The 72,089-nt window shown below is 36.9% G+C and overlaps 4 protein-coding genes across 4 annotated transcripts; 2 read left to right on the forward strand and 2 right to left on the reverse strand.

Moving 5' to 3' along the window:
- The first annotated feature begins 4,285 nt into the window (after positions 1-4,285).
- Positions 4,286-5,290, forward strand: LOC111907886 (uncharacterized). The gene is made up of 2 exons (XM_023903699.1): positions 4,286-4,943; positions 5,031-5,290. Exons 1-2 carry the CDS (start codon positions 4,286-4,288, stop codon positions 5,288-5,290), a joined length of 918 nt encoding a protein of 305 aa, XP_023759467.1.
- Positions 5,291-20,399: 15,109 nt separating this feature from the next.
- Positions 20,400-21,798, forward strand: LOC111907899 (clavaminate synthase-like protein At3g21360). Its single transcript, XM_023903710.3, has 3 exons — positions 20,400-20,796; positions 20,871-21,124; positions 21,237-21,798. Exons 1-3 carry the CDS (start codon positions 20,416-20,418, stop codon positions 21,610-21,612), a joined length of 1,011 nt encoding a protein of 336 aa, XP_023759478.1. The 5' UTR covers positions 20,400-20,415; the 3' UTR covers positions 21,613-21,798.
- Positions 21,799-30,997: 9,199 nt separating this feature from the next.
- LOC111907885 (uncharacterized) lies at positions 30,998-32,721 on the reverse strand. Its single transcript, XM_023903698.2, has 4 exons — positions 32,600-32,721; positions 31,693-32,264; positions 31,345-31,465; positions 30,998-31,187 (listed from the first exon to the last, which is right to left on the reverse strand). Exons 1-4 carry the CDS (start codon positions 32,719-32,721, stop codon positions 30,998-31,000), a joined length of 1,005 nt encoding a protein of 334 aa, XP_023759466.2.
- A 21,925-nt stretch (positions 32,722-54,646) lies between these two features.
- Positions 54,647-56,038, reverse strand: LOC111907884 (uncharacterized). Its single transcript, XM_023903697.2, has 3 exons — positions 55,985-56,038; positions 55,128-55,770; positions 54,647-55,041 (listed from the first exon to the last, which is right to left on the reverse strand). Exons 1-3 carry the CDS (start codon positions 56,036-56,038, stop codon positions 54,647-54,649), a joined length of 1,092 nt encoding a protein of 363 aa, XP_023759465.2.
- Positions 56,039-72,089: the final 16,051 nt, after the last annotated feature.

A 72,089-nucleotide genomic window follows, 5' to 3' on the forward strand; every position in this document is an offset into this window, starting at 1 on the left:
CTTATATGAATTAGTGTAATTCATACTCATAATACCAAGCTTATGGGACTAAAAGAACACCATTTCCTGACTAAAAAAGATCTAATCAACACTTAACCAAGTCAAAAGCTTTTTACCTCCAAATGATGCCAAAATGATGATGCGATTCTAGATGTAAAGTGTCCTACTTCTCCAAGATGATTTCTCTTCTTCCTTCCTCCTTCATGGTCACCAAAATACACTCAAAGGCTCACAAATACTCTCAAATGGATTATGGTTTGCAAAAAGGGTCAAAATAAGGTTGCAGGCTGTTGGAAGGGACGCGACATAGGACTTAAGAATGTGTAAATAGGTTCCAAACCCTAAAAATTAGGGTTTAAGGTTCTGGCATGTACGCCCAGCGTACATGAGCTCCACCCAATATTTATAAGTCATTATGGGCCATTTTGCAACACTTCTTATACACAAGGGCTAAAATGAAAATAATCTTCCTACTTAGGGTTAAAATTAGAAATACCTCATCATCAGGATGTTACAAGTCATCAGGAGTGATAAACCCATCATGGTTGCATATGGTCATCCTGGTAAGCAACCATGGGTTTCTATGTTACAAGTCGTCTCTATTTCTCGGTAACTAATCATGAGCTTATTTGTTGAGCTTATTTGTTGAAGGTTATATTAAATCTATTATTGTATTGCTATTTCAAATTTGTGGCTTTTTTTATAACCCACTCATAATCATATATAATCATATTGGCATTTCCCAATAGTTCCATTCTTCGCTTTGTTAAGGTTGGAGATGAGTTTGGATTTTTATGTGGAATTTTGTCATCTGCCTAAAAAGGTATATGGTAATAATCTTGTTTAAATAAAAAACAAAGTAAAACATCTTTTCATTTTACCAATTTGTTTGTAATGTTGGATTCTATTTGTTTTGATTTTTAAAAGCCTCTAGGATTTTAATGGTCCTAACCAATTCAAAATCTTGTTAAAAAATAAAAGTAAAATGCTATAATAAACAAACAAATAAATAAACACTTTTGTTAAATATATAAATTAAAACGGTTTCAGGACTACAAAATAACTTAAAATAGATTAAAAAAAAAAGTCGGATTGAATTATTACAACCTTACAACCCATCAAACCGGTCAAAGTTCTGAAACAAGTTAAGATGTTTCGGTTATTATAAGTTAACATTATTAATGAGTGATTAATTGCAATTTGCACGCAAGTGCAACATAAATGAATTTATCAACGTTTAAGGATTGTAAAAACGAAAAAATTATCAATATTATTACTTGGTTATACTTACAGGTTTTTATGGTTTCATTTGATAGCCGTAAGAAAACTATTCACCGAAATAAATTTATCAGCATCCGAAAACTATTTGTCGCCGCCGATATATATATATATATATATATATATATATATATATATATATATATATATATATATATATATATATATATATATATATAGAGAGAGAGAGAGAGAGAGAGAGAGAGTTAAGATCAAATAAGAAGGAAATTTTTGGTAGGAAGGTAAGAAGTTTTTTTTCTACATATTTTTTTCGCGAACAAACAAAATGAATCATTAGATGATTCACAAGAAAAAATTCTCAAAAAAACATCTCGATGATTCATTTATACAATGATTTTGTTGTTATTCACTAAAATTGTCACAAAAGTGAATTTTTTCTTAATTTACTTAAAAATGAATCATAAATATATATTTTTTTGGGGAATTTTTTGTTGGGAATTTTTTGGGGAATTTTTTGTTGGGAATTTTTTGTTGGGAATTTTTTGGGGAATTTTTTGTTGGGATTTTTTCTTAATTTACTTATTATTATTATTATTATTATTATTATTATTATTATTATTATTGTTTAACAATATTACTTCAATTTGCAGAAAAAATATACTTATTATATTTATCATTTATTGTTGTTTAACAGTTATTATTATTATTATTATTATTATTATTATTATTATTATTATTATTATTATTATTATTAGGTATATAATATGAGTTTTGTTATTCTTATTACATAAAATCGTATGCATGTATATTACTTTATTATAATAAAAACAAGATAAATTTTATTTTATAGCAAATAAAATATTTTAGTATTGATTGTTGAAATAAGGTGACAAAATATATACTGTAAAAAAAATATTAATATTCAAGCATAAAATAAAAAAGAAAATATAAAGAAAAAATAAAGAAAATCAAAATCAAAAGGAAAGACACGTGAATTAAAAAGAAAAACAAAAAAAATTGGGTTAGTGTCTTTATTTGTACAAGGGATAGCCTTTATTGAATTAGGAGTATACGGACTTCAAGAAAAACATAGTGTTCAATGTAAAAAAGTACCGTTGACTTCTTTATTAGGGTGTTTATGGTATTTTGGCTACCAATAAGAGACTCAATAACTTTCGCAGAGGTACTCTCTGGTGCCCCGAATACAACATCTACTGGGAACGCTCTGCCCATCAGTATCAAACCGAACAACTTATCAGGCAGAGCGAACGACAAGGTCATGGTGGGAGAAGTCATCAGCATTCAACATATCGCCGAGTTACCCACTATTCTTCCATTAGATGGAAATCATGCAGGTACGGTATATTATATTGGTGGGCTAAATGTTATGGTTAAATTCATCAACACGGCCTCTGCAAAAGCTTTTTATGAAAATGAAAACAATTGGAATCGTTGGTTCAAGTGGCTTAAGATGGGGTTTAACGATGACGTGCCACAAGAACGCATCACATGGGTAAAAATCTATGGCCTTCCTATTAGATTTAGAACAGAAGATAACATTGCTAGTATTGCTAATAAGTTTGGGAAAGTATTGGAGATTACAAATTTTCATTGGCAAAGGTTTGATCTGTCATGTGGAGAAGTTTGTATTATTACCAGGCAAAACACGATAATTGATGAGGAGGTTACAGTGACATTTGAAAACAACTTCTATCGAGTTGGTGTTGTGGAGTATGATAGGGACTGGACTCCATTTGATAGTTCAATAAAGACGGACTGGATTAATCATGATGATGATATGAATGATTATAATGATGAAGATTTGGAGGAGGAAAATTCTGATGAGGATGAAGAAGGCGACGACGATCAAAATTCGAAAGATGATGGAATACCGCCAAGTGTAGAAATCCCAGCAGATGACCCACCTGAGGAAGGGGATATTGTTGAAGAATCCGGTGACATTAGACTTCCGGTGACGTCGTCAGCAATGGCCTGTGATGACATCGAAAATTGTGAAAATGCTTTAAACATGGAAGTTGAATCATCACATCGATTAAATAATATAGAGCGGATGGATACAGAGACATTAGAGGTGAACATTGCTAAGCCCATTTATGTTGAGCCCAATTTCCATACATCAAGGAGGCCTGCTTCATTGATTCCGTTACCTGGTGGTGATGAGTGGCCCGTATCTCCTGACCAGATTAATGACGACAACCCGAACCTGATCTTTGGAAAAGGAGACCTGATCGATAAAAGGAGAAAAATTGCAGCCCCCAAATCCGTTCACACCTATGGTTTTGTGCAATCGCTTCCACATATAAGATCTCAGTGGGATGAAAATACAAATATCGATCCACCCAAATCAGCCCCTCTATTATATCTTAACAATACGGCTTCTATTTATGAACCTAGTGCGACTCATAATGGCGATGATTCTGAATCTTCTTCAAGTGAATTCTCAAAACTTATACAGGTTGGAAATAGCATTGGTTTCCAGGTATCAAAAGACGATCCAATTGTTATTGGAATTGCAAAAGGCGGTAATGGTGGACAACTCTAAGATCCATGAATTGCTTATCTCTCAACATAAGGGGGTGTGGGGAAACCCACAAAATTGATTGGTTAAGGAGACTAAAACAGTGTCAAAAGATAGATTTCATGGGTCTTCAAGAAATACGTGTAGCAGACTCAAACCAAAATGATCTAGACGGTGTATGGGGGAAATAACGACTATGACATGGAGTTTGTGAATCCTACTGGAAGGTCGGGAGGAATTGTTTCCATTTGGGACCCTGGCATATTCTCTAAGAATCAAGTATTTTCCTCTCGGAACTACATAGCAATCACAGGCAATTAAAAAGGAATAAATGGTGTCATCACAGTGGTAAACGTATATGCTCCTCAATCAAAAACTGACAAAAGAAAGCTATGGTCAGATCTGTTAGAGCTTATGAAGATTGGGGATGGCATATGGATCTTCCTTGGTGACTTTAATGTGGTAAGGTATGCTGATGAAAGAATTAATTCTAGATTTTGTAGAAGAATGGCCAAAGATTTCAATGAGTTTATTGCAAAAGCTGGACTAATGGAATTCAACACTGGTTGTTATAAGTTCACATATAAGTGTGATGATGGTCTCAAGCTAAGTAAATTAGATAGAATACTAGTGTGCTCAAACTTCATTGCAATGCAGACGATGTCCACTGTCAATGTCCTGGATCGTGAGTATTCAGATCATGCACCGGTTGTTCTCAAACCTTCCTGTCAAGACTTTGGACCACCTTCTTTTCGATTCTTCAATTCGTGGATGCTTCGTGATGGTTTTAATGAGGAGTTTGAAAATGCCTGGAACTCTTTCATGGGGTTTGGCTCTCCAGATATGTTCATTAAGGCTAGACTCAAGCATGTTAAAAACCGTATACGTAAATGGAGGCAAGTTGACTCAAATGATGAATCGAAACTGCTCTTGAACTCAAAGACAAAGGTTGCTGAATTAGAGAGTATAGTTGAATTTCGTGCATTGACAGAAGATGAACTGCTAGAACGAAGGAAGTGTAAAACAAAAATTAGTGAACTGGAAAAATTTGCAAAATTAGATATGCAGCAAAAGGCAAAGGTTAAGTGGCTAACTGATGGAGACGAAAACACGGCATTCTTCCATGGCTCGGTTAAAAGCAAAAATCAGAAAAATCGAATACATGGCATGTATATTAATGGTGTGTGGTGTTCAGATCCAATAGAAATTAACAAATAAGTACACGACTTCTTTGCTTCCAAATTCCATGAAGAATGGCCTGATCGTCCGAAGCTCATTAGCAACCTATTCAAATCTCTATCTTCTGAGCATGTTAGATTACTTGATGCATCTTTCACTTTTGAGGAGGTAAAACATGCTGTTTGGAGCTGTGGTGGTGAAAAAGCTCCAGGACCTGATGGTTATACCTTCAAGATACTTAGGAGTAAATGGGACCTTATCAAATCTGATGTTTTTCATTTTGTAAAACATTTTGAATCCCATGGAAGCCTAGCACGTGGATGTAACTCTTAATTTATAACACTCATTCCGAAAGTAAAAGATCCCCTACACCTTGGTGATTACAGACCAATTAATCTAATTGGTTGTTTATATAAAATTATCGCTAAGTTGTTGGCTTTGCGTCTCAAACTGGTGGTTGGAACTGTAATTGATGAGGTACAATCTACTTATATCAAAGGCATGTATATTCTGGATGGGCCACTTGTAATCAATGAAGTATGTTCTTGGGCCAAGCAATCAAAAGAGAAAATCTTCTTATTCAAAGTGGACTTTGAGAAAGCCTTCGACTCTGTCAATTGGTGCTTTCTTGACTCATTAATGCAACAGATGGCCTTCAGCGACAATTGGAGGAAATGGATTCATGGATGTCTATCATCCTCTAAAGCATCAATTTTGGTTAATGGAACACCCACCGAAGAATTCTCCATTAAGAAAGGTGTAAGGCAAGGTGATCCACTGTCCTCTTTTCTATGTATTATAGCCATGGAGGGTTTAAGTATATCTGTCAAAAGTGCCTATCAACAATCTCTGTTTAAAGGTATACAACTGCCTAACAACGGACCATGTCTCACACACTTGTTATATGCGGATGATGCTGTCACACCCCAAAACCAAGAACGGCGGAAACGTTCTGGGGTGGAGGACGTCATGTAAAGTATCACAACAATGCAAAGTAGTAAACAAGCAACAACATCATCCATTACATTAATAGTATAATTTTAATTACAAGTGTGTTCTTTCATAGTATTCAACAACATAATGAATAATCAAAAGAAAAGACGAGTCTGAACTGCCCCGTCTTCACAAAACCTGGTCGTCGTACCTGTCTATGTGTGACCTGAGAATACAAGTTATTTTGAAAACGAGTATCAGCCAAAAAGCTGGTGAATTCATAAGTATTAATGTGTCTTTGATTTGTAAAACTTGTAATGAAATACTTGAAATTGTTTTGAAAGAAAGTTCGTATAAGTATGAAAATGTTTATAAAACAAATGTAAACGTTTGAAAAACCCTAGAAATCCCTATGATTCCTACTAATAAAAAGCAAGTCTCCTACCACGACCTAACTGTTTTGAAAGTAGTCTTCTACCAATACCCTACTGTTTTGAAAGTAGTCTTCTACCAAGACCCGACTGTTTTGAAAGTAGCCTTCTACTAAGACCCAACTGTACTTACTATTATTATTAATATAAGAAATTATATACTTAGGTACTAGGATAATCAAAATAATCCACCTCATCGGTTATGTGAATGTGTCACAAGGTAAAGGTAATAATATAAATAACCTAAGTATTATCCTTTTGTACTAGGATAACTAACAATGTTAACTAAAGACATCCGTAGACGTACATTTACCTCTGTTGCTAACAGTTGGGTATAGGAATAGTTAGTCCCTTAAAGTATACCTGTAATGGTATCAACCGTAGACATCCGTGGATGTGCATTTACCTCTGTAGCTAACAGAGATTCTAGGAATGGTTAGTCCCGCAAAGTATCCTTTGTTACTAGGATATTAAATCCAATCTATCTCGTCGATTATGTGATTGTATCACACAATAAAGATAAGAAGGAGAATTACATAACAGTGTATATACATATAATATATAGTAGTAACTCATCGTATAGTATCTACGTAACGGTATCCATGTAAAAGTATCCAACTAGGGATATATGAAAGTACACCTTTGCTACCCAAAGGTAATGAACTAACTGATTAGAAAACTTTTATGTCCACATATGTACACATGATATATATAACTAAATATCTACACGACCTTCGGACGGATACCCGACACCCACCAGACCACATCCTAACGAGGAAAAGGAAATAGAGCGGGTTAGCCTTCCTAAGTCCTTTAAACAATATTTATATAACTATACAAATACAGGCATGCATTTAACAGGGTATCTATGTAAACGTACTCATGTAAGCATATCTATGTAAACGTACTCATGTAAGCGTATCTATGTAAACGTACTCATGTAAACGTATCTATGTAAACGTACTCATGTAAACGTGTCTATGTAAATGTACTCATGTAAATTTTCTCATGTAAGCGTAAATGTACTCATGTAAGCGTGTCTATGTAAATGTACTCATGTAAACGTATTCATATAACATGTAATGTATTAGTATAGACGCATGAATGAACTGACTCTTGTGTGATTCCATGTACTTGGGATGGTAAGTAGTATCTCCTAACTATACCTATAATAGTTACTAATAATGTACGTGTATAGCCTGAAGTATGCCTTTGCTACCCAAAGGTACTGAACTGACTGGGGAAAACTTTTATGTCTCTATATGTATACATGATATATAACTGATGGTTAAACGAACTTTGGACGGATACCCGATACCCACCAGACCACATCCCAACGGGGAAAAGGAAATAGAGCGGGTTAGCCTTCCTAAGTCCTTTAAACATTACTTATATACTATACATATACAGGCATGCATTTAATAATATAAAAGCATAAAAGAAGTTTTGTAAAACCTTTGAAAAAGCTTAATATCTAAGAAAAGATCGACTTGATGTCAGTTTATAAAACGGTTTGAAAGTATTTGTTTGATAAAATAGTTTTCGTATAGTAAATCCTTTTGCATGTTAGTTATTAATCACATGTAATTGATATAATAACTAGCATGTTTCAACTTGTATCCCCCCATAAAGCATTTAAAAACATTTAGAAACATTTAAAAGGTTAATTTAAAGGGTATGAACTCACCTGCAGTGAACGGATCGGAAGGAAGTATCAGACAATGTGCTAGGTGTCAAGTGAGGACTTGAACACACACAATGGTCCTAGTTAACATATAGTCAAACATATATGTATCTAATTAGTTAATTAATAACTAATTAATCAAGTTAAGACACCCTAGATCATAGAAACACTTTGATTCAAGTGCTACAGGTACGAAAGGGTTGCACCTAAGGGTTGTATGAGATGGCATTGGAGTTTATGGCCCATGAACCACCCCTTTATGGAGTTTACGGCCCATGACCATTTACCCATGAGTTTAGGGCCGTAAAGTCATGGTAAAATGTGCCAAATTGTGTTTTGAGGTCTTACAAGTCATGATTGGGCATCAAATGATCAAGTCTAAGCCTTAGGATAGCATTAAGGGCACAATAACATTACCTAGTAGAGTTCACGGCCTAAGGATCCTTTCATTAGGTGATTACGGTCGTAAACTCCTATGGGGAGTTGTTTTGATTGTTGTTTAAAGTCTTAAACACTTCTAGGAAGGTTCAAGGTTGGCATCCAAGGCATAGGAAGGGGCTAAGGTCCAATTTACCACCTTGAAAGGGGTTTACGGCCCAAGATCATCCTTGGCCATAAACTCCTTTATTTTATGGTTTCTTGATGATTTTCAAGTGTTATAAGGGTCATACTAAGCATACAAGAAGCTATAGCAAGTGCACTTACAAGATCGGAGCTCGATTGGGTGTTTAAGGTCCAAGAACACTAGTGTGTGTTCTTGGTGTTCTTGGTGTTTTGAAGATCTAATGAAAATCAACAATTGAATGGATGAAATGATGTATAATGAGTAGGAGATAGGTTATAACAACAAATCAAGTCAAGTAATACTTACATTCTCGGAAAATCGGGTGAAGAACGGTATGCTACTTGAGAGAGAATGGCTTTGGTTCTTGAGTTTGGAAATGAGGAAATGAAAGACTGGAGAGTAAACTCATGCTTAAGGCATGAGTTTTTTGGCCCTAAGAGAGTTCACAGCCCAAAACTCTTAGTTTGGCTGTGAAAACCAAATCAAGGTATCGCTTGTTCCATTACCTTCCCGATTAACTAGAAATCACTTCCTTTTATATGTCCGATTCGTGAATAATTAATTAAAATACTCAAAACGGACATTAAACTGCCTAAAAATTAGCCGAAAAGCATTTAACTTTTAATTGAAGTGTTTGACTGAACTGGATGGAAAATTTCAGGTTGTCACATCATCCCCCTGTTAGAGGGAATTTCGTCCTGAAATTAGAATTTAGGTAAAGGAGTAGGCATGAATAATCGAGCAAGGAGGTGGGGAAACTTCCTAATCGATTGGTTCTCACGCTCATAAGTGAATTTGGGTCCTCGGTTGGTATCCCAACGAACCTTCACTAATTGGAGGCGACGTTGATTCGTCCGCTTGACCACTCGGTCGAGGGTCTCTACGGTTCTTCCACGAAGGCGAGGATCTCGTTGATCTCGATCTCGTCGAGTGGGATTACGAGAGTCCTGATGGAAAAGTTCGTTTTCAAGTTCGAGACGTGAAGGGTAAAATGTATGCTACTGAGTTCACGGTGTAGGTTGGGTTTGTGAGTTACAGGACCGGTTTTGGCAAGAATCTCGGAGGTCTTAACTATTTTGGATTTAGCTTACCACGCTTTCCGAAGTGTATCAAGCCTTCCCAAAGTGAGACTTCAAAAAGGATTTGGCCTCTCACTTGGAATTCCAAGGTTTTCTCCCCCTTGCTTGTCTTCCCAGTCAAGGGTCACTCCCTTCTGAGTCAAAGTCATAAGAGGTTTCGTGATTCGCAAGGAGTTCTGGATGAACTCTTGACAGTAGGTCAGCGAGACCCAGAATTTGGCGAATTCTCGTCGGCGTCTTCGTTGCTGACAAATTCTCAACGGTTTTGATCTTTGGAAGGGTCCTCAAGAATTCCCATATTACTAATAATGGGTCTTAGGAATTCGACTCTTCGAATCTAAAACTCGTATTTAGGGAACTTCACGTAAAGCTTTTCTGATCGTAATGTTTCCATGGTTTGTTGTAGACGCTTTTTATGATTCCCTTCTTACCACGAGAGTAGATAAGTAAGTCATTTACAAGGACAATAACGAACTGGTCCAAGTAAGAATGGCGTACCCTATTCGTTAAGCTCATGAATACTACAGGCGTATTGGTCCTATCCGAGGGGTATCACTACGGCTCGTAGTGTCCGTATCGAGTTTGGAAGATTGTCCTCAGAACATTCTTCACTAACACTCGCAACTGGTGGTATTCGGATCTTAGGTCCATTTTTGAAAGGTAAATAGTTCTTTGCGGTTGGTCAACCGACTCATCTAAGCGAGGCAGAGGGTAATGATTTCTAATGGAAGTCCTGTTGAGGTCTACACCATGAGGACTTCCCAAATGTTACCCATACTTGTACTACTCTCGCCCATGCACGCTTAAATGCAGAGTTCTGATGGGATCCGCTGCATTAGTGCTGGTATGATCACACCCTCTGAAGTCTGTCTTCTTGAAGAATAAGCCCAGAGCCCCCAAAGGCAAGAAGCTTGGTCTTTTCATTCTATTGTTGAGTAGTTGTTAAACAGTCCGGACGGTTCTTGTATCATTTTGATTCTGGCCAGAGAGGAGTTATTATACATGAAAACTTAGCTTATACACATTATGATATAACCAAGACGGGGCGGATAATAAAATGTGTGATTCTACTCTAGTCCCACATCCCAACGAGGAAAAGAAACTACGTTAGAAATCTCACATTCTATTGTCTACCAGGTCTTCGTTATATATAACTCGGGAATGTATAAGCGATGAAAATCATAATAATAATCTTCTTACGAATCCTATATGATGAACTAGAATTTCTAGTAGTGGCTACTATTAACCCTAGATGTACGTCGATCGTTCAATGAAGAAGTAAGAGTATGATCTCTAAGGTTTGACCAACATCCCTATGATGCAGTCCTAGTACGGAATGAAAGTATGTTCACGAAGGGTTGACCTACATCCCTATGATGCAGTCCTAGTAAGGAGTAGAAGTAAGTTCGTAGAATGGTCTCAAGACGTTTGTCGTTCAAGCCGAAGTATTGTCGGTTGGTGAATAATATGATCCAACCACTGACAGAGACTTGGAAATGTCTCCGGAGTTAAATTACTTTAGTCCAATGACTTGACTAAAGCATGTTTCAGATAGAGTCCAACGAAGGTATGATGAAAGCATTTGAACAAAAGAGTGACACATAAGTTAGCCGACTGCCAATATCGTCGATGTTTAAGATGTAATAAGATCGGGAAAATTTACCGTGCAGAGCGTCTTACATCACATCTGAAGTAGGAAAAGTCCTTGACAGCATAAAGGTCTAACTAACAGTGCTTATAGTACAAGGTAGTCACATAGGAAAGTGCTACACAGAAAATAGGCAGGAACACAGTTCTTTAAAACAAAGAAGGAAAGTAAAGTATCTCATAACAGCGACGGTCACCCCTATGGTGAACCCTTAGTTCAGCTAGTTAACGTTCCATATCAAGTAGGTATCTTTCGTACATCCTCTGACATACTCAGAGCTCTATGACTTCGGCTTGAGTTTTAGCTAGGGCTTGCGGCAGGGTTTCATGGGTTCTCTCAGATCTCTCGTGAGTGTGTTCAAGGCGATTGGTATGCATTCCGGCGTTGGCATTAACCTCCGCGATACGTTGGAGAGCCGTCCTGCCCTGAATTTCGTTTCGGACAACTCTACGGATCAGGATTTGTAGAACTCTGTCTGCTAAGCTCCCTTCGTTTACGTTGTAGAAGCTTCGGTCTCCATTAAATGGCGTAGACTGGTCTTGAATCTTCGCTCCATGTTTCCAAGCATCCTACCCAAGGAGGCGTCAGACAATGAAAAGCCGGACGAGAGTTAGGATTTGGAATGGGAGCTACCTGGGGCAGGTTCTCAACTTCGGGTTCGGAGTTATCACCATCCGAAAAGTCTTCATCATGGTGATCATTCAAAGGGATTAGATGATCATTCTCGGGTTCTTCTCCGACCCATCCAACATTGTCTTCATTCGGAAGGTACTGGTTGCTGTAGGGATGGAGTCCAGCCATGTTATCTACGCAATAATTGGGGTCAAGAAGTATTTCTTTAGACGAACTATCTAGATGATTATAAGAAGGTCTTTATTAGTTACGTCACTATTTGTAAAGTGCATACCGATTATATGTAATCAACAGGATAGGCCTTCGAATAAGTGACCTTAACTCCAAATTCATGAGGAACAAGGGTAATGTTACATCCCCAAAATCTCGGCCAGAAAAGACCGGTTTCATTTATGCTTTTTAAACATTTTCAGAGTAAATCCTTTTGATTTTAAAAGAGATGCAGAATTTGTTCCCAAAAACAAAACATGATAAAATAGATTTTTATCAAAACATTTCATGAAGAAATATAATTTCATTCCATAATCAAAAACCCGGGATGTCATGTTCCGATACAGGCCATAAAGCATAAACGATAACATTACAAGTCATTCAACAAATATATACATATACAGACTTGTAAACAAAACAACTTGATGATTATCCATCTTATGCCCTCGCGCCACTTCCTGTAATACAAAGAAACTGAGTGGGTCAGGCTTGGGAACCTGGTGAGCATATAGGGTTTTCAACCCACAATAAATAATTAAATTAATATTCATCCACCAACAATAACCCAATTACCCATTCCCGTTATTCTCACTTTATGCCCCTAAAATAACTAACACAAGGGGCCTAGTCTAAGAATATTACATCGGGGCGACAACACATGCTTTCGGGGGTTTCCCGGCAATATATGTCAAATAAGGCAACCATGGGGGGTTGGAGTACAGCGAGTGAACACCCAAGTTCATTAACACCTACAGGTGGCGAGCCTGCTAGTGTTCCACAAGACTGTCTAGAAAAGTCTGTGGTCGTCATCTAAACTCCGCTAGATGACTGAATCAAAACAACATCGAGGCCTCTTATCTGTTTATCACACATCAACTATCTACCCATGTTCTACCCAACATATTAGTAGATAAAAATATTTATTTTTATACATAGTTTAAAACCTATATAGCATGCTTTAATCAATACATATTCCACATAACAGATGAGGCACACACAGATAACACGTATTTCATAGAGAATAAATCAAATATATGAAATAGAAGAGAGTGAATATACATTCACACATATAACAACAAAATATATACACATAGCACGTATTTTATATAAAATACTTCATAATAATGTGTTGGAAGAAAGTAACTACACACTCACTTGATCAGAAGATGATCGGACAGCACTTCGACTTGCAGAAGTAGTATACTACGATAGATCTGGAAGATCTTCACAAAAATCGGACCCTTGCAGGCAGAGCTTCGGCTCGGGAATGACGCTCTTCGGGATCCTCGGGGCTTCGGATCTTGTTTTGGGGCTCGGGAATGATACTAGGGCTTCGGGATATGATTGGCACGCAAATCGAGGCAAAAACTAGAGAGAAGAAAGAGTTTGAACAAGAGAAAATGGCTAATCTCGGTTTCTATTTATAAGCTGGTGGGTCTGGGATTACACTGAGCATAATTTCAATTTACGCTGGGCGTAACTTGGTTACGCTGGGCATACTTTGATGTCACTGCATGCGTCAATTGGTGGCACTCGAGTATTGGTCAGGCAACTTGCACCCTTCTGAGTACGCTGGGCGTACTCAAATTACGCTCGGCGTAATTTCACTCGTCACACCCCAAAACCAAGAACGGCAGAAACGTTCTGGGGTGGAGGACGTCATGTAAAGTATCACAACAATGCAAAGTAGTAAACAAGCAACACTATCATCCATTGCATTAATAGTATAATTTTAATTACAAGTGTTTTCTTTCATAGTATTCAACAACATAATGAATAATCAAAATAAAAGACGAGCCTGAACTGCTCCGTCTTCACAAAACCTGGTCGTCGTACCTGTCTATGTGTGACCTGAGAATACAAGTTATTTTGAAAGCGAGTATCAGCCAAAAAGCTGGTGAATTCATAAGTATTAACGTGTCTTTGATTTGTAAAACTTGTAATGAAAGACTTGAAATTGTTTTGAAAGAAAGTTTGTATAAGTATGAAAATGTTTGTAAAACAACTGTAAACGTTTGAAAAACCCTAGAAATCCCTATGATTCCTACTAATAAAAAGGAAGTTTTCTACCACGATCTAACTGTTTTGGAAAGTAGTCTTCTACCAAGACCCTACAGTTTTGAAAGTCGTCTTCTACCAAGACCCGACTGTTTTGAAAGTAGTCTTCTACCAAGACCCGACTGTTTTGAAAGTAGCCTTCTACCAAGACCCGACTGTACTTACTATTATTATTAATATAAGAAATTATATACTTAGGTACTGGGATACTCAAAATAATCCACCTCATCGGTTATGTGAATGTGTCACAAGGTAAAGGTAATAATATAAATAACCTAAGTATTATCCTTTTGTACTAGGATAACTAACAGTGTTAACTGAAGACATCCGTAGATGTACATTTACCTCTGTTGCTAATAGTTGGGTATAGGAATAGTTAGTCCCTTAAAGTATACATGTAATGGTATCAACCGTAGACATCCGTGGATGTGCATTTACCTCTGTAGCTAACAGAGATTCTAGGAATGGTTAGTCCCGCAAAGTATCCTTTGGTACTAGGATATTAAATCCAATCTATCTCGTCGATTATGTGATTGTATCACAAAATAAAGATAAGAAGGAGAATTATATAACACTGTATATACATATAATGTATAGTAGTAACTCATCGTATAGTATCTACGTAACGGTATCCATGTAAAAGTATCCAACTAGGGATATATGAAAGTACACCTTTTGCTACCCAAAGGTAATGAACTAACTGATTAGAAAACTTTTATGTCCATTTATGTACACATGATATATATAACTAAATATCTAAACGACCTTCGGACGGATACCCGACACCCACCAGACCACATCCCAACGAGGAAAAGGAAATAGAGCGGGTTAGCCTTCCTAAGTCCTTTAAACATTATTTATATAACTATACAAATACAGGCATGCATTTAACAGGGTATCTATGTAAACGTACTCATGTAAGCATATCTATGTAAACGTACTCATGTAAGCGTATCTATGTAAACGTACTCATGTAAACGTATCTATGTAAACGTACTCATGTAAACGTGTCTATGTAAATGTACTCATGTAAATGTTCTCATGTAAGCGTAAATGTACTCATGTAAGCGTATCTATGTAAATGTACTCATGTAAACGTATTCATATAACATGTAATGTATTAGTATAGACGCATGAATGAACTGACTCTTGTGTGATTCCATGTACTTGGGATGGTAAGTAGTATCTCCTAACTATACCTATAGTAGTTACTAATAATGTACGTGTATAGCCTGAAGTATGCCTTTGCTACCCAAAGGTACTGAACTGACTGGGGAAAACTTTTATGTCTCTATATGTATACATGATATATAACTGATGGTTAAACGAACTTTGGACGGATACCCGATACCCACCAGACCACATCCCAACGGGGAAAAGGAAATAGAGCGGGTTAGCCTTCCTAAGTCCTTTAAACATTACTTATATACTATACATATACAGGCATGCATTTAATAATATAAAAGCATAAAAGAAGTTTTGTAAAACCTTTGAAAAAGATTAATATCTAAGAAAAGATCGACTTGATGTCAGTTTATAAAACGGTTTGAAAGTATTTGTTTGATAAAACAGTTTTCGTATAGTAAATCCTTTTGCATGTTAGTTATTAATCACATGTGATTGATATAATAACTAGCATGTTTCAACTTGTATCCCCCCCCCCCATAAAGCATTTAAAAACATTTAGAAACATTTAAAAGGTTAATTTAAGGGGTATGAACTCACCTGCAGTGAACGGATTGGAAGGAAGTATCAAACAAGGTGTTAGGTGTCAAGTGAGGACTTGAACACATACAATGGTCCTAGTTAACATATAGTCAAACATATATGTATCTAATTAGTTAATTAATAACTAATTAATCAAGTTAAGGCACCCTAGATCATAGAAACACTTTGATTCAAGTGCTACAGGTACGAAAGGGTTGCACCTAAGGGTTGTATGACATGGCCTTGGAGTTTATGGCCCATGAACCACCCCTTTATGGAATTTACGGCCCATGACCAATTCCTCATGATTTTAGGGCCGTAAACTCATGGTAAAATGTGCCAAATTGTGTTTTGAGGTCTTACAAGTCATGATTGGGCATCAAATGATCAAGTCCAAGCCTTACGATAGCATTAAGGGCACAATAACACTACCTAGTAGAGTTCACGGCCTAAGGATCCTTTCATTAGGTGATTACGGCCGTAAACTCCTATGGGGAGTTGTTTTGATTGTTGTTTAAAGTCTTAAACACTTCTAGGAAGGTTCAAGGTTAGCATCCAAGGCATAGGAAGGAGCTAAGGTCCAATTACCACCTTGAAAAGGGTTTACGGCCCAAGATCATCCTTGGTCATAAACTCCTTTGTTCTATGGTTTCTTGATGATTTTCAAGTGTTATAAGGGTCATACTAAGCATACAAGAAGCTATAGCAAGTGCACTTACAAGATCGGAGCTCGATTGGGTGTTTAAGGTCCAAGAACACTAGTGTGTGTTCTTGGTGTTTTGAAGATCTAGTGAAAATCTACAATTGAAAGGATGAAATGATGTATAATGACTAGGAGATAGGTTATAACAACAAATCAAGTCATGTAATACTTACATTCTCGGAAAATCGGGTGAAGAACGGTATGCTACTTGAGAGAGAATGGCTTTGGTTCTTGAGTTTGGAAATGAGGAAATGAAAGAATGGAGAGTAAACTCATGCCTAAGGCATGAGTTTTCGGCCCTAAGAGAGTTCACGGCCCAAAACTCTTAGTTTGGCCGTGAACACCAAATCAAGGTATCGCTCGTTTCATTACCTTCCCGATTAACTAGAAATCACTTCCTTTTATCTGTCCGATTAGTGAATAATTAATTAAAATACTCAAACAGACTATAAATTGGCTAAAAATTAGCAGAAAAGTATTTAACTTTTAATTTAAGTGTTTGACTGAACTGGATGGAAAATTCCGGGTTGTCACAAATGCCATTTTCATTGGCAAATGGGACAAAGGTTGTATAAAAAATTTGGCTCGCATTCTGAAATGCTTTCATATTAGCTCGGGATTGAAAGTTAATTTCCATAAGTCAAGATTATTTGGAATTGGAGTGACTGAAGATGAACTTGAAGAGCAAGCAAAGATTCTTGGTTGCTTGAAAGGAGTGTTCCCTTTCTCATACTTAGGTGTTCCGGTTGGGGCAAATTTGTCCCAAAAAAAGAATTGGAGACTAGTAATAGAAAAATTCCAATCAAGATTATCTTTATGGAAGACCAAAACACTGTCATTTTCAGGGCGTCTCACACTTGTGAAGTCGGTACTAAATAGTCTCCCCACATACTATTTCTCTCTATTTAGAGCACCTCATGGTGTGATTGAAGATCTTGAGAAATTAAGGCGAAAGTTCTTGTGGGGCAGTGATGACTCGAGAAAAAAAATTCATTGGGTGTCATGGCCTAAGATCATAATGGATAAAAAAGAAGGAGGTTTGGGCGTTGGGTCCTTAATGGCACAAAACCCGGCACTTCTCACAAAGTGGTTTTGGAGACTCAAAATAGAGCCAAGGAGCCTATGAAAAGAATATATCATGTGCATTCATAACTTGTCCAGAAAACCATTAAACTATATGGCAAAACAATCGATTAGAGGTGTGTGGTGCAATATTTCCAAGGCAATCAAGAGTCTTCATGACTTCAATACCAACTGTCATTCCTTATTCTCTCCAGTTCCAGGCACAAATACACAACTCCTGTTTTGGCTTGATCATTGGTGTGGATCGGACATTTTTAAAAACAAATTTCCACTTCTGTATGAGTTGGAATCTGTTAAAAATGTCATGTAACTGAAAGAGTTGCCAATGCAAGTTTCACATGGAGTTCGAAATCCTCACTCCGTGGTGAAGCTGTGCTATCAGAATTTATGGAGATTTGTTCGATAGTCAATAATATTAGACTTACTCCAGTTTCCCTCGGATTGAAGTTCAACCTTAATTCGGATGGTATGTATATGGTCAACATGATGAGGAGGTGTATCGATGCCACTGGAATACCTCACAATGGTATGATCATTGAATGGTCTAGGATCATCCCGCTCAAGGTCAAATGCTTTGTATGGCGTGCTTTGCAAGGAAAGATACATGTTGCTGTGGAACTTATGAGAAGAGGTGTTACTATACATTATGACTTATGTGTACTGTGGTGACGCGCAAGAAACTGTGGATCATTTGTTAGTAAAAGGCAAAGTGGTTAATGAGACTCGTGAGTGGATTTTCAAATGGTGTAATTTACCATTGAGACAATTTCTTAACATGGATGAATTTCTCAACTTTGGGGTTTCATGGGGTAATTGCCCTAAGAAAAGGCTGATGGTCACAATAATCTTCTATTGTTTGTTGTGGCATATCTGGAATGTGAGGAATAACAAGGTGTTCAATAGGGTGATTAGTTCTCCTACGATGATTGCAGATGACATTATTTCCCAATCCTTTTCGTGGTTTAAACATAGGAGTTCGAAATCATATGGTAGACGGGTTGATTGGAGCATCTCACCTTTTACTTTTTGTTAAAGTTATATGTTATCGTACTTATACTTTGTCCATGTTTCTTAGCTACTTGCCGAGCATGTGACTTTTATATATAATATTTGCCGTTTCCAAAAATTTAGTAGCTACCATTACATTTACTTTTTTGTTGTTGAAAAAAGTACATTTCTATTGGTTTTCGTAAAAAAATACTTTTACAAAAAACAGAAAACAATGTATAATATGTACTTAGTAGTGTACTTACTAATATAGATAAATAAGAGTAAAATATTATGTTTGTTATGTTTTTAAAATATCAAATAAAGAAAAGGACTCAAAATGTTAAATATGAAAAATAGAAGGAAGGAAAAAAAAAAAAAAAAAAAAAAAAAAAAAAAAAAAAAAAAAAAAGAAGAACTCAAAATGAAAATCGAGAAAAAATGAAAAGGAGGAAAATAAAAGGGTGCCACTAGAATACATATAATTTGTCCGTCAAGCAGAGCTCAAAAACATTTCCAATATAGAAACAAAACACCTCTTATATTCTTCTACTTTGTCGTATTTTGGAAAGCATATATGTATTTTTAGAAAGGCTTTAAATAATGTATTTTCTTATACTTTTTATAATTATTTATATTAGTGTATATCATTCTTTATTTTAAAAAATAAAATAAAATTCATTCTTTTTTAGTTTAGTGTAAAATAGATTAGGATAACCTTTTCCTTTTAATAAAAAATAGAAATTTGAAAACATTTAGGAAACTATAATAATAATAATAATAATAATAATAATAATAATAATAATAATAATAATAAAATAAAAAAATAACCTAAAACAAAATAATACTAGGTAAGTTTTATCAATTCAATTTTAATCTTTTATAGTATTAAAATTATATATATTATTTCGTTATTTTAATCAAGTTTAAATAAGTTGATTTATATAAATACCTAGAAATGATATTGATTAAAATTGATGGTGTTATAAATAAATAACTAAATAAATAAAACTTGAAAGACTTTTTATCATATAGACGAAGACACATTAAGGTTTTTACATAGTGGAGTTGCTATCTCGCTGACGTGAAAAAAATTAATGGAAAGGTTTTATTATTGGCTATTTAGCTTATTGCAGATGTTCTATATTTTGGAGTTTGTTAAAGGGAAAATGAAAGAAGTTTCCAAACCATTTAAAAAACTCTAATCATATTTTGTCTGTTCAAAAAAATTCAACGAACTTAACATTTTGTCTAAAAAGTCCAATAAAGTTCCAAACCATTCAGAAAATTTCAATCTTGTTTTGTTTAAGTTCGTTGGGTTTTTTTTGAACAGTCAAAATATGATTGGATTTTTTTAAACGTTTTGGAAACTTCGTTGGTTTTACAAGTCATTTTTCTGATACGGTAATAAGCCACATCATCCGTTTCTCTTATTTGACTTTCAAGAAAGTGTAACTTAGTTGGGCTTTTTAGACAAAATGTTAAGTTTGTTGAGTTTTTTTGAACAGAAAAAACATGATTGAGATTTTTTAAACGGTTTGGAAACTTCGTTGGGATTTCAAGTCATTTTCCCCTTTAAATTGGCTATTAAATAATAAAGCCAATACTTCTGTTATTAAAAGGTAAAAAAGAATAATTTAAGTTTAAGTGTATTAATAAAATGATGATACTTTTATAATCTTTTTCCTATCAATCTAAAAGACTAAAACATCTTACTACACTACAAACAAAATCAAAATGGCCGGCGGAAGATTCTTCAGAGAAGTAGAATTACCGGAGCAAAAATCTCACGTCGACGGCGTTCTCTTCCCGGCGGTGTTATCCCCAATATTCTCTACTGCCTTTTCTGCAGACGCACAACTCTGTGGCTTTGTAGACGCAATCAGAGCTCACAAACCATGGCTGGAGTCTCTTCTCCAGAAAAGAGGCGTTATTCTCTTTCGAGACTTCCCTGTTACCTCTCCTTCCGATTTCAACGACGTCGTCGAAGCTTTTGGGTTCCCTGAAGCCTTCTACGTCGGCGGCCGAGCCTCCCGAACTCAAGTCGTCGGCCGGGTTTACACCGCAAATGAAAGCCCGCCGGAAATGCAAATTCCTTTCCATCACGAGATGGCTTATGTAAATTCCTTTTCTTTTTCCAATCTAACTATTAGCTTTGATTACTTGATATGTATGATTCTGTGAAAATACAGGTTCCAGACTTCCCCTCGAAGTTACTTTTCTTTTGTGAAGAAGCACCAGAAGCCGGAGGAGAAACTCCAGTACTTTTGAGTCATATCATATATGATAAGATGAAAGAGAAGCACCCATTGTTCGTTGCAAAACTGGAGGAGCATGGATTGACATATACAAGAGTAATGACCGATGATAATCAACAATCATCCTTCAATGGCAGTGGTTGGACGTCGGCATACATGACCAATGACAAGAACGTTGCAGAAGAAAGGTTTTTGTGTACTTCTGAATTCTGTTACATTGAATCTAATAAAGTGCATGCATGTTATTATGTTAAACGCATTTACATAATCTAAAATTAATATATAGCTCATGATTGATAGGGCAGCGAAGCTGGGAACAAAGCTTGAATGGATGGGGAGTGATCATGATCATGTAAAAGCTATTACAGGTCCGATGCCAGGGATAAGGTTTGACAAGGAAAGTCAACGGAAAGTTTGGTTCAATGGTCTGGCAGTTAGTTATAGTGGCTCTTTGACTACTAAAAACAATGATCGGAATACATTTATTGAGCTTGGAAATGGTGAACCTGTGTCGGATGAAGCCATGGAAGATTGCTTGAGAATCATGGAAGAAGAGTGTGTTGCAATACCATGGAAGAAAGGTGATGTTATGCTTGTTAATAATTTAATGGTTCTTCATAGCCGAAGGCCGTTAATAAAGCCACCTCGCAGCATTCTCGCATCCCTTTGCAAGTGATGAGGGGAGAAAAGAGTCATTTGACTTTGTGGAAAAATGAAGAGGAAGTTAAAGTATGATGTATTTTGAAGCTTTTGTTAAACACTATATTATTCTCGTTTTTTTCTTCTTTTTTTTGTTCTTTAACAAGAATGATGGTTTGTTTGTTGTAACTACATTGCTATTATATGTTGAAAACTCTAAGTATTTGCTATTATCATTAAAGCAAGTACATTGCTATTACATATTGGTTAAGAAATAAATTAAGGGGGTTTTGTTTTAGCTTATTTTTGAAGCTTTTTAGCTTATTAGCTTAAGCTTATGAGCTTAAGCTATCTAAAAATAAGCCAATTTTCATTAGCCAAGTAAAAACAATTTTTTTTTCAAATGATTAGCTTATTTGTCTATATTTACCTATTTACCCTCAACTTTAAATAATTCTTCTTTTTCCAACACTATATTAATCCAAATACTATTTTTTAAAATCATAAAAACACTTTTTATCTTATAAGTTCTTAAGATCATAAGCTTAATCCAAACACTTTTTTATCTGGGAAAAGTAAAACTTACAAAGATAGTGAACACTGAGACAACAAACAAGGATATGAATATTAAGAAAAATGAAAACGAACTTAATGTATATTCAAAGGAATCAACAAGAATGAAAAAACTAACAAAGATATAGAGATGACATATAGAACAAACATTTTCGATTAGAAAAACAACAAATTGATATAAACTAAATTATAAAAAAAAAAACGGCAACAACTTCTACATTACTCGAGGAAAGTTAATCAAAAGTACACATCTACTTTCTAGCATCATCATTATAAAAACGTTAACACATTCAAATATCTCATTACATCATCATGGATAATTTTCCAAATAAAAACCCCTGATTTCATCTAATGTCCAAAGCTCAGCAAGTTAATAGAAGGGAATTTCTACCCTCTCAACATGAACTTGAGCAGAAAAACTTGGATCTTTCTTAGCAAGAAAAAACATCAGCTTTAATTCCTCTTCACTCATAATAGGCGAAGACTTAGATTTGCCACAGTATTGAAAATACAAGGTGTTCTTCAACGTAAATAAACGTCCATCAATCCCAGAGTGTTCATAAATCAGTTTTTCAAATTCTTCATACCCCATTTCATGCAAGACTGGAACTTTAAAACTTGAAGCTGATTTGTCACCCTTAAGTGCTCCATTCATAAATTTAACTTTACCTCCATAATAAAAATTCATATGAAAAGGATGATCTAGAGTCATGTCTTTTGATGAACTTGCTCGTAACTGCACACTCAATAACAACATCGCATGCGTCAAATCTTTTACATAAGTGCTAACAAGATCAATCTCAAACCTAAGAGCTACGTTTATTGATCTAAATTAATGGAAACAATTGGTGAACAAACCAACAAAAAGACGATTGTTTTCGTAAATATACATTGAAACGTTTGAAAAGCTCATTTTGAAAATCAAGTCATAAAATAGATAAGGGAAAAATGCATACCTCGCTTTTCATGGATATTTGAGAAGAAAGGAGGAGTGAGTGTCTAAGCAAACGAAGGATTTTTCTTTTGGTTCGTGATATGTGTCCTGAAGAAGCAAGTATTTATAGGCTGATTACACTTGTTGAAGAGGAATTTTAAAAGCCAAAATTAAAACGCCTTTTGGTTCCCTAGAAAATTGTATCGTCAATAAAACATAGGGTTTTATTTATACATTCTACCCTATTAACACTCTACTTTATTTTAACCTAGATTAATTAATTTTTATCATTTTTTTAGGCTTCTCTTAAAAAAAAACAACCATCTGGTTGCCGGCAAAGGCCTTTGGATCAAATACGTGGGCATGCCTCCAATAACTATCATATCTCACACTTTTAGCCATGTAATACACAAAGCTGTTTAATACTACTAGTTAAGTTTTATTAGAATTGTGTATAATTATTTTTGTACAGTCCAAAAAAAAAAAAGGTATAATATTTTGAGTTTTTGGTAAAAACAAGGTGGTTTTGAAATTAATTGGTAGAAATAGAGAAGTATTTTTTGCTTTGTAAAAATAGGTCTTTTTGCTTGGAACCCCACCTCGTTTATCGACTTTAGTATTAATCAAATTTCAGATTTTACATTTTTAGTCGCTTTATCTTATATCATTGTTTTTTATAAAGCTTTTATTTTTAGGGTAAATTACACCATCCGTCCCTCGTGCATATGAACAAAAGCATGTTTAGTCCCTATTTTGAAAAATTAACTCGGACTGTCCTTATGTTTGTTTTTTCTTGCGCGTTTAGTCCCTCTGAACATAAAAAGACTAATTTGCCCTTGATAATTTCTTTTTTAGTTTTCTTTTGTTTATTTATCTTATTTTAATTAAAAAAAAAAAAAAGAAAAAAAAATATATCTCCATCAAACACACCACCCCTCCTGCCTCCCGTTTCCCCATATCCCTTCTACCCAGTAGTCTTCATCTTTCTTATCTTTTTCTTTGGATCTGTTGGATCTAGATCACCGGAGCCACCATTGATGGAGCAAAAAGGAAGCACCGGGATGTTGGTTCCATACACAAATAGCAACCAGACGTTGTTGTCCTTGTGGCCCTAGTACACTGATTCTGTCGTTGGGTTTATGGGAGGAGATGGTGACTTGAAAGTTGGGGAAGGAGGGAGGGGGGAGGATATGGGTGGATTCATTGGAGGAGTAGATGGTGGCGTCTTGGAGCTGCTGAATCTACATGGTGGGTCGTTTTTATTTTTGGCAGGCGGAAGAGTTGATGGTGGCAGTTTTGGAGCTGTTGAATCTAGGTCGTCGGAGCTACCATCGTCGGAGCAAAATGGAAGAACAAAAGTGCTATTTTCTGCCTCCATCTCAGTTCGAAACCCTTGCTCCACCTCTATTTCTTTAAAATCAGGCAAACCCTCTTTTTCACCCCCTCTTTCTTTGCATCGATATAACAACCACCATCGTGAGTGATACAAGCACCGTCACTGACGTTTTTTCATGTCAACGAATCCCCCGAAGAACATAGTTATGCTTCCTTCGTGGCGCCTCCAGTCCAATGGTGCTCTTGGTGGCACCGGGAGATCTTAGAAATTAGATGATGAAGGTGAAGGTTTGAAACCCTAGGTGGTGTCGATGGTGGAGGGTTAGACTACTCATTGTCGGTGTATTGTTCTTGGATCGAGACATGAGTTACTTCTGGTGTTTCCGCTGGTGATGGCAGTATCAGATTCCGATGGTGGTGGTTGCAACAGATTCCGGTGGTTGTGGTTATAGTAGATTCGACGACTCTAATGTGTGTCAGAATTTAGAGGAAAGAGGGTGGGGTGGGGTTTTTTTATTTATTTTGTATTTTACAAATAATTGTAAGAAAAATAAAATAAATGAAAAAATAATTAAAAAAGGGTAGAATAGTCATTTCATGTCTCACAAGGGATAAAGCATGCAAATTTAAACTAATGAGGAATGACATGTGCAATATTTAACCAAACGAGGGACGGTTCGAGTTAAAATTTGAAAATAGGGACTAAACATGCTTTTGGACACATGCATAAGGGACGAATGGTGTAATTTACCCTTATTTTTAAAAACTCTACTTTTAACCTTATTATATATTATACATTAATTATTTTATTCAAATTATATATTATATATTAATTACTTTATTTAAAAATATGTTCATATATTATTTTTAGGAAACTACATTTTAAATAAATCTATTCAACACCTTCAAATAAACACCAATATTTAATATATTATATTGTTAGGAAATTACAAAAGCATTTAAATATGACATTACATTACTAAATAAACATTTTTCAACATTACAAATTAAGCACACATTTAAACATAAATTAATAAAAGTACATACTTCACATGACATTGTATCTTGGTTGAGAATTTGAACAATTTGTTCGATTATGACCAGGTTGGTGGCATAGTCCATATTTGCGAGGTTCGTCGAGGTGGCGAATGTCCATCTCATTACGAAAACGGTTTGAACGTCTCCGACCTTGATGAACAGAGAGTTTTGAGTAATCTGCTTAAATCTTCTAATCTGACTCTAACCAATAATCAACGTGAGAAAGTGGTACAACATTACAACGTGGTGTTTAGTTCATAGTAATTGAGCTTTCTCCTTCATCGCCTAGAGTCTTACACTTTGCTACCCATAAGTTACTTTTACTTTCGTACACTTTAAACTCTCTATTGTGGTTGATCGACCAAAGTGTTACTGCTTTCTTGACTTGTACCTTACTTTCAAATTGCATTCCTAACCTTATTTTGTTTTCTGGTTCCTTCCAAACATCTATATGAATGTTGTCTTCTAAATTGGTTATATCATCGTCGCCTACATCTCCAACATCATTCATAAAGCTCATAACCCGAGTTTCACAAACATCGTCATCATCAGAATCTTCCACAACATTATTGAATAACTCAGTATTAGTATCTTCACTATATTGTGAATTGGCTTCATCAAATCCAAAGTCATTTTCTACTTCAAATCTATCATCATTGGGTAACAGAAATGCTACATCAGAGGGATTGGGCTCTAACACTTCAAAATTACGTAGAAGATCTACATAACTGGTTAAACTAGGAGGCATTATTTGTTCTTGAGCAATTTTTTTCTACTACGATAATAACTTGTGCCTAGTAATTTTCATCATTATCGGCCAAATAATACATCACATCTAGACTTGAGTCACTTATGATTTGTGAAATATTAAATTTTCCACCGAACTCGTAACATAATGAGATATTCAACTTATATGTTGTTTTTCGACTCTAACGTGTGCATAAACTAAATCCTTAAATTCTTCATATTGCAGTTTATGCCTAACAACATTTGAAGTGGTCAAAGTTGATTGATCACCCTTTACGAAACCATTTTCATATACAATATTACCACCCCAGTACAAATTACTCATAAACGGACGATCTAGATCTCATACTAATAAATACACCAACATATAACAACACCAATAAATCGTAAAACAAAAGACGTACCTCAAATGAAGGAAGGATAAAGAAATGAAGAAGAGAAGAATTCAATATGTTGAAATGGATGAAAAAAGCTATTGATAAAATAGAAATTTATAATACAAAAAATGAATTGATCAGACAATTCAGTCATTTGCTTTCTTTGAGTTTTCATGAATAGTGAAAATGACTTTTAACAGACTTTTGCAAGTATGCTATTATGAATAGATATTTCGGAGTTTTCAAAAAATAACAAAAATATTCATATATTTATTAATTGTAAAAAAAATCGATCAAATAAATGTAATATATTAAATATTGAAATTTATTCATAGGTATTTATAAGTTCTATATTAACCCTATAAGTTATTCAAAATATTAATTAAAATTTATGTAACACCCAAAGTCAGGAAGGCCAAGAAAGGAAAGGAAACCCTAAGCTTAAGGGACGACTCGACGAGTCCAAGGAGGAACTCGGCGAGTCCGAGCGGGATCCTGGTCGAGGAGTAAGTGACCGACTCGGTGAGTCGGCCAAGGAGACTTGGCGAGTCTGGTCTGTACGAGGAAAACCCTAAATCCGGGACTTTGGGGGCTATTTAAACTCCTTATTCTCTCCATTAGGGTTCCTTAGAGCCTCCCTTATACAGAATACGAACCCTAAGTCTCCATTGTTGTGCATTCAAGCTTCCAAGCCATTTTTGGGTGATTTGAAGGAAGAAGAAAGAGGGGAATCATTGAAGCTTCAAGGATTGACCTTAGATCTGAAGTTTGGGGAACCTTTCTGAGGTATTGAAGGTATTAAGTCGTTTCCCTTCTTTAGATCTATTATAATTGTGAGTTTTGGGGCTTTTTGGCCATGATTAGTTATCCATTTGAGTTAGAAGCCAGATCTGAAGTTGCTACTTCGGATCTAGGCATATTGTGGCCTTGTGAAGCATAAAGTATCTGCCATTGAGTTGATTTTGGAGCCTCCTTGCCTTAAACCCTAGTTTATGGTGTATTTAGCCTAGATCCCCTTCTCTACACGTAAATTTTGCAACTTTACGTGAGGAATAGGCTTGGGAAGGGTAGATCTACAGTTTGGAGTCCATGCATGACTCAAAAGTCCTCTGCATGTATGTAGATCTGAATGGACTCCGCGAGTCCTTTGAGTGGACTCGGCGAGTAGCATGAAGATTAGGAGGAACCCGACGAGTGGGATGAACAACTCGTCGAGTCAGATGAAGTTGGGCAGGAACTCGGCGAGTTTGAAGAACAACTCGGCGAGTCTGTTGAAGGTTGTCTTGGACTCGGCGAGTCTGTTCTTGGACTCGGCGAGTCAGGTCGCGAAACCCCAAACCCTTCGAGTTGAGACTCAAACCAGTGAGTCGAGTGGAAACTTGGTGAGTTGGACAGGTCAGGACTCGGAAATCGGTAGACTCGGCGAGTCATGGACTGAATCGGCGAGTCGAGTCGCGAATGGAAGGACTCTGAGCTTATGAACTCGGCGAGTCGGTAGGCAGACTCGGCGAGTAGGGTTGCCTTGGGAGGTTGACTTTGACCAGGACTTTGACTTTGACCAGAGTTGACTTAGTTGACTGTCGGGGGTCAGTTAGACTAAGTGTTGCATTGATATTGTTAGCTCGGGGAGCTAGTGGAGCAGGAGTTCGGAGAGTTGCCGGTCAGCAGCTAGTGGGATCGTCATCGAGTTCAGCCAGTGCAGATGAGTTTCCCTTTGTGTGAATGGGTCTACGGCCACAATGCCGGCCCATGTAGCTATGAGTAGAAGACCTAGGGGTTAGCCCTAGGCAGAGTATGATAGTATGATATTCAAGACGAGGTCCAGTGATAGCGGGCGGGTGCCCAAGGAATGGTTTATGCGATAGTTTATACTTGTTATCTGTGTTATACTTGTATGTGCCTGGTAGGGAGGTGAGTGTGGGCGAGGTTCCGTATCTCACTAATAACAGAGTGTGGATGGTGTTCCACATCTCATTAGCAACCAATCAGGGGCGAGGCCCAAGTTAGGAAAGAGTGAGTGTGGGTTGGGCCCGTATCTCACTATCAGTAGGGGCATGGACGGGGTTCCATGACTCATCAGTAGTAGGATAAGGGCGAGGCCCAGGATAGGCGAGGCCTTTAGGCAGGATCTGTTAGTATGTGTTTAGCTTATGTGTTGTGATATGTTTATGTGCTATTATATGTTAGCGGACGAGGCCCTGTGACAGGCGAGGCCTAAGTGAAACAGATCTGTATCCGAGCGGGGCTCGAAGCCAAGCGGGGCCTGGAGCGGTGGGGTCGTTGTAGCGGGCGAGGCCCGAGGTTGGGGGCGAGGCCCGGGATAGCAGGCGTGGCCCAGTATGTGCAGTATGTGGTTATGCATGGTATGTGGTAGGGTGGGGAACTCACTAAGCTTCGTGCTTACGGTTTTCAGTTTTGGTTTCAGGTACTTCCGGTAGCGGAGAGAAGAGATCGGGGTGATCGCATGGCACACACCATAGATTAGACAGCATGGGAATGTTTTACTCTGATAACGATGTAACACCCGTTTATTTATTAAATAAATAAATAAATAAATGAAGGACTCGTAGCTCTAAAATAAATAATTATGTATAAAAGGATGGTCTCGAAGAGCTAATCGTCACCATTTTAGAAGTCGAGGGTTAAAAGAGTAAGTTCCGGACCCAATTCGTAAGTATTAATGAGGGTGGGGACTAAATATTAACTTTTGGGACTTCATTTGAAAGGATTTTAGAGGCTTAGGGGTAATACTGTAAATTAGGGGTGTTATTTCGTAAGGAATCATGGAAGGGAGGGCTAAAATGTAAGTTTTGGATCTCTTTGGAAAGAGAATTGAAGGGCAGGGTTTAAAAGGTAAATATGGGATTTATATTGTAATGATTTCTGGATGGAGGGGCTAAACTTGAAATTATGAAAAGAAGTTATGGGGATCGGGGTATATAAACCCGTCACCCTCGGTAACCCTAACCCTAGCCTCATTTGTTCAGTCGCCAACTTCATGTACACCCTCTTTCACCCTCCTCGGCGTCGCGCCGCCCATCTCCACCGATTCTGTGGCCGCCAAAATCCCCGTCGTCTCCAGTCGAAGCCATTGCCGTCGGTGAGAGTTGTTAACCAACCAGCCGCCGCCACCCCTTCAAACTCGTTTCCCGACCGACGGAACCGTCCGCTGCTGCTGCTACAACTCGCTTCGCCGCTTCTTGCCACCGTTATTTGTTGTTTCGATCAAGAGTGACCGGCGAGTTCCAGCCGATTGTCACCGCTGCATTGCCATCTAGACGACACAGCCGTTGTTGGTGACGTCGTGGGCGGCCGATGGAGAGCCGTCGAAGACTGGGTATGGGATCGTAGGTAGATTCTGCTTCCGTTGAAGACGATGTTGTCGCCGGATGTCGCGACTATTCCTTTCGATGACGTCCTCCGATGGCTATATCGTCACCACACCCACAACGGTCCCACCTCCATCTTCTATTGCCGCCGTTTTGTACTTATACCGTCGCCAACCGCCACCAGGAGGGTGGCTGGACCCGTTTGCAAGAAAGGAAAGAGTGTGGGTGTGTTGTGTGTGATCTATTTTGGTCGAAAAGTCTAGGGCTGCCACTGCCACCATACACCGCCATGTATGTGTGTTTACATTAGTTAGGGTGTGTGTGCGCTTTGGTATTTCATTGTAAATTGTAAAAGGAAATGGAATAACGAGAAAGAAACCATAACCACCACCGTGAGGTGGTGGCTGCCGCCACCGCCCGCCGTGTCGGGTGGCGGTGCGTTTTGCCTCTTGTGATTGATTCGTTTGGGGAGCTAGAAACCCTAATGGGCCCAAAGAAGCCCTAATGGGCTTAGTGAAACCCTAATGGGCTCAAAGGAGCTCTAATGGGCCCAATAAAGCTTAATGGACTCTAATGGACCCAATAAAACCCTAATGGACTTAATAATATTTTAGTGGGCTTGATAGGCCCAATAAAGCCCTAATTGACATAAAAGGCCAACAAATTGATAAATGGGCTAATATTTGGATTGGAAAACCCTAATGCCATTAAAACCCTAATTTTAAGAATTATTCGGGTCACACACAAGAATTATTTAATAACTGGAGATATTAAGGCCCCGTTTGATAGTTGCTGACTGAGAAAGTGCTGACTGGGAAAGGTCTGTCTGAGTAAGAAATCCTGACTGAGTAAGAAATCCTGTTGTTTGATTGTACATCTGACTGAATGTGCTGAGTGATGAAAAATGACTATTTTACCCTGCTGTTATATATAGCGATGGATTAAGTTGCTGAATAATTATAAAACATACATATTGTCATACAAAATGTAAATTACACACAAATAAAAAATGTCATACAAAATGTAAATTAAACATAAATCATTTAATATCCAAATAAAACATAATGAAATTTAAAATAACATAATAATTTAATGTAAAGTAGGTGAAAGTAGTCGATTTGCAATCTGATCACGCAAAACACGCATATGTTCAACGGCTTCTGGACCCCATTCTATGCCTTGTATGTTTTCTCTATCAATTCCTCCACCTTGGACGTCAGGAGTAACCATAGTGTCCTCCTCAAAATTTCTAAACAAGTCATCTTCTATATTGTATTTCCTTTATAAAATTATGGACCGCAACACAAGCAATGACTATGTCTCTTTGCACTGTAAAAGGATAAGGAGCCATTTGTTTTAAGATTGGGAATCTCGCTTTCAATACACCATAAGCACGCTCAATAACATTTCTAAGTTGCGTAGGAGCATAATTGAACCTTTCTTCTCTAGTTAAAGGTCTGCCTCTTCGAAAATCGGCTAACCAATACCTAGTATTGCGGTATGGAGCCATAAATCCACGAGTGTTTGTATATGCGGCATCACAAAGGTAATATTTATCTGCAAATGAATGTGACACATATTATATAATGACACATTATATAAAGAAGATAGATAATAAAAATTATATAAAGATTATAAACCTGGTGGAGGAAATGGAAATCCAGAAGTCGAATTAAATGCAACTTCTTTCAAAACTCTTGAATCATGTGCTATACCCTCCCATCCAGCCCAAACAAAGGTGAATATCATATCAAAATCACAAATTCCTATTACATTTTGAAAACATTCTCCTTTTCCTCTTCCTTTATAACGAGTTTGTTGATCAACAGGTACAACCGCATGTACAAGAGTTCCATCTAATGCACCTATTGCTCCGGAAAAAATATTTTTTAACCGTCTATGTCGTTCCGAGTTATGTCTTGTTGGATTAGGAGTTGTTGGTACTATAATTTCTTTTGCAAAATACATCATTGCTGTTAGGACCTCGTGAAAACATTGATGAATCGTTTGTGTGGAGTGATGAAATCTTCCCTTAACCGCGCGAAAACGTTCATTATGTCCTATAACATGTAAGAATACAGCCATCTTCTCTTCAATGCTTATTGTCCTACTAGCTTGCAACCAGTTTTTTTGGGTAAAGTGGTTGCATAATAAAGCAAATGCATCTTGTGTAAGACGCATCATATCGAAACATTGTGTAGGGTCTCCGTACATCAAATCTTGCGTATACGCATACCCGCTTGAATCGTTATCTCTAATTGTATGGATTCTAATTAGCCTGCGCCGGTTTGACCTCAACCAATAAAACACAAGTAAAAGAAAAGCTATAACTTCACCATCAGAAACCATACTTGACCTGTTACAAACAATTAGGTAACATGTTTGTAACCAAACTTTCCAAAGTAACAAAAGTCATATAACAAAAAACTAGTAAATAACAAAAGTCATATTCAATATCTAAACATCATCCAAAGTAACAAAAGTCATCAAACATAGGATCCAAAATTAACAAAAACTAGTACACATCATCCAAAATAACATCCAAAAAAGTCATCAAACATAGCATCTAAATGTCATGCAAGTAACAAAAAGTCATGCAACAAAAAAACTAGTAAATATCATCAAAGATAACCATACTTCCTACCCGCACCCATCACCCACGACTCACAACTAGTATGCGAAAGTCGTAACCAAACTTTCCTAACATCGGCACTTTCACCAAATAACAAAAGAGCGGTTTTGTGTCTTTCATCTTCTTCTCCCCATTCCATTTTGTTCAATTTCTCCATACATGCATCAACATCCTTATCCATTTCACTTTTTTCAATTCTTTCGTTTTTTTCCACCAATGACCTTGCAAGCTTGACAATCTCATCCTCAACTTCTAAATCCCTTGCGTCTCTTTTTTTCCACCAACTCTTTTTTTTTTTCCACCAACTTCCATATTTTTTGAACGCCTTGAAGATTCTTGACTTGCACCTACGTGTTGTGTTGAGGTTTCCATTTGAACATCATCATCAAAATCATGGGCACTAAACTCTTCTACTGGACGAGGGAATGTAGAAGATGGCTCCCAACTTTGAAAGCCGGTTGAGGTCAACCCTTCGAATAGTTGGGTGCAAAGATCAGGGAACAATAGAGGTTTAGTTTTCAATGACAACACGAACTTGTTCAACTGTTTACAATTTTTATAAATATTAGGATATGTTATGAAAATAATCATAATAGTATTTATTATAAAAATATTACCTTCCCCTCTTCTTTCCATTGTTCATCGGTCAAATTAAATTTATTTTTTATAGGATCATATATATTGCCGGTTTTGTTTTTGAGTTTCATCCAAGCAACATACTTTGATTTGTAGTAGTCAAAGTGATTTCTCATTTGCTTCTGATCAACCTCTTTACCGTGTTCGTTTATCAATTTTTCGCGTATTGTCTTCCATGAACTTGTCTTAAGTCCGGAACCCTCACGACCATTAGTGCTTAGTTCATGGATACATGCATCAAGAAAAGTTTTGTCCTCATTCTCGTTCCAAACCAACATCCTAAAACGTTAATAGTTAAAATGATTTATCATAAAATTTATCATGATCAAAAACAATTTTAAATATAAAAAAATTATTTTGTACCAATAAAAGCATAAAATCTGTGGAATTGTGATATGTCTATTATGTATTATAACAGTGCATAGGATTCGTAATGAGATTGGAAATGCTATGAAGCTAGACAATCATGTTGATTCCATAAAACAAGAAACTCCCAAGAATTGAAATAGGCATGGTAATTATGATATTTGTACACCTTCTCAAGCTCAAGTATTTTAAAGACAATATATTTTTTTCTTTTATTTCACCAAAAAACACAAAAACAAAGCAAACAATATGTATATAATGGCAAATAAAAGCTCAATCTAACAGCAATGCCACTACTACCTTGTAGTGGCAGTAATAAACATCCCCAGCAACAGGAAAAAAAAGAGGATGTAATATTCTAGCAAATAACAGTTCCAAATTCAAAAGAAAATTCGTCCATGAAATTGATTACAAATAACACTTCAAAAAAAAGAGAATGTAAACAAATCTGGACCCACTTAAATCAATGAAATTGATTACAAATAATGTTGTATATGGAACATATCTACTGCATCCATGCTTTATATGAAGGGATATAGACAATCAATTGCATAAAAGATAAGAACAGATTGATCGATCCCAAACCCAAAATTAGTGTTCCCAAACCCCAAATCGGATTCTGAAATTATAGATTATACATAAAAGGATAATACTCTTACCTGTTTGTGATGAATTGCAGTGATTGAATGACAAGAAATCGAAATATCAATCGGAGATGGCGAGCTCTTGTTGGCCGGCGAGATGGTGGCTACACGGTGGCAAGATGGCAGCGACCGAGGTGATGGCAGGCAACGACTTGCAAGATGCGATCGAGATGGAGGAGCGACGCCACTGCTAGATGGAAACGACTTGGAGCTGTCGGCGTTTTTTTTTTAGGTCTTGAGAATGGAACGATGGAAGAAAGAATTAAGGGGCAAGATTGTCTTTATTCCCAGTCAGCATATGTTACAAGGCTGACCGGGTAAGACTGTTGAGTCAGATATCTTTCCGAGAAAGCACACCATCAAACATCTAAGGTCTGACCGGGTCAGCCCAATTAGCTGACTCAAACCGAGTCAGATGGTATCAAACGCACCCTTAAATAATAAACTTTGGCAAACACTAATATAAGCGATAATGGACTTAATGGATTAAGCCCTTAATGGGTTAAGTAGGAAACTTAACCCTAATCATCATTTTATGTGAAACCCTAATTTCACTTGGGTTTATTGTTGGGCCTTTCTATTGGGCCTTGATGATTTGGGTTATTAAATGGACTATCCAAGATCAAGCAAATGGTCTAAAGTAATTTAATGGGCCTAGGGTAAGGCCCATGTAAGGGGCTTGGGCCCAATTTGGAAAATTGGGCCATAGATGGGCCAAGGTTTGGGCCTTAATGAGTATATGATGTTGGGCCTTAGAATGAGACCATGTATAGGCCTAGGCTCAATTTGGAAAATTGGGCCATGCGTTGGGCTTTGATTCCTAATTGACTTTGGGCCTATGGATTGGGCCTTGGGCTTAAATAAGCCAAGCTTGGGGTAATGTAGTAATTATCCAAATAATGTACTATTGGTTATGTATTGGGACCCAATTATTAATTGGGTGTTATTTTGGTGTTAACGGTTTGGGAATCTGCCAGCCAGCAGCTGGGGTCGAGTCTGTGGGACTTCAACAAGTGTGGGATTGTGTCTTCGGGACTTCAGCAGTGTGAGGTCAGTTGCCTTCCAGTAGTGGTGGGTCTACGGCCACAATGCCGGCCCACCAGTAGGAGTTGTATGTTAGATGATTGTCTTTGTGATATCATTTAGGTTTGTTACTACCTTATATGTTATATGCTGGCATGATATGTATATATGATAGTAGTAGAGTTCGGTTGTTAGGACCGAAGGGTAGGTCAGACACCCTAGATATGTCTGACGGTATGTGATGATATGTTTATATGCTGTCATGATATGTTATATGTGATAGTGGTAGTAGGAGGGGAATAGTCCCCAAGTACGGTCGTTAGGACCGAAGGGTAGATCGGACACCCCATATATGTCTGATAATATGTTATGTTATGATATATGTGATAGCAATAGTAGGGGGTGAAATAGTCCCTGGGGATCGGTTGTTAGGACCGATGGGTAGTCAGCACCCCAGAATGGCTTGACATGGGTAGTCAGCACCCCATAACGGCTTGACACGGGTAGGTCGGCACCCTAGAATGGCCGTACCGGGTAGGTCGGGCACCCCAGAATTGCCCGACAGTATGTATGTATGTGATTGTATGGTATGTGGTATGATGGGGGAACTCACTAAGCTTCGTGCTTATAGTTTTTAGTTTTGGTTTCAGGTACTTCGTGTTTAAAGGAAAAGGAGCCGACTTGATCGCAGCGCATCACACTATGGTTTTCCGCACATGAGATCTTTGGGATTACACTCTGATATTGTTTTATGATAACATGTTTGCTTATTTCTACTTTGGTTTTGACATGACATGATATTACAAATGTTTTATTACACTGTTGGTTTTGTAATGATGTATTTAAAAATGAATTTTTTGGCCTGTATTTTTGAGATGTTACAAACGAACATGTGTTTTGGAAATTAATACACTGATTCTGTTTTGGTTTGATGATTTTGCTTTAAGTAATGTTTTATTAAAAGAAATTTTTAGTCTTAAATTTTAAGACTTTACAATTTAGTTATATATTTTTAATAATAGGAGTAAAAACTAAATTTTTTGTTAATAAAAGCTAACACAAAATAATGATTTAACTTAAAGGACTAAAATGTAACATTCAAATGTTTGCTCAAGTTTAAAATAAGAAATGGACGAATCAACCTGTGGGGCCCAAACAAATAGACCCATTTCTACAAAAGAAATAAAAACTATTGTATTTCTACCAACCAATTTCAAAACCACACTATTTTTAACAAAAACTCATAATAAGTCCTCGGTCTGTTGCTACAGTTACAACTCTCAAAAATCTCCATCTCGTAGATCCAGTCCATAACTTCCACCGGTGTGGGACTCCCAGAAATACTTGACGGCTTGGAAGCCATGACGTCCTTGTACTTGCATCCATCTTTTCCAATCCCTCCGCCCGGATTGTTTCCTCTAACCAATCGGGGTTCAACTTGAATAACGGTTCGGTTATAGTTTCCTTCCTGTGACTGATCCTTATTTAGCTCAAATTGCACAAAAGGTGTAGTAGGTTCTCTTCCATTCTCCTGGATTAGTTGTCTCGTCTCCTCCCTTTATTCAGCTAACATGGACTGAATTATTGCTCGAACTCCTGCTACCGTGAGGGGTACATATACTGGCACTACCTCAGGTGCACGCTCAATCATACAAGGCTCAGGCTGACGATTTCCATTTTTCCCAATCCACTACATTTCCCCGTCGTTAAGTTCTATGCACCAAAGCATTCGGTCAGTGTATTGAGAGGAGAATATAAATAAGGAAGGTTTAGACGCATAATTCTCCTTATCACTCCAAAAAGTTACATGTCGGTTCTAATACCATAATTAAACGTTTAGAAATATGAACACATAAAATTTCATAATCAAGGTTGGTAACAAACCTTAGATCTAATCATGTAATAGCAATTTAGATACGTAACCTAAGGTATGCTATAATACAAATCATTTATCACACAAGAGCAAATTAGGCATCTTATCCTAAGCTAAGCTAGTGATTGTGTCAATTCAGTTATACTATCTAAAATATAATAGACACACATCTCACGATCATCGCTTAGCATTCTAATTTTAAGTCTATAATTCCTCTAAATTCCTAGTTCTCTTAAACTAATGCTTTGATACCAACTGTGACATCCCCATTTTTACGGCCATTTAAACTTGTTGTTTATGGTTATTTAAAATAGAGTTTACTTATAAATGCAGAATTTGTCCCATAAAAAGTATTTTTGCATAAATATTTTCCAGTGATTTATTAAAACTTGGGATGTCATAACTAATACAAAACATAAGCATAAACAAGCTTTATAGTATCTTAGACTAACAGTCTATATCTCCTTAAATCTCTCATTATTCATGTACCTTTGTACCGCTACCTCTGATACAAAGAAATTAAGTGGGTCAGGTTGGAAAATCTTGTAAGTACATAGGGTTTTTAATATGACAATGTTTAAATAATATATATATATATATATATATATATATATATATATATATATATATATATATATATATATCTTAAAATATGCAAGATCATTAACACAAATACATCTCATATAATTAACCCACCCCATCCCATCGATCCTCACATATTGATCCTTTATAATGACCTAATCCACACTCCCGGATGCAAAAATGAATAACTTTACCTAATCCATACTCTCGGATCAGGAATAAATGACTATACCTAATCCATACATCTTGGATTACGAATGGATAACTATACCTGATCCATACTCTTGGATCGGTAGTAAATGAGTATATCTAATCCATACTCTCAGATCAGCAATGAATAACTATACCTAATCCATACTCTCAGATCAGTAATAAATGATTATAATCCGTACTCTTCGACCAGGAATGAATAACTATAGCCGATCCATACTCTTGGACCGATAATAATTGACTATATCTAATCCATACTCTCGAATCATGAATGAATGACTAAATCTAATCTATACTCTCGGATCAAGAATGAATGACCGAATCTAATTCATACTCTCAAATCAGGAATGGCTAATCTAATCCATACTCTCGGATCAAGAATGTCAAAGTTCTGCACCCTGCTAATGTCTCACACGTACTTATAAGAAGATGCTACCTAGTATCCATGTTAATTAAACTTTGTCCTCCTTTGCATGTCTTATATTATCTCTCAGTAAGACTACAATGCTCAACTCTTAGTACCAACTCTCCTTAGGCAACACTATCCTACTTTGGTGTATAATTAACGCAGAGTATTTAGGTATTAATAAACCTTAATCATTCTCTCTAATGATACTTATATTATTATTATCATGAAATATTAGATATATATCTTATCACATATAGAACCATATCTGGTTCGCATATCGTATATCGCTAAATACGTTTTTAACACATATTCCATGAAATAAGCATATAGCTCACATATAAACTCTTCTATAGATATTTAAGACTTTAAATAAAACTCTTATTAAAATTATGTTCATGAAAGGGGATATACACTCACTTGAGAAACGTGGATGCCTCAGAATTTGGGCAGAATTTCGCCTTACAACTTTATATTTTCATCTGACGTGACCTAGGTACAAATATCACTAAGTCTTAGTCTTATATTCCTGGAAATTAGTGATAGTCTAGATTCCTCAATAATCCCAATGTCTACATCAAGATTTATCAAGTATGGAGCAAACTGGTAGGATCATATCGGAAGTAGGGTCATTTTGGTATATAGAGCATACAGTTTGGAAATCCCACTTTAAACACCTCACTAAATCCAGCCTAGATATCATCCCATAAGTAGATCAATTAATATAATAACTTGGAATTACTGATAAATCTTATTTATAGGATCATAATAACGATTATGACTATAGATATAAGTTACATTGAAAGCAATATAAGTGCAACTTAACTTACATAGATTTTCCTAACAAAAGTTCGGAAAATGTGCTGTAAAAACTCCGACCTGAAAGCTACTAGTTGTCGGGCTCTCAGGGAGCTCATGTCTTCGCCAGTTACTTAAAACTAAGGTAAAATGGGGGCTAAGGTTGAGAGAAACTTGAGTGAGGATGTTTGGGTTGGTGTGGAAATCAAATGAGAGGCTTGAAGTATTTATAGGCTCGTTTTTCATTATGCGTGTCGTGCCCTAGCCTGGTCGGCCCTCTCAGACGCTGACACATGGCATACGATGGCTAGAGCAACATGGTAGGGGCATAAGTATGAGTTGGAACTTCAAAAATCCATATATCGGCCATATGTAGCCCGTTTTCAACATTCTGTATATCCACACAGGTATTTCTGAATACTACAACTTTCATTTAGACTATGTTGGCTAATTCTTAGCCGGTCTTAAATTTAATAGTCTAGAAAGATTAGATTGTTAACGATCATGTAAAATTCATAAATTTTACATATGGACTCCGTTTTTTGGATATCTTTATATCGTTGGACTCCTTATTAAGAGATCTTCAATTCTCATTTAGATTGATTCCACTAAAAATCGATCGATCTAAAATTCGATTTATGTGTTAACACAGTTGCGCTGAAACTTCGAAAATCATTCCTTACTCATATCAAGACAGATTTGGGATTTCTATATATGCACATTCTTGGTTTTATGACTACTATGACTTTCATTTAGATCACTTAGGCTAAACAGTAATTTTTCAAAATTTCACTTTTTACGATACGAGAGTCGTGTCAATTTAATCGTGAAACTTCGAAGAAGCATAACTTCTTTATACGAAGTTAGATTTCATAGTTCTTTATATGTATGGAATCCTTTTCATATACACTATAACTTTAATTAAGATTATTTATCCTAAATAATCTTCTATTCGAAAGTCATTATATCGCTTATTTGTCTAGTCCGAATCTATGGGAGTTACAGTATAGTAACAGACGATCAGAAGAGGGTGTGATGCGTCATCCCATTGATGGAGACTATTTGAAAAAAAATATATTAACGTAGATTACACTGACTTTTCGAGTAAACCTTGAAACATATGCCTAGGTCTTACAGCTGATGCGGTACTCACCACATATAATCTACCACTATGTCTTTGTATGAAATAGTCATCATTCATGTTGGCCTTGTTGATTCACGACCCTAAATCACCTAAAAAGGACATGGATTTTTTCCTTAGGATGTTAGTAGAAGAGATAAAGTTTTTGTGGCATTCAGACGTACGTATTAAGGACAAAACAACAAACACATTCTTCACGATGAAAGTAATGTTGTTATGAACAATAAACGACTTTCCAAATTATAGTAATTTATCAGGTGGAGTAGGTAGGGGTACAAAGAATGTCCGGCATGCAATGAAGACACGTCCTCGTACCTCTTAACAAATAAAGTCGTATATGTCGGTCATCTTCGGTTCTTAGATGCCAATGATCCATTAAGGACGAGTTTGGAATTTAACGAGCAACACGATACAAGACCTGCTCCGATACACTTTACTAATGAAGCCATATAAGAGAGACTAGGTCGTCTAGTACTTCGTCCACCAGGTAAACATCCTAGGATTGTCAGTGAAACGATGGGCCGAAAAGGATTCAAGATGAACTAGTCGAAACGTAGCATATTTTTCAAACTAGAGTATTGGTCTTCTCTACAGCTGAAGCACAACATAGATTTGACGTATGTCGAGAAAAATGTAGGTGAGAGTGTTTTGAGTACTTCTATGATGAATGACAAGAGTAAAGCCACAACAAATGCACAAGATTACTTGAGAAATTTGAATATCATGTGTAATGATTGGTTGCAAAAAAAGGTAACAAGTTAATAATCCATCGACAAGATACTCATTCAAGAAACCCAACCGCAAAATATTTTGTCAATTTATAAGAGATGTTAAATTTCCATATGGGTTTGGATCCAACATCCATAAGAAAGTGGTATATGAAAAAACTAAAAAACTATGTCAAAAATAAGGTGAGGTCAGATGGTTATATAGCTGAAGGTTATGTTGTCAAAATTTTAGATGTTTGAGTCTAAGTGTCAACCGGCAAACGCAACGCAAATCAAACATATTGATTTAAGGGAAAAACGTAATACATAATGGTTTATATTGAATATTTATGAAGACGTGAAACAATACATCAAGTAAGTGTTATTATCTGTATCTTTCGTTATCTAATGTTACCTTTTTTCATTCATTATATATATATATATATATATATGTGTGTGTGTGTGTGTCATAAACATAGAAAATTCAAAATTGAACATCCTGAAAGTAATGAAAAGACCGAATTTCCTAATTGGTTTCATGAAAAGGTAATACTAATTAACAAACAAATATGATTGATCAATATAACGAATCAGGAATACATAACACACTAATTTACGTTTAATAACTTTTTCAGATGGAAAAAAGAAAACTCTTCAAAATTCCACAAAGAGTTGTCATCCCTTTCAATGGGTTCACAAATGAATGTTTATACTTACATTATGTGCATAGTCAATGGTGTTAAGTTTATGTACTTAGTCGTGATGCACAATGAACAATGCAAAATTTTGGGGTTCTCGTGGTGGGTAAGAATGGAAAGAAATATTATGGCTATTTAAAAGAGATTCTAGAGGTGCAATATCCATATGATTATCCGACTATAATATTTCAGTGGAAGTGGTTTGATACGGGAGATATTCTTGATGATGATTTCACAAGTATCAACACAGAATGCAAAGCGTACCAAGGTGATCAACTCATATATGCTTCGCAACCCAAACAAGTGCTCTACATCCGCGAGCCATCTCGAAGAAACCAAAACAATGTGTCATCGAGCATGTTAATCATCAATGTATTTGGGATCTACCATCCAACAATGCTCATGTCCAAAATGCTTATAGTGACTCTGTCCAAAATATCGGCAATGTGGGCATCGGAAATGTTCACAATGTGGATTAAGTTCAAAACAACTCTTCATCCAATGCTAGACTTTTTGTCAACTTCTCACAATAATTTCAAGACATTGTCGATGTAACTCAAAATAATGTTGATTATGATGATGAGGACGAGATTGAAGTACCTCCACTAACGGGTAGAGTCGCTAATATTTCCAAGGAAGAGACTAATTATTATGGTGATGATTCTAATTAGGGTATTGAAGAAGACATTGAAGTATATGGGGGAGAGTCTGATTAAAAAAATCATATGTAACGGAAAACTTACATGTGTATGTTTTTTGTTGTAGAAACTTCATTTAAATTCCAAATTCAAATTTTAACTTTTATTCAGATTGTGTTTCTATATTGTATATATTATAATTTTGCGGGCTAAATTTTATTTATATTGTGTTTCTATATTGTACATCTTATAATTTTGCAGACTATATATGGTTAAGTTGGATGATACTTTTTTACATGATGGCCGATGTGTTCGGCTTAGGACATGGAGGTAGGGATGAAAGTGAGTCTAAACCCGGACCGGATGGATCCGGACCCGGAAAACCCGGAACCGGTTAACGAGATTTTTTAGAACCGGAAACCGGACCAGTATATAGGAACCGGTTCTGGTTCGGTTCCGGGTACGATACCGGGTAAAGTGGGTCTAGAACCGGAAAACCCGGAAACATCAAAGTGGGTAGGTTGGAACCGGATAAAGTGGGTTTAGAACTGGAAAACCTAGATTTTTTTGGTAATTACTTACTACTTAATGGGTTGAACATTGAAAATTTTTATATTGATATCCCGACTTTGGGGGACTGTTACTCATTGAATATGAAACCAAAATTAACAAAAGTATAGTAAAAAATCATGTTCAAACTCTTAAATACACTCTGGAAAAAACCACATGTCAATCCGACTTTACACCAACGAGATATGCTTGTGTTAACATTTTCACAGAATACAAAGTACAAAAAAAAATAGCTGAAAAACTAAAAATTTTCAGTTTTGATATCCCGACTTCGGAGGACTGTAAATCAGTGAATATTAAACCAAAAAATGACAAAATTCTAGTCTAAAATCATTTACAAAATGTAAACTACAAGTTGGAAAAAACCACATATCAATCCGACTTCAAACAAAAGAGATATGCATGTTTTAAAACTTTCACCGAATACAAAAAAACTGAAAAACTATAAACTTCCAGCTTTGATATCTCGACTTTGGGGGACTGTAAGTCAATGAATATAACACTAAAAATGGCAAATTTATAATCTAAAATCATGTACAAACTCTAAACTACATGTTGGAAAAAACCTCATGTCAATCGGAGTTCAAACGAATGAGATATGCATCTTTTAAACATTTCACAAAAACCGGTTTCGGGCCTAAAAGTGGTTCCGGTTCACCGCTTCCGGTTTTTAGACCCGGTTTACCCGGACCCGATGGACCCAAACCCGAATTACCCGGAACCCGGATAAAGACAATTTTTAAACCTAGAACCGGAACTGGTTCTATATATTCCGGTTCTAACGGTTCCGGTTCCGGTCCGGTTTTCCGGTTCTAAATTTCATCCCTACATGGAGGTGATGGAGTCAAGGATCCACCACCTCCAGTAGGCTTTGGTTGTGAACAACACGAAGAGGGTGGTAAGTCTTATTATGATATATATTTATTAGCTATTTTAATTCATTTATTACAAACTGTCATGACTGATATTTTTAATTATATTTTTCAACTAAGCTACCAAAAAAAGAATAGGATTATCCAAAAACATCCAACTCTCAAAGTTGTTACGAAAAACAAGGGAAAGCATGTGGATTTGGATTTCGACACAGAGCTCACATTTTCCCCTATCGGGACATGTGGCGATATGTTTACCCATAAGATTGGACAATATATGTGGAAAAACATCCCTTTCAGTGTATCTATTCATTTATTACAAACTATCATGACTAGTATTTTTAATTATATTTTTCAACTAAGCTACCAAAAAAAAAAAAAAGAATAGGATTATCCCAAAAAATCCAACTCTCAAAGCTGTTACGGAAAAATAAGTGAAAGCATGTGGATTTGGATTTCAACACATAGCTCATATTTTCCCCAATCAGTACACGCACCGATATTTTTACCCATGAGATTGGAAAATATATGTGGTAAAACATCCCTTTTAGCGTATCTGTTTGGGACAATGTTTCCACCACTTTAAGGAATGTCACAGTCATGTATCTGAAGGTAAAATATTTATATGATAATATTTTAAGTTTATTTTTTATTAGTATTTAATTAACTAAACTTTTTGTATTTGTATAGATAGTTTAATTTGGATATGGTTAACTTAGATCCCCAGCGTGCTCAGTTGTCACGAAGCATTGATGCGTCTCTACAAAAACGGTATAGAGACCAGAAAATAAAGCGCATAGTTATTTTGAGAGTGTTAGAGGGCTTGCATATATCCTATGGGCACTAGCCCACGCCGAGGGTATATCACGTGAAAATTGGGAGCAAACAGTTGAACATTTCCAAATGCCAAAATTTATAAAGCATTTAACGGCAAACAAAGGAGTCCATGCACAACAACAAATTGTAAATAGTGTGGGGTCGTACTTGTATAACAATGCTTGTTTCAAAGAAGTAAGTTATGATATATTTAATTGTTTATTTAAAATATAATTAATCTAATGTTTAATGGTAAATAGGACATCACAAGACTCGAAGCATTTCGCAAGGCTAATACCATATGTCAAGGGGTATTTAGTAGTCCAATACTTGAGTAGCAATATGTAACTCGTTAATTTATAATTTCATATATATATATATATATATATATATATATATATATATATATATATATATATATATATATATATATATATATATATATATATATATATATACACACACACAAGGTGTGAAACCCGTGTATTACACGGGTTGATTAAAAAAATATATCGAAGTTTAAATATTAAGACTTTTTTAAAATAAAATTTCAAAATAAATAGACATATTCAACTAATGAATAAATAGAATCACTATTAAGAAAATCATCCATAATATCAATGATTGTTTTGTCATATTCATTAAATTTATTATCATATTAAATGTATTTTAATATATCTTATATATTTTTTAAGATTCTTTGCATTTATTATCACACTAAATATATTTAATACTTTACATATATAAATTTAGTATTATGTGGCATATTAATTGATTTAATTCAAAAAACCACAAAATGATATGTGGATTTAAATTTAATCAAAAAATTTACAAAGTTACATGTGGCAAATTTAATGAGAAGATGACAGTTGGCAAAATCATCTTCATTTATTAGGATATATATATATATATATATATATATATATATATATATATATATATATATAATGATGTTAATATTTTTTTTTTGAAAATACATAATACTTCACTCCAAGAGATCAATCAACATATTCAAGTTTCTTCTGAAGCGAGCGGTCTAAGAGTAGATGACATAAAATGTTTTGAAAAAATTTTAGGTGCTCGACGTGGCCATATTGAGGAATTGGTCATAAACCTTCTATGTTTGTGTCAATCTACGATCAGAAACAACCATTAACACAACCACCACCAAAATCACGGGTAACAAGACTATTTAATTTCAAAATCCCATATATATATATATATATATATATATATATATATATATATATATATATATATATATTGGTTATAGTTTGATATGTTGGTAATTGTTAGTTTGGTAATGGTTCATATGTTGGTAATTGCTAGTTTGATTATAGTTTGATATATTGGTATTTCGTAGTTTGGTTATAGTTTGATATGCTGGTATTTTTGTAGTTTGATAATTGTTAATCTAGTATATCACAATGCTATAATGGAAAATGAAAAAAAGTATAATACTATAATGTATAAATATGTGTAAGATGTACGTTTAAGTGTATTTAGAAAATACAATGCTATAATGGAAAAATGAAAAAAAAGGTAGGATGCTCTAATCATCATGACCTTAATTTCTGAAGTATAATGATATAATTATGTGTTGTTAATATATTTTGTACTTTTCTTATATATTTGTAAGATTAGTTATAGTACAATGTTAGAACGAAATAATGAAAACAAAAGTACAATGTTATAATGTAAATGCAATATGTGTAGGATCTATGTTTAAGTGTATTTAGAAAGTACAATGCTATAATGAAGAAATGTAAAAAAAAAAAAAAATGTAGAATACTATAGTCATCGTGACCTTAATTTATAAAGTAGAATGCTATAATTATATGTTGGTAATATATTTTTGTATTGTGCTTATATTTTCGCAAGTTGTTGGTTGAACTTAAAAGATTGTGCTGTTTTCTTTGTAGTTGGGCATTCTTCAGACAATGCTAAAAGACCCATAATGTAGTACGATACTTGAAGAATGGTTTTGATTGTTGCCACCATGAAATGAAACCGGAGGAAACGAGGGAAGCGATGATGACGAGTAGCTACTTTATGATTTGTGAGTATTTTGTTCGGGTTAGTATTTTAGACTAGCATTTTGGATATCTTGCACTATGTTTAGACGGGTATTTTTGACCGGATGTTGAGATTAATATTTTAGAATGGATGCCTTATATATTATTAAATTTTAATGTTTCAAACTAGTTTTCGTTATGTAGCATTTTTTATACTTTCTACACTTTTTTTCTAATTTAATGTTAAATACTAAAAAAAGAAAAATAGAAAATACAATTAATGGCGACGCCTTTAGTGGCAACAATGCTTTAACATCAATACGATTAGGGTTGTTCATCATTTGGATAAAACCGAATTATCCAACTGGACAATTTGGATTTGACTATTTTGTTCGGATATTCGGATTTTTGGATTGGATTTCACAAAAAACGAATTATTATTTTGGATTTTGGATTGGTTTGGTTTATAAAATAAGAACCGAATAGTCCAAAATAACCGAATAACAATTTATTATTTATTTATTTTTAATATATCTATAATTATTTATTAATTATATAAATTATTTTTTTTTCAAAAAAGTTCGAAAAGTTTCACCTAATAAAAGAAATTAATATGCATTTTCTCTCAAAAGTGTTTTATTTATTAAATATTAAATTATGATATATCATCTTAGTAGTTGTTTATAAATTAGAAATTACAACTAAATAAATTGTTTTTGCTTCTTCTATAAAAATTGGATAATATTATAATTATATATCATTTGAAAACCGAATTATAAAAACCGATTCAATTGAATTGTAATTGGATTGTATCGAATTGGATTTGAATTTAGTTTGGACAATTCGGATCCATATTTTGAAAACCGAAATCAATTTTGATTTATTTAATTGGATCGGATCGAACCGATCCATCCAAACAAACACCCCTAAATACGATAGTGACCAGAGAACAATAGCGAGGTGTCGACACTAATATATGTTATTTTTGTAGTGGACGTTGGATAATGCTATTTACGTGACTTATATTGCTTTGGTGTATTTTGGATAAGCACATGGTACACAAAGCCAACACACAAACATTTGGCATGTGTGGCTTTTTACCTAGCAAATTAATGTGTGTTTTTTCCGACGCTGATCTTATAACCCTTAAAGCAACATATGTTTATTTCAAGAAAATTTGTTGTCGCGTCATCGAAAGCCTATTCCCAACCAATTAGCATTTACAACTCTTCACACAAAACACATAATGAAAACGAATGAGTGCTTATACAACTTCAACTCTTCAACACAAAATACTTAATGAAAACAAATGTTTTCTTTGAGTAATGAAAAATGAAAAATGCTAGCTATTTTTTTCTTAGGCCCGAAGGACTGGCCCTCGCTAGGGAATCGTGACTCGCCTAACCTCCTCGCAAAATAGTAAGAGGAAAGTAAAATAGTAAAAAAAAAAAAAAGATAAGAGGATGTGATGGGGTGTTTCTTTTTTCTTTTCTTTTTATCTATTATTTTTTAAGAAACACTTTAACTGTAGAATGCGACCAAATGTGAAAGACATTTACATATTTACGTGTTGTAATAATTTATGAATATTGGCCATCGGTCTTTGCTTTGAAGAGGTCCACCTTATTGTGTTGCCAGTTCCAAAATATGATATTTCTTTGTGATTGCAAATATTTGATTGTAAATAATTAAGTAATACAGAACTACTACAAACATTCAAGAAATAACGAAGGTACACATTTCAGGCATCAATCATCTTCAAAAACAAAGTCAACACATTCCAATATTTCAACGCATAATCTTGGAACGTTCTAAAAATAAAAACTACAGAGTTCATGGTAAGACCATGTATCCATCACTTCATCGAATGGAATAGCTACCTCCTCAACGTGAACTTCAGCGCAAAAACTTGGATCTTTCTTGGCTAAGGAATACAACGACTCTAAAGTCTCATCATTCATAATAGGCTGAGTCTTATGTTTCCCACATTGTTTAAAATGCATGGTGATTTTCAACGTACATATCCGGCTGTCAATCTCAGAGTGTTTGTAAATCAGTTCAACAAATTCTTTATACTGTATTTTATGGAATACTGGAATCGTAAAACTTGAAGTTGAATCGTCACCCTTCACTGCTCCATTCACAAATTCAATATTATCTCCATGATAAAAAGTCATGAGAAACGGATTACGTAGAGCCATGCCTTCCAAGAAACTTTGTTAGTATCTGCAAACTCAATATAATAATGCATGTATCAATCTTTAAATAAATGATATCAAGTTCTCAAACCCAAGAGCTAATTTTGTTAATTATAAACAGCAATCTGTGAAAGAACATTAAATAGATTGCCTCTGTCCAGTTTAAGATCAAGTCATAAAATAAATAAATTGCATACCTTGCTTATTACAGATTTTTGATCTTCATTATATGTCTTGGATTAACGACGGTTTATTTTCTACAACAAAACAGAGAAGAAAGGAGCAGTAGTAATTCCAGACGAAGGAACTATGTAGTATTTATAGGCTGACTACGCGTGTTGAAGGGGAATTTCAAAAGCCAAAATAAAAAGACCTTTGGTTCCCCCAGAAAATTGTATCTTAAATATATCCGTTGGAAAGGAACATCTATCGTCGATAACACAAATACTCATGGCTATATGAATACTACAATTCGACCATACGAATATTACATCCTTATTCACAAAATATCACAAAATACGACGGTATATCATTATTAATCTTACCAAATACCATTATTCTACCTTATTAAGTTAACTATTTATAATCAATTTTTTCAAAAACAATGTAATTTAAACCAATAAAAATATTTCAAAATTAAAGGTGTCTATAAGGTAAAATGGAATGTCTTTTTAGCTAACCCCATTATTAATCTTACCAAATACCATTACTTCAAAAATGGTCCCTGTGATTTCTGGAAATCTGAAGTTAGTCTCTAATCTTAAAAAACCTCATAGAATGTCCATATGGTTTCAAAACTTTTAATAAATATATTTTTTCGCTAACTCCGTTAGCTTTTTGGCCGTTAAGTGAAGGAAGACCGTTTATGAAGTTTTGTCTTACTAAAAAAAATAATTATTTTATATTAAACCCCTCTCTCTCTCACACACACATACACACACTTAACCTGTTTACCCTCATTCCATTTTATCTTCATAGAAACAGGTCACAACCTTATTTGCTTCTTCAATGGTTGCTCGATTTCCGAGTTCGTGACTGCAAGAGACCCTGAAGGTCTCCCATGGTTGCCTTTTCCTTGTAATTCATGAACCAATCTTCCTCCAAATTCAACAACAACAATCCAGTCGATCAAATAGGTGGAATCTCCAAAGCGTTTTGAAATCAAGGTCTGTTTGAGTTCATCATCTTCTTCGTTGTTGTTCTAATCATCTATAATCGGCAAGATCATCTCGGTATCATCATCGGATTTTTTCTTCTTCATTTTTCTCAATGAAAATTTGATCATCTTCCCACTGAACCATCCATGATGTCCAGTGGCACGAGGTGGGCTAAAACCGTAAAGCACAATTCGTCGGAAAATGCAATCGCATGCTCGAAACAGACAACCTTATCAACCGGTTAATCAACTGCTAAAATTGAAAGGATGGTATTTGAAGTGACGAGAGGTGGTTCTTTCAGCATCTGTAGTTGAAACGAAGATATCAATCCTAGGTAGATCGAAGACTCATTTAGGGTTGTTCTTGGTGGGTTCGAATCTTTCTTTAAGCATGGAGAGATCTGTGGATCTGGTAATTGGGCAGAGCTTCGGAAGTTGGTCAAGAAGCCATGATGATTTTCGAGAAGCCATGAAAGATCTGTGGATCTAAACCTATAAATTGTCGAGGTATTTTGATGGAGGGGTCAACGATGCTCGATTGCTTTTATTTATACGAGGGCCGATCCATTAAAAAGGTTTGCCAGTTTTTTAGTAATAAACGGAGTTGATCCTTCAACAATTAGGCACTGATCTTCACCAATCAGGGGAAAATAAAAGAGAAAATACCGGATGTAGACAAAAAAAGGGGGGAAATTTAAAAATTTAGACACAAAAAAAAATTCCAGCTATAGACATGCATTCTGCGGAGGACCCTCCGCGGAATGATGTCATCTCTGCGAAGTGGTCGAAAAATAGGTTGCTAGCCTTTTTAATCATGCTCCACGGAATGGGTCTCTACGGATTCAATATAAGCTCCGCGGAGAGAGCTGATTAGATCTCGTAAATACCCCGCGGAGAGGTCGACGCGGAGCTCCACGGAGAGAGTAATGCTTCCGCGGAGGAAGCAGTTTGGAAGTCATAACTCATTCCGCAGAAAGGTCGACGCGGAGCTCCGCGGAGAGAGTAATGCCTCTGCAGAATGGGTGGTTGGAGCGGATTTTGAAGAGTTTTTTGATACAAAAGTTTCTTTTTCATATGTTTGTTTCATTTTGGTCGATAGATTAGTTCGTTTTCATTTGATTTACTAAACCAAATATGAGTTTTGTTATTTTATGTACTGGAGGTTTTTGGCAGATAAGTAATGGGATTAACACCTATGTTAGACCAAAGTTAAACAACTTGGGTTTACTGCTTCCGCCTAATTTTGATTGTCGAATATTGTTTGATTTAGTCAAAGTAAGGCTAAGGTGTTCAATAGTAATATATCATTGTCATTTCAACACCCGGTTCATGGGTATGTGATGAATATTTTAGATGAAGCAGATGTTCATCAACTCAGAAATGTAATTTCTGAAACGAAGGAGATTGTGCATTTGTATTTAGAGGTGTTTTAGGGATTGGTCGAACAGGCAGAAGCGGCTGAGAAAGTTGTACCATACAATGTTGAAAACATTGTATCAGATAATGTTGAAGATTGTCCAGAAGAAGAAACTGTGGCACTGAATACGGTTGAAGAAAAAAATTTATATGAGTTTGGAAGACTGACTGACAAAACTTTCTCAGACGGTGAAGAGTCAAATGAAGGATGGTCAGAAGATGAGTTCACACACGGGAAAAAAGCTTCAGAGATATTTTACGGTATGCCTCCCATACCTGATTGTCCTTATCCTATTGTTAAACCCGGACCATTTCACAGTTTAGGTCCAAATGATGATATGTTTGTTCGTCAAACATATGACAACAAACAACAACTAATTTTTTTTTCTTTGAGTCTTAAAGCAACAAGAGAAAAGTTTCAATTTATGACCAAACATTCTAACAAAAATCGTTATGAGGTATATTGTGAAATTGAGAACTATAGTTGGCGTTTGTATGCAAAACGCCTTGATCCCACTGATGAATTTGAAATCAAGACTTTCAACAACGTGCACACATGTTCGTCATTACAGATACACCCTAATCATAAGCATGCCAATAAAAAAAGTCATGGGTACAATATTGCATGAGATTATTGGAAAAACTCGTTCCAAGGTTTGGAGGCCTAATGAAATATCAAGGGATTTGAATGCTTTGCTGGAAATCAACGTAGATTACAAACAAGCTTGGCGTGCAAAACAATATGCTATGGAACTGTTGTTGGGATCCTGTGAAGAATGTTTTGCCAAACTTCATATTTATTTTCACAATTTGAAGAGGCATAATCCCGGTACAGTTGCGTATATTCAAACAGATTCTGAAGATTGTTTCGAGTGTTGTTTTTATGCCATTGGGAGCACGGTAAATACAAAAAGCTTGTTGTTATTTAATATATATTTTTTGTAAACAAATTATAGAGTGTTTATGTGTTCCATTTTTATATATTGCAGATACGAGCGTTCAAAAGTTTTTGTCGTAATGTTATAATTATGGATGGTGCCCATTTGAAGGGAGCTTTTAAGGGAACCATATTGCATGCAGTAGCTATGGATGGGAACAACCAGATACTGCCCCTTGCGCACGGAATATGCAAAAAAGAGAGTGGTCTTACGTGGACATGGTTTCTTGAAAAGTTGTTTGAATGTGTTGGTGATTGTCAAGAATTGACTTTTGTAACTGATAGGGCCGATGCAATTCGCGTTAGTATTGAAAATGCTTTTCCACATGCTCATCATGGCTTGTGTGCTTTTCATATACTAGGAAACATAGTACACAAGTTTGGGAAAAATGATAAAACAAAAGTGTTGTTTTGGAGGCTTGTGAAAGCTTACAAATGAAATGTTTTTGAAAAATTGTGGTATAGATTTAGTTCTACTAGGCCGCAAGTAGCAACGTATCTAAGTGAAATTCCCCGTGCTAAATGGACTAGAGCATATTCGCCGTCGAAACGTTACGATTACATGACCTCGAACAGTGTTAAGTCCATGAATGCTTTATCTGTAGATGCAAGGAAGATGCCTATAATACCCCTTCTTGAGTTCTTCCGACGTCTTTCACAGGAATGGTGTTACAAGCGTCGCATCGAAGGAGGTATGAATTTTATTTTGACTTTAATTAGGTCGAATAATTAGTTAATTATATATATATTCTTTATAGGGAAACGTTCAACAGTGCTAACCGAGTGGGCTGAAAAAGTAGTTAGTAAAAATGAAGAGCGTATGACAGGATGGTCCATTTCTGGTGTTTCAGATGCACTTTATGAAGTTCATGATTTCAAACATGGTGGTATAGTTGATCTGAGGCAAGAGACTTGTACATGGAAATATTAGGAAGGAACTGGGTTGCCTTGTGGTCATGTGATAATGGTCTTGAAGCACTTGAAAAAAACTAACTTCGGACATCTGGCCATAGATGCTTACAAAATGGAAACATACCAAAGTACGTATGAGGAGCCGGTTTACCCCCTTCCAGAACCGTGTGATTGGGAGATTCCTGCTGACATGATGGTTGTGAAACCCCTGATAATGGATACACGTCAAGCTGGTAGACCGAGAAACAGAAATCGTATTCCGTCACAAGGTGAGGAACCTATAATAAGAAGGTGTAGTAGATGTGATAGTACAACACATAATGCAGCGACTTGTCCGACATTGGTCCCAAAGAAACAAAAAAAGGCTAGAAAAACTAGTACGGCATCAGGTAGTAACACAAAAGGAAAAGGGAAAGGGACAGAAGGGACTCAGGAGACGCTAGAGACGCACGGGACACAAGAGACACGTTGGACAAGTGGGACGCAGAGAGAAGACTATTGTTCAACGTTTGATTTGAATGATTGATGTTGTATTTATAATTAATTATGTTTTGTTTTAGAGGACATTAATTTGTCTACTTTGAGCTGGTGTGTTTATTTTAAAGATGATGGGTAATATTATGATTATATTACTGCATAATTACTAGTAGAATAATAACTAATACTCGAAGTTAATACATTCAACAAACTAGAAACATATAGTAAACGTACAACAACGGTAATTAACTTAAGGGAATTGCAAAGGATAATTTTCTTTCTCCATTGTTATGTAGTCGTCCCTTATTCTTATTTTATCTTCCATACGGTCCTTTTGCCTACCAAGTTCTATCATTTCTGCATCCTTGTCAGCAAGCCATTTTTCAGACAGTTTGAGATTATTCTTAGTTTTTTTATCCATTCCTCATGATCTTTGATTTTTTTTTGTAATCCTCATCCTTTCCTCAACATCTTTGCACTCCACCTCAATGAGGTCACGACATTCAGTGAGAGCCCGAGACGAGTCTTTATCTTTTTTTGTTGTTCTTCAACCCATTATAGTTGTTGCAAAGTATCCTCCCTCATATATGGCTCTCTTAAATTTGGTGATGGTGCAAGAAAAGGGTCGATCGGATCACAATAGAAACAATCAACTTCGTTGCACGAGCAAATATACAAAGATGAAGAAGAAGTCATTATAAACTTAAAAAAAAATTATAACTCTATACGAAAAACCGACGACCATCCATGACTATATATACTCCCTTCCACTCCGTAGATAGTTGTTGTCAGTCCGTAGAGGTTTTTGTCAGTCCACGTTACTGCGTTTGTCAGTTCGCATAGTTTTTTGTCTAGTCGTTGTCATGCATACATATTACAATTATGAGAATACAATTATTTATTTAAAGGTAAACATTTTTTATTAAAAAGTAAAGAACGCCAACAAACCATTACAAGTACGGTTAACATAGAACTGAATACAAACTAATATTCGTTGTGATCCATACAATAAAGTTCAATTGAATTGGCGTGGAGGTAAGACCACAACACTTTCGACTGGTTTTTCCCAATGCCTAAGGGTTGGAATATGATTGACCATCTCAGTTTGATAAGCATTTCGATACACCGCTGTACTTAACTTTAAATTTACCATTTGATGGATTTCTGCCAATTCGAGTCTATGTAGTGAAGCTATAGCATGCTCACAAGGTATACCGCATTTTTGCCATTTACCGCAACTACAAATACCACGGTCTAATTGTACATATTCGGTTGTTGAATACTTAGTCACTTCATATCTATCGCCAAAAATATGCGTAATCCTACAACCATCCGAGTGGATAAATCTTTTATGAATCACCTTAAGTGCATAAGGGGTTAGAAGATTATGGAAATCCCCTGTGAAATCAACTGAATCAATAAAAAAAATTATAATGCCATAACGTATAATAAACATATCAATTCACCATTTTAATGATGTCATAACTTATAATTACCTCCAAACGCAGCACGTCGAAGATACACTGCTTGCATTGAGTCATGAACCATTTCAATGACTGTTGTTATTGGAAACTCATGCGAGTTTGTTTTAAACCAATTGACAACATCGGGAATGTCAATGAATTTAACATTGAAACGTACTCTTGGAAAACAAGCCCGTACCCATTTTGCAATGGGAATATTGTCAAGCCAATGAAGATCATTCCCATTTACCTCATTTTTTAAATTGTTCAAACATGCATAAAATTGAGATAAATTATACGCTTTACACGTCTTCCAGAACAACTGTTCTATGACTGTATTGCTTCCGATGGAAGCGCGTATTTTCTCGGCTATATTTTTACAACAATAGCCATGATATGAATCAGGGTAGACTCTGTGGACTGCAAAGTCTATAGAATCAGACATATGGCTTATGAAACCAAATTTTGTATTGTCACCTAAACAGTCTTTAAGCCTCCTCATGAACCATAACCATGAATTGTCACAATTTATGGTTCCCAAGGCAAACGCTATGAGAAGGGGTTCATGATTTCCAACTAAAGCAACAACAATGTACATGGATGTTACATACGCCCCAATTAGAGGTACTTGACCAACGAATTTGATTGGTATCATAGACATGAGAAACGTACGAATCTGTAAGTCAACATAAGAATATTAGGCATATAACAACTTGAAATAACTAAATATTTATTTACTATAAGGGACTACATACCACGCATCCCAATGCTACGAAACAAATTTGGAAACGATTGTACTGATCCTTCGTAATGTACGTGAAGGTGGTAGGATTGCTTCTTTGCAGATTATGGAAAAAAGTCGGTAGGCTGGAGAAACTTTTCCTTAATACCTGATTGACTGAACTCATTTTCACAACTTTCGACACCTTGTAAATTTTCGTCATGGTTGTCCAATTTATAAGGAATTAGTATACATTATTCCGCAGAACTTACTAGTCAGTCCGCGTAAATGTGTTGTCATTACGCGTAGCTTATTTGTCAGTCCGCGTAAGTTGTTTGTCAGATAATGTTTTTTAAATGTATGGTTTTGTAACATTTGTTGGTCAAATATTTTTTTAAAAATAAAGGATAAATACCATATTACATTTAAATAAAGAAATACAAGAACAATACAAAATGCAGTTCTACTTAAAAAAACGGTAAATTTTTCAAAAGATTCCAAGGTGCTTCAAACTCGAAACTTTGTTCGTTGCTAATGGATTTGTATTCTTCTTTAGCCACCTCCAAGATCTCTTCCTCAGTATCATTGACACAATCATCTTCAATCTTATTATAAAGATCGTTGAATAACACAACTTCCGTTTTCAATTCATACCATTTTGCAGCTATATCAAGCGTGTTGCGATGGTTTTGTATGGTGGTTTCAGCGTCAGTGTTGAAGGTATTCATTAGTTGGACAAAAAACTTTCTATCCTCCAAACTGGTGTTCTCTTTGACATTAATATATGCACGAGCTAGAAGGAAATACTCGTTAGCGGTCCATTGGTTTGAACCCATTGTAAAACATACAAAGCACATGAACTAAAATACCTTAGATGAAGTGATACATTGTTCTTTGTCGTTTTATGTAGACTTGTTAGTCCACGTTACTGTGTTCTCAGTCCGCGTTACTGCGTTGTCAGTCCGCGTTACTGACTTGTGAGTTCGCAAAGCCAATGATCAGTCCACGTTACTGACTTGTTAGTCTGCGTTACTGTCTTGTCAGTCCACAAAACTGTTTTGTCTAGTCATTGTCAGTCCGCATTAAGAAACTTTTGATATATATTAATCGTTGTTAGTCCGCGTTATTAACTCGTAAGTCTGCGTTACTGACTCGTCAGTCCACGTTAAGAAACTTTTTATATATATTAGTCGTTGTGAGTCTGCGTTACTGACTCGTCAGTCCGCGTTAATGACATATCTTTGTATAACATATGTTTTTATATATATTAAATGTAGTGTCTATACGAAATTCAATTCTTTAGTTGATAGTAGATCAATTAAGAAATGGCGTCCAATGTACCAAGTTCTTCGAATGCAACAAATCCATCTAATGCAGCCTCTCTAACAAATTGTACATCTCCATGGACGCCAACAGAGTTGTTGGTCCTAATACAAAGCCGGATTACCATTTACGAGGGTCTACCAGTAGTGGCTCCCCTAAATTGCCTTGTAGGTGATGAATGGTCCCGCCTCATAGCTTTGTTCAACTATCAGGTCGGGCAAGGACACGAACGACTAAAACCTGATATTGTTAGTAAATGGATGGATTTAAAGTTTAAGGTCACATGGTTCAATCGATGCTACAATCATAAGAAAATGCGACGCTCTCAAGCAGATGATGAAGAACTTCTTGAAGATGTGAATGGATATTACCTATGTGAGTTTGATGGACATGATTTCGAGTATACGGACGTTTGGAATCTGGTAAAAGATAAAGCTTTTTCATGTAGATGAGTATTTTATTTCCAATGTTTTATCCAATGTTTGTTAGTCGTAAGAAACCTTATTTTTATGTAGACGACTCTATTGTAATGTATTCATGTTATTTGTAATGTTTATTTTGTTTGAATGTATGGTTTCGTAACATTGGTTGGTGAATTATGTTTAAAAAATATAAAAGATAATTACAAGATTACATACTACCAGAAGTGACACGATTACATACTAGAAACAAGTATTTAATATTAATATATATACAAAGTTCCTAATATCAACTTATATAATATCCCAATTAACATTTTCCATTCTTATTTCTGTAGGGAAATGCAGCTTCTCTACATGTCCTTGAAATCGCCGTTGGTACCCCAGAAACAATCATTTCCATAAACATGCATACAAATACTCCATGATCCCCTCTTTCAAGACTATATTCTTGATGTGGGGCGTCTACAACATCAACAAACTCGACCTTTGCTTTGTCTCTGTGTCCAATGGGGAAATGGCTCCAGTACTCAATGGCATCCAACTCTGAGATAATACTATCTCCAAAACTTTTGAATTCTCTATTAGTGTTGTACATTGAGAAGTAACCCGCAACTCGTGTTGAATAAAAAATTTCTACTTTCCAGGTATCTAAATGTAGAACCGCCATAAACGAATGGGCATGCACAACATTTATTACAAATATAACCTGCAAAAAAATATAAATTAAATACTAGTAATTTCAGTAATAATATATATAAAATAATAATTATTAAACTTAACTAACCGTATCCACATCCTTCCATTTAGGACAACCTCCAAAACCATCTGCTACATTCCTAAATAAATATGATTTTCCGGGTTCCAAATTGATTCCTTAAGGATATAGAGTCCACCGAGCATTTGTCGGCCGCCTTTCCATCAACAGGGATCTCCATATAGCAATATGCTGTACATTTTAATATAAAAATGTTAGAATTATTTATATAGATTTTTGTCTAAAAAATAGTTAAAATTTTAATTAAAGGAATGTTATCGTAGAAACTAACCACCCTTTGTTACTAACAGAAAGTAACCTCGCCCAAAAATCCATATCTAGTGGGAGGATATGCAACCTATGTTTAGTGATCAGTTTGGGAGAAATTAAACTCCATTCTTGCCAAAAACTCATCGGACTAGTAGTATAAATACTGTCCAACAAGAGATTGTTTGAAGGAACGTCACTACTCTCTGCATTGACAATGTCCTCTTTTGTTTTTTTAGGACTCTCCTCTATTTTTTTCTTCCTTGTCTTGCTGATTTTCTTTACTTTTGGTGTCGATTGCACCTAAAAAATCAACATGTTTAATCATTATCAATAATGTAGTATTTTTTAAAAATACCAAGTTTAAGATATGAGTTTTTTACCACTGTGAACGGAGTAAGCTGATACCATGCTGGAGCCCTCTTTCGTTGCGGCCTACCAATAGGAGTCACTATTTTTATGTCATGTTCACCCAAGTCTGGTGACGACTCCGTAGGTGTAGGCGCAGCTTTCTCCTCCAAACCAGCATAGTCGAATTGCGTATCATGGCAATCTGCTTCTTCACCATCTTCGTTTATTATCTCCTCCTCTTCCTCCTCTTTCTCCTCATCCTCTACAAACCGTTTATTTGGCTCATCTTTTTCTTCTAATACACGGTCTACTTTAGATGATAATTCAGCCACGACGCCTAGTAGATGCTTCACTAATGCCTTTGTGCTACTCTTCTTCTTCTTTACCACCCTCATTTCTATTTCAGGCTGTTGCGAGGAAGAAGCATTTGTGGCAGATTCAGTCGAACATGTATCCGACTTGTATATACTTCTACGAGGAGGCGACTGAACAGCAGGTGGACTATTTCGGGCCGGACTATGTTGCGGTAGAGGAGACTGTTGCGATGGAGGAGACTCTTCATGGTTAAGAGTCCAATTCACGTATCGAACATAAAAGGGCAACATCAGCTCCGTCTCATTTGCCACCACTTGAATAGGTTGGTTGTTAGGCTGCAAAAAATTAAAATTAAAATCAAATTGTTACTTTAAAATGAAAATACGTGGAATTTCTAAGTATAAATAATCCTTAATATAAAAAGCATACCACAAACACGTTGATTATTCTACAACAGTTCTCCCAAGATAACGCTGGTTTACTTCTCCAACACCTCATCCTTGGCAATTCTGTCGGGATGCGTACATAAAATTTGGTTGCCTCGGGGAACGTCTCCAAAATCCAGATCTATAGAAAGAAGTTGAAAGTTATTATCGTATAAAAACAAAAAAATGATAAGTAATTAAATTTATTAGAAAATAACCTTAAATGGCAGCATAAAACCAGGAACGGTATACTTGTGTATTTTCTTGGATTCGAGATTGGCCTCCTTGAATTGTCTAAATTCTACTATTTTTTTAAACATTCCACGCATCATCCGCGAAGTATACCTCCAAAGATACGTACCCCATGCAAACCTGCAATATGAATATTATATTTTTTATTATTTTTATTATTATTATTATTATTATTATTATTATTATTATTATTATTATTATTATTATTATTATTATTACTATTATTATTATTATTATTATTATTATTATTATTATTATTATTATTATTATTGTATTCTATTAATACACAATATTTAAATGTAATACCTGTTCCAATTATCTCTATTATCAGCAAGATTGTATATTGCAGTGGGAATGCACGTTTTTACGTCCCGTCCGTGGAGTCTCTTTAACACAAACACTAGCTGGATAAGCATCACAGTTCATCTTCAACTTCCAAATATTTAGGAGACATAATGAAGTCTTCCAAATCGTTCAACCGCAAACGTGCATCAGAAATGTTTGGGAACAAACGAGCACGAAGACTTGAATTTGACCGGCCTTTTTCGTCGTAGAGTAAATCCACATAACGACCAACTTTTAGACCACAAATGAGAATATATTCCGTTTCACCAAATTCCAAATGCCTCCCTTCTATATCAAATAAAAGCCTCCCCATTTCAAATACTTCTTGAGTCCTTACTTCGTGCAACATCATCAGATGCACAAGTAACGGATCAGCATGTGGGATATGCATCCCTAAAAATATTCCAAACAACGAAGCTTCGAATAATTATCGTTGTGATTGTGTTAGCCGCGGAAAATACTTATTAATGATGGTACCCACCATACCTTTTAAAGTTAAATCAGCTTTTTGATTGAGGTCTTAGTGCTGCAAAACATAATATTTAAATTTAATTTCATATAACAGAAAGATAAAAAAAATTACAAAATCAGTTTTAAGCTCATTCTGCAGAGGCTATAAGCCATTTCGTGGAGAAGCCTCTGCGGATAGACCTCCACCTCTGCGGAGCCTCTTTTCTATATTTCGTGGAGCATTGGTTCACTCCGCGGAGGGTCCTCCGCGGACTGATATAACTCTCCGCGGAATGGATCTTCCCCACCGCGGAATGGATCTTCCCACCGGAACCCTAAACCCCCAATTTTTTCAGTTCATATCGCATTTTTTTCCTATTTATTCAGTTTAATCGCTTTAATCTAATCGGTTTTCAACAATTTCGTAACATATAATACATTAATCGAAATAAGGGAAAGTGACAATTACCCGGGAGCCTAAACCATCGCTCAAAATATTGGGGAGATTCTCCTCCATTTCTACTGCTAGAAGCCGATCTTGGTCGCCAGTTTCGTCGTCGTCGTCGGTCGCCGAAGTGCTGTCGGAGAAGCCGGTGGAGAGTCGATGCGGAGACTCGTCTTCGTAAACGAGGAATGGGGGACCAGTGGGGGGACCAAAGAGGAGGGTCCGGTTTTGTTGAAAAGATGAATGTGAAATACCAAAATTACCCCTCTCTACGGAGGTAAATTACAAAAATACCCCTCTCCGCGGAGGTCCGCAGAGGGCCTTCCGCGGAATACATATCTATAGCTCGAATTTTTTTTTGTGACTAGATTTTTAAATTTACCCCCTTTTTTTGTCTATAGCCGGTATTTTCTCAAAATAAAACAGGACATTGTTCTTAAAAAATTCACATATTCCCCCGCCACACTAAAATTAGTATCTAATATTGTTTTATGAGTTCAATTGAGAAGATTGTTGCATGATTTGAGATGGTTTATGATGAATTTTAGAACCCAGTAAGGACTTCTTGTTCCTCTAGTAGTTGCAGGTTTTAACTTTGGTTATTTAAGGTTTTACTAAAACCCAACGTTCATCCTTACTTTCTCTATCTAGAAACCCTTAAAGTACCTTGAAGGCCCTTATATTCTTCCTATTAGGAGTTGGTTTCATTAAATTCGAATTGGAGGTTTGATGTGCAGATTTCTACACTTAGATGTGGCTTGCTGGAGAATTGGAGTAACTTTCGGATCTACCTAAAGCATTTTTACTTCATCGGCTCTTTAGAACAAGTGGTTTCTCTTAATAAAAAAGAAACATAGAGTCATCGTTGTGGCCTTCCAATCACATATATAACATTTATAGAGGAAATGAAAAGGGACGAATAATGGTGTTCGGTAAAAAATATGGAGATAAAGGAGAGAGAGAGAGAGAGAGAGAGAGAGAGAGAGAGAGAGGTTTAATATTAAATGATTTTTTTAATAAGGCAAAACTTTATAAATGGTCCCTCTAGTAGTGAAATAACAGAATTGCCCTTCACTTAACGGCCAAAAGCTAATGGAGTTAGCGAAAATGACCATTTGTTAAAAGTTTTGAAACCACATGGACCATCTGTGAGGTTTTTTAAGATTAGGGGATAAACTTCAGATTTTCGGAAACCACGGGGACCATTTTTGAATTTTTGTCTTTTATTTATTTTAAATACATAATTTTAATAAAAACACAATATTTCTATAACAAAATGAATTTTTCTTTAAACCAAATAAAAATCATATTACAAAAACTAAAAATAAAAAGTAATGTACGTAGGTATCCTTAAGCCAATTACATTATCCCATGCGGCGATTTTGGAATAGACATCGTTTTTCACCGTCCTCTGCCCTTCTTCTCCGGTGGGATCAAACGCCGACAGGGATGGGGTGATTTCTGATATTCATGCTATTCATCTTGCTGGTCTCTTTTCATTTTTTTTCCAAGTTCTGATCGTTAATAGGGTTTGCATCTTTCTTGCTCTCCAATACGATTTCTACGTCATGCCTCATTGGAATTCACAATGGCAATTTGGGGAGCGCTGGAACAAACATCAACAGTATGAACAAAAGCATAACAAAAGTGGGTCTCAATCCAACGGGCTCAATAGGTTTCACTTCTTAACATGTCCGATATCAAATCTTTTTATGTAACGGATTTCCCAAATTTTGTTTTGCCATTAGATATGTGGGAAATGTGTTCACGTTTTGGAAAAGTGGTTGATGTTTTTCTTTCTAAAATCACTTCCGGGAAAAAAATATTTGGGTTTGTTAGATTCTCGAGCATTTTTAACGTTGATCTTATGATCAAGAATTTATGTGATGTAAGGTTTGGTTTCTATAAAATGTTTGCTTCGGTTCCATAGGTAGATAAAAAGCATACATCCCAGCATAAGATTCCATCATAGGTTGAAAAACAATAGGAAAAATCTCCTTGTTCTTATGCAAGTGTGGTTAGATGCAATTCTGCAAATATGTTTAAAGGCAATTCTAAAGTTAACCAAAATAAGGAATCGGTTGAAGTGGCTATTGTCATTGAACCGGGGGATTTTATTATTGAGAATAAGAAGTTACCCTGTCCTTTGAAAGCTACAGATTACGATACATTACACAATCTCAGGATGTGTAATGATGAAGGCTTTAAAAACTTTCAATTTTGATATGTGGGTGGTCTTTAGGTGATGTTGGAGTTTCAATCGAAAGAGGCGTGCAAAAACTTCTTGGCAAGTGATGTGGTTAATCATTGGATCACTGAAAAAAGAAAATTAGATAGGAACTTTGTACCATCGGATCGTATTGTTTGGGTTGATATTTAAGGCCTACCTTTATGTGTTTGGGGTAAAATGGCTCTCAAAAAGATTATGGCGAAATGGGGATATATTGTTCATTTAAATGGCAATCTCGAAGAGGATGTGTATAAGAGTCGTGTGTGTGTATTGACATCTCAATTGGATATCATCTTGGAGGTGGTTAAAATTAGTGTAGATGATACCTTTTTTCCTATTCGTGTTAAAGAAGCATCTAGATGGGATCCGTCTTTTTCTTGCGATTTCTCCATTACGAAAGATGGTGAAGACGATGGTCACGTTCAAAATGAAGAAGGGAGCAATGATTTTTTAAATGAGAAAGATGAAGATACAAATTACCCATTTTAAATATATGAGGCTTTAGAAAAACTTGATAAACAAGAGACGAAAAACAAAAAGAAATTTAAGGAAGTTAAAAAAACATCTCAGGGGTATTTTCGAGATAACTCGTATAACTATGATCACCAAAAAAGACCCATTGCTATGGCTTCTCCTGTTCCATCATGCATTCCAACAACTTCTTTATAGCAGCAGGAAGATGCGACCTCTTTGCTACATGCCACGTCAGTAACGTCCCAAAAATTATGACTAAAAAAATTTGTTTTTAAATTAATAAAACAATTATCCAAAACATCATCATAGAAATCATGGTGAATCAAAGTGTATCACTAACATCCCAATACATTAGAGTAATTTAAAATCCAAAACGAGGTGGTGTATACACTGCAATCATCCCATACTCTTCCCCTTCGAACCTGAAGTACCTGAAAACATAAACTGAAAACCGTAAGTACAAAGCTTAGTCAGTTCCCCAAACTACCACGTACCATACTTAATAAATATATAATGGGCCTCGCCCATCATCGAGCCCTACTCAATATACAGATCTGTCAGTCGCCGGGTCCCGCCCAGTATGCATATAAACATATAACAGATAAACTCATAACAAATGCAATAATCACAAAGATAAATAGCATACAAAATGGTCATCGGGCCCTGCCCGATACACATACATATACAAAAGTCACGCAGACACCTAGCATCATATACATAACAAGCCTTGGGCCAACATTGGTGCCTTCGACCCGGTAAACACGGTGAGGAAACTCACCTCTAGCTGGTGAAACAATCAAATGAATTTAGGTCTGTTGGTCCGGAAAATCCCCGCGCTGACATCATCAAAATAATATCCAATTAATAATTGGATCTCGACCCATAACCAGGACTCTAAGCTACTTATCCCATAACCAGGGTAAAAAAACCATTTTACCCTTTTTCTTACTTGGCCAAAACCCAAGGCCCAACCCAACTACTCCAAAAGGCACAAATCCTAAATGGCAACCATAGCCCAATATGGCCCAATGTTCCAAATCGGGCCCAAAAACCATCATGGGCCTAAATCCAAGGAAGCCTAAAATGCTAGCAAAAGCCCAGAATCAGAAGTCTAATGGCCCAACAAGGATCAATCTTAAAAGTCCCATATATGGCCCAACACCGAGTATCGCCGAGCCCAATGATCCATTTGCTGAGTACGCGGGGCGTACTCAATTCGTATGCTTAGCGCACTCCGTCCGAGGTCAGTACACGCAGCGTACCAGCTGGGTACACCCAACATACATCCCAGACTACCAACCCACATCACTAAGCAATTAAATAGTTAAGACCTTTTTCCAAACTCACAAACCTGGTCCCTAAGGGTGACTTAATATGTAAAGTAGGTGACTTTACACCCATGCATGGCTTAATGGGACCCAACACTCAAAAAGAATCTTAATAAATCTCTTAACACTTACATGGGCCAATATATTTCATAAAGTTTTCATTTTTAAGAACAAGGGACCTCCATGGAGCTAAGATCTAACATCCATTGCCTCTAGAGTAGATCAAAAGCTCAACTTTAACTCAAAAACACTCAAAAGTGCATAAATAACACCATAAATAGATCGAGCAAAAATGACCATCAAGGTGAGAGCTTTTTACCTCAAAAGGCTTGCAAATGTGAAGGTAACACTTGATCAACAAGCTCAAAATATTCCTCCAAGTGTTACTTTTATTCTTCTTCTTCACCACAAAACACCAACAAACTCACTTTCAAGCTCAAATCTCACTAAATGCACTTCGGGTTTCGTTTTTAGGGTATTGGGAGATGGAGGTTGGTCAATAAATGTCCAAGGGGTGGTTTAAGTTGTTTAAATAGGGTGAAAACCCTAAAAATTAGGGTTTGCCCATGCACCACGTACGTCATGCATACTCCACGTACGCCCCACGTATGTAGGTGAAACCCGCGATCAGCTAAGATGTAGTATGCTAAGCTTACTTATAGAGTACCCCCCGCGTACTAGCCAGAGACCAAAATATTAACAATATTTCTTAAAGGGCTAAAAGGAAACTTACTATATTCTAAGTGTTACAAGTGTCCCTCACTTGAATCAAACTTCGTCCTCGAAGTCCGCTAACCCAAACAACTTTGGGTAATGCTCCCTCATATCGTCCTCCGGCTCCCACATCCATTCCAAATCCTTGTGATGTTGCCACTAGACTTTCACAAACTCAGCAACCTTGTTCCTAAAGGTTTTCATCTTCCGGTAAAGAATTGCCACTAGTCTCTCGATATAATTTAGGCGATCAACCTCACCCCAACAAATCGGGGTCATGCACTTCCTACCATTGAGCATATTAAAAGGAGGTCGATCAATGTTGGCATGATAACTATTGGTATACGATAAATTTCGTTAATAGAAAATACGTATCTAACTCCCACCAAAATCCGAAACATACGTCGAAGCATATCCTCTAAGTTCTGAATAGTATGCTCGCTCTTACCATTAGTCTGCAGGTGGAAAGTCGTACTGAAATAGAGATGAGTGCCAAACTTGTCGTGGAACCTCTTCCAAAATCTGGAAGTGAACCGTACATCCCTATCTAAAACCACCAAAACCGACACCCAATTAATTTCTCCATAACGATACTCTCCTGAATCGGGATAAAATGCACACTCTTGGTCAATCGATCCACGATGACCCAAAATGAATCCACTCCGCACGCTGTCCGAGACAACTTCATAATGAAATCCATGGTAATCTCCTCCAATTTCCAAATGGGAATATTTAACGGTTGCATATTGTCGTGAGGTCGGTGATACTCGACCTTGACTTTCCTGCAAGTCAAGCACCTCTCCACACACCAAGCTACATCCCTCTTCATGTAGGGCCACTAATAATCAGGACGAAGATCTCTATACAACTTTGTCACCCCGAGATGAATGGAGAACCTCGATTTGTGCGCCTGCTCCATAAGAACCTGATGCACACCATCCCATTACGTAACCCACACTCTCTGATGGAGTGTAACGCCCCGTTCCTAAGAGTACCTAATTGTGAGTCCCTGGGATTTAAGAGAAATGATATTTTGGTCATCTTGTGGGAAAAGTAGAAAAGGAGGGCCAAGTATGAAGTTTGGGAACTCGCCGAGTACGCCCAACGTAAGCTGGGATTACGCCCAGCGTAAGGCGTATATGGACGCGGGTACAAGGCTGAGTACGCCCAGCGTACTAGAGGTACACCCAGCGTACTCTCAGAGTTCTAAAACCCTAAATTTAGGGTCAGCCACTATATAAGGAACATGATGGTGCATACCCTAGCCTCCTTAAGCCCTCCCTTAACCTCAGAAACCCTAGAAACCCGTATTCCCTCCATTGTTGGGTGTGTTTGGCCTTGGAAAGCTCATTTTGGCAAAGAAAATCTAGAAGAAGAAAAGAGAAGTTGTCAAAGAAGGAAAGGAACGATTGGAGCTTGTAGATCTGAAGAGATATCATCCTTTGGAGATTATTTGAGGTATAAAGCTTCTTGCTTGCCATTTATTATGCATAGATCTAAGTGTTGTGAAGTTTTAGCAACATTCTTGTCCCAAAAGTCCTCATCTTGATGCATGTTTTGAGTTGACCGAGATTATCTGTCCTTTCAGACCTTTGGAGAGGTCTTGAGTGAGAAAAATGAGGTCCCAAGGGTTGTGGTTGTTTCTTGTGTGAGATATGTGGGTCTTAATGGATAAAGACCTTGGATTAAGAGCCTTATGGACGTCCCAAGTGATAAAGGTTGAGACTTTATGAATCTTAGGCATGTTTGTCCTAGAGATTTTGTCCTAGAGATCTGAAGTTTGGGCTTAGGAGCTTAAGCCATTAAGAAGTTATAATGACTTAATGAGTAGCGAAGTTACGCCCCGCGTAACATGAGAGTACGCCCCGCGTAGCGAGTCAGTGCCCCGATCCTCTGTTGCGAATCAGCGTGTACGCCCAGTGTACTCCCTCTGTTGGGTTTTCATTTTGGGCCTTAGGGTTTGGGCTGTTAATTGAGTTGCTGGATTTTGGGACATGACTAGACATTATGGATAAAGTCTTTTGGGCCCATTGGTTGTTATGGATCTTTAGTTTAGGCCCATTTGGTGAGGTGGGCCCAATTTAGTAAATTGGGCCAATAATGGGCTTTGTTTTGGACTTCTGGACTTTGGGCCATTGGTGGGCTTGGGAGCTTACCTAGTGTTGGGTCGGATAGAGTTAGGGGTAAAATGGTCAATTTACCCTTAGAAGAGTATTGTGCTTGGCCTAATGTTTATTTGTGCTATGTTGGCCAGTTCGGGATTTGCGGTGAGTTGGTGATTCGAGAATCTGCTCTTCAGTTTAGAGTTTCGGCAGTGCGAGGTGAGTTATCCTCACTATATCGACAGGGTCTAAGGCACCAAGGTCGGCCCTTTATCGGATTGAGATCCGGGTATTTGTTGTTATGTTATTGCTTTGATATGTTTGCATCCTGGTAGCTAGGATGGTATATGTTAGATACCTGGTTAAGGTCGGTTCCCTGATATGTAGGGTGATGCTATGCTAGTGACCGGTTAGGTCGGTATCCTGGTTAGGATGATGATATGTTATGTGATCTGTTTGATCGGCTTATTGACTGTGAATTGTTATATAATTGTATGTTTATGTACACATGGTTGTTTGGACTGGAGTTGGGTTGAGGTGGGTCCTGCTTTGTGTTGTAGGCCAAGATACCTAGGGCGAACCGGTTGTCCCGAAGGCCCAACGAGCGGTCCGGATAGGCTGTAGGCCCCTAGAGGGCGGACCAAACGTGCTCTGATATGTTATGTATGCTATGTATGATATGGGCCGGAAGGCATTATGATTTGGACCGGAAGGTCGTAGCCTGGAAGGGCGTATGTGTGGTCGGTATTTTAGGGATATCTCAATAAGCTTTCGGGCTTACAGTTGTGGTTTAATGTTTTTCAGGTTCTTCAGGAGACCGTGGCAAGTCGAAGGCGTGATAGTACCGCTCCTCATGTTTATGTTGTGATGTGATTCTGGGAATACTCTAAATAAATTGTATTGAAAACCTTTTTGTAATAATTTAATGAAACCGGGCTGTTTTTGAAAAGTTTAAATTGGTTGGAATTTTTCGGTCGTTACAAGTTGGTATCAGAGCCTTGGTTTGAGTGAATTGGAGGAACACTCGTGTGACTCCAGTCTCAAATCAAGGAGAGTTTTCAAAAAGAGAATTTAAAATGGTTTTTAAAATGAGTAAAGGAGGACGCGGAGGTACGATCAGCCGGAGCCAGTAAGTAACCCCAAAATACCATACATGATATTTGTTTTTGAGCTTTGATAGAACAGCATGCTAGTGCTAGGCTAGGGATCTTCAGGATTTCATGATAATGTTGCCTGATTTTGATGCCTATTAGCCTAGGGTTTCCTTGTGGGAGATTTCTAGTGTTCCTCTAGTAGTGAGGGTTGAGCGTTTGTTATGCATGTTTTCACTAGGGTGTTGTGGTAGTACTTCATACAAATATGGGTAGGTGTGGAAGGTAGTATGGGCCGATACTACTGAAAGCACAGGACCCATACGCGTATAAGGGAAACCATGACCTCTAGGGTTGGGTTGAGAGTTGGTTCCCGGGTTAGTGGGAAGTATCTGAGATTTTGAGGTGTTTTTTAGTAAGGAGATTCCGAGCCATGCTGGGAGTGGATCCGAGTCAGGATGGGAGCAGGAGAGGGAGTTCCGGGCGGGTCAGTACCGCCCGAAGTTATTGGTCAGATGAGCACATGCGAGTTGGATGCGAGGATTCGTGAGATCCTGCGTGATGAGATTGTTGCATTGTTCCGGGCTTAGTTGCCGGAACTGTTTGGGTCGATCAAGACCGCCATGGTTGAGTATTTTGATGAGCGCTATGTAGCTCTCACAGAGACGGCTGTCGCGGCGGCTACAGCGGCTGTAGCAGCGGCAGGGGGAGGAGCTGGTCGGGGTTTTCAGTATCGGGACTTCGATAATACGAAGCCTCCCACCTTTGATGGAGTTCAGGACCCGATTGTTGCTATGAGATGGTTATCGGACGTAGATGGGTGTTTCTTCACGTGTTCATGCCCTACTGTTTAGAGGGTGAGGTGTGCTCTGAACCTGTTGAGGCTCGGGGCGAAGGATTGGTGGAGATTGACCACGGGGTCATATTCGGATGCGCAGAGGGCTGCGGTTTCATGGGATCAGTTAAGAGAGATGTTCAGCACTCGTTATGTTCCGCGAGTTGAGAGAGAGAGAGAGATTGGCTCAGGAGTTCCTTGAGCTGAAGCAGGGTTCGGAGTCGGTGACTGAGATCACCAGGATGTTCACTGAGAGGACAATGTTCTTCCCTGAGTTCGCTTCAGAGCAGGCTCAGATGTCTCGATATCTGAGCATGCTCAAGAGGGATATCAGACAGTTTGTGTCTACGCAGAGGTGCGAGACTTTGTTGGAGTTGCAGGAGGCCGCCAGGCGGCGTGAGTTAGAGATTGAGTTGCAGTTGCATGAGCTGAGGCAGGCTCCGGTGCAGTCGCAGCCGGCGCCAAAACGGTCCAAGACCGTTGATTCTAGAGTGGGAAATCTGAGTAGCCACACTTGTGGGAAGTGTGGGAGGAGTCACACTGGAGTTTGTAGGTCCGGTGGTGCATGCCGCAAGTGCGGAAAGGAGGGGCACTATGCGAGGGATTGTCGGCAGTCAGTGTCGGTTCGGGATTTGAGGATTTGTTATCATTGTCATCAGGTTGGACATTTAAGGGTCAACCGTCCACAGCTCGCTGCAGGACCAGTGCAGGCTCCAGCACCGACCACTTTGAGGATCACGGGTGGAGGTCAGGGTGGAGCGGAGCCCCCAAGGGCTCAGGGTCGTGCTTTTCAGCTTACAGCAGAGGAGGTCAGAGCAGTGTCGGATGCAGCCGCGGGTATGTTTCTTTCTTGATGTCCTGTTTATCTTGTGATTCTGTGGAGTATTGTTTATCTGCTAGTCTTATTGTGTGGTTTTCGGTGTGGTATTTGTTGTTCTTTGAGGGTTATGGTTTGGTTATGGATCAGTGTTAGGAATTTCGTTGGTTATCTTTCATGAGGGCTATTAGTGGCGTTCGTCTGAATGTCGGGTAGCATCTGCATTCTGAGGAGTGGTTAGCTACAGATTGAAGTTCTTTTGAGCTTGGGTCGATCAGCATTGATATGTGTTTGGTGAAGGTTGTTTGCGCTTGCGGGACGCGGTTCGCGTGTAAGTGATTGTGTTGTGTAAGGTTGTTGATGTAGGTCGATGATAGTGACCGGTAGTTGATAGTCAGTGCCCTAAGTGGGGGAGAATTTGGAAAATTCTCTGGAAGATCGATGAGCATGTGAGATTGTTTAGCTATTTGGGATTCAGCAGTGTTCTGTCAGCCAAGAGCGTAGGCTGGTATGAGTAAGTGACAAGCATGCGGGGCGGAATACAGACCAAGGGTATTTGATTGTGGAGGGCCTGGGATCAGGCCGGGATCGAGTTTGTATGATGGAGATAGAGTTTGGAACCCCTAGAGGGCTAGAACAGTATACATGGGAGGGTTTCCCGGAGGGGTAATGCGGAATGAGGAATGCTAGTTGAGCAGTCCGGATAGACTGAAGGCCGGTAGGCGTACCAGTCAGGCTGAAGGCTCGGAGAACGGTCCAGCCAGGCTGAAGGCCCTGGAGGGCGGTCCGGATTGGCTGAAGGTTCTGAGAGTGGTCCAGATTGGCTGAAGGCCTGGTAAGGCGGTCCAGTCATGCTGAAGACTCTGTAGGTATTGATAGATCGGTTCGAGGAAATGGATTGAGTATGTCGCGATATGTTAGCATTGGAAGGTCTGGCCCCGGGTATTGATCTCGATTAGTGGAGATGGTGCATGGACTCGAGAGTCCTTGCGAGCAGATTCAGAGCACGTGTGTTGCATGGATAGCGGTTATGCTATAAGGGAGAGGTGTAGCATCGGGCGAGCACCGTGGCACTTGTTGTAGTAACGAGGCGGCCAAGTGGATTTCCTGGGTAAGGAAAGAAAGAGGAATGTAGTGCCGAGAGGGAGTGTAAGTTCACAGAAGTGAAAGCAGCAGAGCAGAGTTGTGATTGGAGTGAGCCAATTAGGGCCTTTGAGTAGCATGATTGCGGCAGTGGTATGGAAACACATCCGGATGGGATGTCTACTGAGGTTGCGGAAGGATTTCCGTGAGGGTAGAGCCAAGAGGCTTGGAAAGAATGCTGGGAGGGAGTC

This window comes from Lactuca sativa, chromosome 4, assembly GCF_002870075.4.
Source record: "Lactuca sativa cultivar Salinas chromosome 4, Lsat_Salinas_v11, whole genome shotgun sequence".
Classification (NCBI taxonomy): domain Eukaryota; kingdom Viridiplantae; phylum Streptophyta; class Magnoliopsida; order Asterales; family Asteraceae; genus Lactuca; species Lactuca sativa.

Bases quoted from the DNA above. Each gene is read 5' to 3' on its own strand.
- LOC111907886 (XM_023903699.1), top strand. From the start codon at position 4,286: ATGGCCAAAGATTTCAATGAGTTTATTGCAAAAGCTGGACTAATGGAA. The intron at 4,944-5,030 runs GCATGTATATTA...AATTCCATGAAG, and splicing joins TCAGAAAAATCGAATACATG to AATGGCCTGATCGTCCGAAG.
- LOC111907899 (XM_023903710.3), top strand. From the start codon at position 20,416: ATGGCCGGCGGAAGATTCTTCAGAGAAGTAGAATTACCGGAGCAAAAA. The intron at 20,797-20,870 runs GTAAATTCCTTT...GTGAAAATACAG, and splicing joins TCCATCACGAGATGGCTTAT to GTTCCAGACTTCCCCTCGAA. The intron at 21,125-21,236 runs GTTTTTGTGTAC...CATGATTGATAG, and splicing joins AAGAACGTTGCAGAAGAAAG to GGCAGCGAAGCTGGGAACAA.
- LOC111907885 (XM_023903698.2), bottom strand. From the start codon at position 32,721: ATGGATAAGGATGTTGATGCATGTATGGAGAAATTGAACAAAATGGAA. The intron at 31,466-31,692 runs GTTTTCAAAATG...ATTCATTTGCAG, and splicing joins AGGAAGAGGAAAAGGAGAAT to ATAAATATTACCTTTGTGAT. The intron at 31,188-31,344 runs GTTCAATTATGC...AATTTTATAAAG, and splicing joins CCTTTAACTAGAGAAGAAAG to GAAATACAATATAGAAGATG.
- LOC111907884 (XM_023903697.2), bottom strand. From the start codon at position 56,038: ATGACGAAAATTTACAAGGTGTCGAAAGTTGTGAAAATGAGTTCAGTC. The intron at 55,771-55,984 runs GTATTAAGGAAA...GTTGACTTACAG, and splicing joins AAATGAGTTCAGTCAATCAG to ATTCGTACGTTTCTCATGTC. The intron at 55,042-55,127 runs GTAATTATAAGT...TTATTGATTCAG, and splicing joins TCGACGTGCTGCGTTTGGAG to TTGATTTCACAGGGGATTTC.